Raw genomic sequence first — 72,089 nt, 5'->3', positions numbered from 1 at the left:
CCCATATCCCATGGCTTGGTTATGATCCCTTCATTGTAATGTACATGCACATAAGGGATGTGCCTATGTGTTTCACATACCTTCATATATTTTGGAATTATTCACGCATGTGGTATTTAATGAGGAGTGTTCGCAAGTTGTGAGTGTTCTTGGAGGTCATTCACACTTTTGGGTATTTTAGTGAGTTACACATGCGTTTTGGGTTTTTTTACATGCTATGTGCGTTTTGTGCATTGTTAGCTTTTAATCATGCACACTTTGGCATTGTTAGCATTTTCTCACACTATTTGTGCTTTTATAGCCTTGTGCACGTTAGCACATTGTGGGCTTGTGCCACACATTTGGGGGATTTTGTGAGTTTGTTTACTCACCTTAGGTTTATTGGTGGTTTTTCACACACAACCATGGGTTGTTCCTATTACTTTATCCTTCATTTGATCGCCATGATAGGAATTTACATCGTCATAGACATCATTTTGATAGCATTTCTAATTGTGATTGTAGGAGAGCCGCTCATGCACTATCATCATGGCTCTACGATTGCTATTGTGATTTGCCTTCTCATGTCATGTATTACATATCTTTTGCCACATTCGCACATGCCTTTGGCATTATGAGACTTAGACCTTTATATCTTTACTCATCGACTTCTTGCTATCACACACAAGGCAGGATATTCATACCAGTATTGGATGTTCGAGCTTCATAGTTTGATGCCTAGTTATTTCGGCATTTGTTCGATGAGGAGAAATGTGCCAGATGGTCGAGGTGGTCCACACACGATGATGTCATCACTTCATTTCTTGGCTATATCTTCCCAGATAGTTCAATATTGTTCGCATGGGATGATTCTTCTTTTGGTAACTTGATTGAGTTTCCCACACTCTCGCATCGTGATTATGTTCCTAATAAGGGTGTGGATTGCACTGACACGGATACTTATGATGATGATGATGATGTTCGTGATGTGATATGGATGGTTATGTAGGTGATGATGATCATGGTGGGGTCATTGAAGGGATACATTTAGTGAGTTATGGCATGACTGGTTTGGATCCTTAGAGGATACGTATTGAGAATGCTTACACTTTTGCCACTATTGTAGTGGTGTTCACATGGGCCTCGATAGCTTCTATACAACTCACCCACGACATTGACTAGCCATCATCTCATTGACTGGTTTGGATCCTTAGAAGATACGTATTGAGAATGCTTACACTTTTGCCACTATCGTAGTGGTGTTCACATGGGCCTCGATAGCTTCTACACAACTCACCCACGACATTGACTAGCCATCATCTCATTGATTCTCACTTACCTAGACCAATTCATTCATTGTATTATGATGGGGATAATAAGGGTGATGATGTTGTATATTACACACACACACACGCACGTGATAATATTGTTGTATTACACACACACACACACACACATACAATGATATTGATGTATCACACACATATGCACATGCTGATAGTGATATACGTGCACATGATGCCACTGATACATATGCACATGATGATATACATGATAGTGATGTGTGTGAGTTAGATCATGTTGTCCATGATCTTGAGGGTAGAGATGGTAGTGAGCATACTGAGCATCAACAAGTTTCTATGCCTATCATCATTCTTACAAATCATGTGGACACTCTAGTTGATCGTGGTGATATTTTAGAGGATAGTGTGCATTTGATTTTAGTGATGTATCTATTAGCACACTTGAGGATAACGATACTCCACATACGAGTGGTGATGTCATAGACCTAAGTTCCTAGTGTTAGATGTATCACTCTATTCTTCTAGGATTTCTATTTGTGGAGATATTGCTGATATTACCACTGCTTCTAGTATTCATAGCATTCTTAGTAGCGTTTGTGTGGATAGAGTTCATGCAGTCAGGGATAGTGCATGAGAGTAGTGATGACTTCATTGATGTGAGACATCGTAGTAGGTAAGATTTTACATATTAATTATATCCATAGTAGATCATATGGCATAGATCTTAAGAGATTTGCATTTGATCTAAACATCTCCTTAGATCCTATACTGTTGAAGATAGGGATATAGGTCACATAGGGGCATCATTGGAGATAGACCATTTTTATGAGGATGACCTGAGGCCTTGGGGATGCAACAAATGATGATTTAGGAGTGATGCCATTTATCTTTCATGTGGGGATACCTCTTCATTTTTCAATGATGATGCTAATAATTATATTGATATCCTAGATCATCATATGCACATAGAGGGTTTTGCACATGAGGAGGCAGTGCGTGGTTTGGCTCATGCCCATATACCTATTGATGTAACGGATCGTGTCTTTAACTTTTTGAGTGATGCTACATGGACTCTTACCCTCGCATGATGTCGACCTTGAGATATGTTCTCTTGGCTCCTATGGGTGTTGACATGATCCTATTTTCTTTAGAGCTAGGACATTTAATTATGTATAGTATTTGATTATGTGGCACATTATATGGATTTACATTCATTGCATCTAGATTTTCACATGAGCAGTTATAAGTTAGGCCATAGATTTGATAGTATTTCTGGTAGTCATTTCACCTTGGACGAGGAGCTTGGATACTTCCTTCTCAATCCATGGTTGGATGGTCTACACTTTGGCTATCCATTTAACCTAGGTAAATTTATAGCAAGTTACATCCTCGACATGGGTGGCTTTCCAGGAAGTTTAGCGAGCTGCACTGCCATCGCCATTGTCTACATTTTCCATTCGATCCAAGTAGTTTGAAAGCCATTTCTTTGTAGTCTACATGGTTTAGATTCACATTCCATCTATGTAGTCACACTTGTATGGATTACCTCATCTTTGGAGAGCGACACTCATATTTTTCCATTTGAAAGCCATTTATTTGCAGTCTACATGGTTTAGATTCACATTCCATCTATGTAGTCACACTTGTATGGATTACCTCATCTTTGGAGAGCGACACTCATATTTTTCCTTTTGATCTTAGAGGATACCCAACTAGCCTCATTCATACGAGATTCCTTTATCTTTTTTATTTGACCCTGGGGGTCAAGATATTCACGTAATAGTGTATTGGTTCTCTATGACATGATTTTTAGATTTCATATATACCCTTTTGTATATGCTTGATTTTTGCATAACCACCCTTTGATTTCGAGGATGAAATCATTATAGGAGGGGATGGTTTGTAATGAAGAAACAACTTTAGATTAAGTCTAGGACCATGGTCATGGGCTCAAGTATAAAAGGGGGCTCATGAACCATTATTGTATCTTAACATCTTTTGATATTTGGTCATCTTAACTCTTTGAACCTCATGGCTTTCATGCCTTGGCTCATGAAAGGTTATTTTCATCTTTTGGTGAAAGGCTAAATCATGTAGGCATCATGGTTATTGTATGAGATTATCTCTTTAATCTTGTATTAATCCATGGTTATTGTTCCAAATCTTTGTTTTATGATCACTCCATTTCACCTTCCAAGCTGGGTTAGGACACTCGAAGGATCCTCTTGTGGCAATGAGCGATGATAAGCACATGGTAACGACACAACCTATGAGGTACTATCATCATAGATGACATATGTGCACCATGACACCATAACATAAACAATACAATAAAAAAACAATGCAACATGATTCAAGCAACTTTCATAACATCCATCTAATCCAAAAGAAATAAACCAATCCAATTTCAAATAAGATATTCAATCTTTTTTTGGTGGATTTTTTTCTTTTTGCATAACTAATCTAGTATATCTCAATAGCTTCTCAAGTCATCAGACCTTCCTTTAACCTTAATCCTTCATGATTCAAGATGATTCCACCTTTAACTATTTTTAAATCAGACCTGATTTCTCAACACTAAGCCTTGGCCTTTGATCTCATTTATTAAAGGTCAACCATCCTTAGACAGAGTAAAAATAGATGGGTCATGTAACCATACATCTAATTCTGAGAATTATTCTGATTAAGAATCCAACCACCACTAAGACTTGTTTCTTACTTGGTTCTTCTCCTATCTCATCAGTGAGGAAGAAATAGAGTACATTGGCTATTTCATCACATGAAGTGGAAAATAAAGCAATATTCACAACCAAACTTATGTTGGATACACATTTTCAATAGGTTGATGACACGTACATCCACTCGGATAATTAAGGTGCTATAGCCATTGCACATAGTCCAATCTTTCATCATGTAAGGACTAAGCACACTAAAGTACATTACCATATATACGTGAGCATACAAGCAACATCAAGGCCTTCTATTGTCCTATAGAAGAATGTGGTAGATCTTGTCACTTAAGCTCTGTCTCAAGAGAAACTCAAGTTTGTTTCAAGCATGGAATAAACTTCGAGATCTTCATTGACTTAGTATCTAACATGTGTAAAGATATTTATAGTAAGGGGGTGATTAAAGGAGATAATGCTCTCATATCTCCTATAGATCCTACATACAAAATAACGCTTAGCATAATAACTATTTTATAAACATACTCTTTGTCTAGTTTATTTTGGGAAAATATGCACGTTGCATGCTTTTTGTGCAATTTTAGAAGTCTACAATTGTAAAGAAGCCATAAATTTTGTGCTCTCTCTCTCTGTTAACCTATGCGGACATTGAGACATATTATGTTTTACGTCATGTAATTGATTTAAGTATTCTGAGTCATGGGCCGGGCTTGTCGGCACCACATGTGAAGGATAAAGGGATTGGGTGATCACCGATGAGAGGCGTACCTTGAATATCAGCAGGATAAGGGTTAGGATCGACCGGCCATGTGTGGACGCCCATGTGTGAATAGTTAGGTTTCATATAAGAGACAAATGTAACCCTAAAACTCTCATTCTCAATGTGTTGAATACAAGGAGTGGTCTTGCCTTATCTTCTCAGTCCCCTTCTCATGCGTGCGCGCGCACGCGCGCGCGCGCGTGCGTGTGTGTGTGTGTGTGTGTGTGTGTGTGTGTGTGTGTGTGTGTGTGTGTGTGTGTGTGTGAGAGAGAGAGAGAGAGAGAGAGAGAGAGCACTGTGTGGCGGCACGACGGTGGCGAGGCGGTAGAGCAGCGGACGGTGGCTCCTTCTTCACTACGACTCGAGAATCCTTCATCACAACGGCAGTTTGAGCGGTGAGTGACACACCTTTGCTTCCTGTTTGAGCTTGCTAGTTTCTGGTTGTATGCTTGCAGCCATTCGTGGCTCGCATACGGTGCTCGGCAAGTCCCCAGCTCTGACTCGTGCGGTAAAAACGTACATTTTTGGCACCACTACTGGTGGGGAAATGCCCTACACCAAGCTCCAGTTTGCAGCTCGAGCTTCTGCGTGAAGTGAAATTTATATTGTAGGAAAGGCGATTATGTGTATGGTGTTGACATTTTTTGTTTTCTGTAATTTGTTTTATGCAATTCTATTTTTTTGAGTTATTTCTCTGTTCCCGCGCGTAGTGTGTGCTCGCTCTGTTTTCTGGTTTTCTATGTTGTGCGCGTGTGCGTGAACACGAACGAGAGGATTTCTGATTCCTCAGTTATTCTGTGCTGTGTGCGAGCAGCAAGGCACCATGGCCAAGCCCAAACCCTAGAAAACATTTTCTGAAAAAAAAATAAAAAAAATAAAACGAAACCCGTGTGGAGAGGAAAGAAATTTTTTATTTGGAGAAAAAAAATTTGAAAAGAAAAAACCCCCCAATTGACCCCGACCTTGGTCTCGGTCTTTTGATATATATATATAGGAGAGTGAGCCTCCATATCTTTCTTTCAAGTGAAAGCTAAAGGGAAGTGGATCTCTATATGTAGTCCACTCCCCAAGGAGTGGAGTGAGCATGTGGGATAAAGCCTTCACCTTTCCCCCACAAGCAAATAGAGTGTTCTGAGGACCACGGGAGCTCCGAATATGCAAACACTATGCTGTAAAGCATGCTAGGACCCCTTGAACGATACACTCATCTCGAGCTATCACACGTCCTAGTCCAGGTTCGACCATAAGTAAGGGGTAAAAAACGGGCTGAAAACAATACAAAAACAAGTAAAAACGGGGTGCGAAACACCCGAGAAACCACTTGGATGGGCTTCAAGGGTAGTTACCAATGCTCGTAGGGTACCCAGGTCACATGCATCTACGCTCTAGTCGGGTGCTAGAGTCTGAGCAACTAGAAAGCGTTTCAGTTTACGCAGGCTCACACCATCCCTCCACGTTAGCATCTTGGCCTTCAACTGGAACCCAAGGAAGTGCAACCCAAGATCCACAAATAGCGGATAGTGACTCGTCCTCTGACTCAGAAGCCATGGAAGGACACCCTACCAAGAACCCTGAGGAGGCAAGCCAAAACATGCCAGTTTGGGCCCCACAACCTGGATCTAGCATGTTTAGTTGTCTAACAAAGACCTTTAGTAGAGCTACATGCTCTGAACATGCGACAAGCAAAGTAAACGAAGGAGGGGTAGTAGATTTGCCATTCACATCTCATGTAGATCCTACCCTCCCAAAGAGTGTCCATGTGGATATTCTACCCACTTTGTTTAATGAAGGCCCTACTGAGCTACCACCTTCTGACACTCTTCCTAAAGTAGAGGTCCCTAGAAGTCAATCCATAAGAAGTGACATTGCGTCCACTTCAAGAGAACCGTTTGGCATGCCAAGTCTAGATGGGATGTTTCTTAATGAAAATTGGGAATATGATCTACACACGGAGACTCTGATTGACCTATACACGGGTTACACATACCATGTAGGTTGGTTAGAAGTCATACGATCTATATCTAGTGCCACTAATCTAGAGGAGCAATAACAAATGATATGTGAGATTATTCATAGAATTATCCAATTTGAAAGGCAAAATAGGGGAGTGAACCTAGTTTCCACCACTGGCCTTATAAAATTTTTGGATACGGGCAAGGCCAAACAACCAACCCTGTCACAATTGGAGACTCCCTCGGTGAGTCCCATAGACCCTTCGTATGTTGTTTCGCCTGGAGTCTCAATGCAGATTGAGCCCATGAGCAGTAACTTTAGCTTTCCAACCTTGGCTCAACTTTCCATTAGGGAATCCACAATGCCTACTACGATGATGAGCATGACGGAAAGTGCACCTGTTACCACTGTAGTTAGTACGACACTGCTACCTAGTGGAACAGTACCTACAACAGTGCATGCAAGTGCCTATCGACCATATGTACCTATCGCTATTCATGCTCATGTAGCTCCTACGCCTCTTGTTATGCCAATGGCGTATGCTCCACGACCGCCTTATCACAACCCTTATCCAAGAGGAGCTAGGCCTAGTCACATATCATATCCTACATCAGCTGCATACATACCAAGACCAATGCCAACTCCTATTAACCAGGCTATCCCAAAAGTGCCTCCACCAGCTATGCCTGCTCACCTAGGTGATCTCGCAGCATTTGCTCAGACGATCGGACGATCTATTATTACGAAAAACATGCGGGGCATGCCTGAGAGAGAGCCTAGAAGCAAGGTGGTACAAGTTGCTAAGCTCACTCAGAACTTCAGTGGTAACGAAGATGTTAGGAAGCACATTGAAGTTTTTGAACACGTGTGTGATTCCTTGGAAGAGCACAATGAGCTACATAAATGTAAAGCCTTAGGCTTAACTAGTGGAAAAGCTCGAGATTGGTATCAAACTTTAAGGGTAGAGCGTACTCACTATCCCACTCTCAAGAGATTGTTCTGGAAAGAATACATACATGAGGGTGTGCTTTGGGGAGTAGCATCTCAACTCCAAAAAGCTGAACGCGAGGAAGGGGAGTCAGTGAGAGACTTTATTAGTCGATTAAAGCATCTAAATTCTCGCTGCACTCCCGATGAGCATTTCAATAACAACCAACTGCTTGATAGATTCATCCAAGGATTGTGCCCACCACGAGGACATATACAATGGCCTAGTCATTAGAGGTCTTACGACATGGGAAGCAGTCACTACCAATGCAATCCAGTTAGAAGACAACTTGATGATTGCAGGTAAAAAGGTGTCTTCAGAGACAAAATCTGTTAGTTCGCAAGTATCTGGGCACGAGACAATGACAGTAAAACCTATTGCCAAGGAGCCCAAGATATCCGAAATGTCTGTGTGACTGACCTTACTAAGGCTCTCCAAGAATACTTTAGGGGTAATCGAGCTCCTCAAAATAGCCATATGTACCCAAGAAGAGGGCAACAATGGTGTTCGGTTTGCTTAGGACCACATAGTACGAGTGAATGTCCCACATTCAGAGTTAAATTCAATGGGAATTGCAATGCATGTGGTAATTATGGCCATCAATCTAAGGATTGCCTAGTGCTTAAGCGTATGTTAGCAAATGGGGCATCACTAGCCTGGTCAAACACACCTCAAGTACCCTCGTTGATGCCTGCACCACCTGTCGAGCAACCATTCACAGCACATAGTTTCAAGGAACCCAAATGTAGTCCAGTCTGTGCCGTTACCACCACCAGTGCTAGGACCAAAACCTCCACATCCAAGGATTACCCCAATAAACCAAATGGGTTGTGAGTCACATAGTGCGTGTGGGGATTATGAAGAGAAGATAGACCCCACTGTTTCATATGGGATTGATACATTTGAAATGACTCCCCAATACTACATGAAGGATCATTTCGGGCAAGTCAAGCCCGTATATCAAGCGACTGAGGGCAAAACCTTAATACCTTAGCGAGGAGACCACCTCTTCAATGCTACGATTGTGGTGGACCGTATCGTGTAGCGGAGTGCCCTAATAGGCTACAGAAGATCGTTACTCAAATGCAACCAAATCAAGGGAGCACATCGGGAATGCCAGTACTTACATGTAATCGTTGTGGCGGCATAGATCATTTGATTGCTCAATGTCCACATAATCCTAGTGCATCCAAGATTACACCATTGAATTTGGTTGAGGTCACCTCAACGAGGCACGAGGAACCACACCTGTGGTACCCGCGAATGTAGTCACACAGTCAATGCTTCAAAATCAAAACTACATTCTTGAAGAGAGGGATACTGTATCAATTGCTCGAGCAAAGAAAAAGAAAATGCGGCGGAAGACATCGCTTAATGCCACGAGCTCCAAGCCTAGTTCAAAGACTAACATAGGAACAGGAGACGACCCCGTCCCGTGTATATGAATGATCCTGAAGATAGTTCTGATTCAATAGAAACCATGGGGACCAAAGCCACTACCTTAAGGGAGGACCCCACTCGGGAGCTCAACAAAGGAGAATCAAGCGAATACATAAATCAGGGGAAATAAAAGGAAACTCCCCCGGCCCCACAAAACCAAGTCAGCTAATGCCCTCTCGGCCACCCAAACTGACTGAGACTTCCCAAGACAAGCCACGTGGGCCAAAAACCCTCAAGAAAAAGATTGAAACTTACCCAAACCCAGTTGAGGAGATTGAATAAGTGCAACACTTAAGGGGTTAGGTGGAAGAAACACAAAGAGAACTGGAGCCAGTAGACCCTAGAAGAATCAAAATTCCAGACACAGTGTTTCCTACACAAGTTCAGCCTCACAGGAGCTATAAACCGTTAGCTATACCAGAGATAATCCAATATTCAACTTTATGAATATCTTCTTTTGCGAGTTTATCAAGGGGTGTTTCGTAGCACGATTACAAGGCATCAAAATTGCAAGTATCTCCTCTTGGTTTGGGTCCTCAATAAAGTCTTGGATCAAAATACGAACCCAATCCTTATTTAACCTTCTATACACATAGTTTGAAGGAGGAGGATAACTTTTCATCACATCAATGCTGAAGACCTCATTTAGACCAAAGAGATAATATCCCTTCTTTACTTCTAATGAGATCATTGCTTTTCTACCCTTGTTTGGAGTCTCAACCTCCATTAGCTCGTCATCGGACGCATCTATCTCCTTTGAACCACTTGCTAGTTTTGTCCTTTGCCTCTTTGAAGAGATTTCTTGAACCTTTGTAGAGTGCTTTGCCTTTCTCTTCTTTGTAAGTGCTTGCTCCTCTTCTTGCACCTGAGAGCGTGCCATGTCTTCAGCTGCTATTGTGCTTACACCAGCATTTCTAGATGCTTCAAGTGCACTCTTCACTATGGCCCTACCTTTTTTCTCCGTAATTTTCCTAACTTGAGTGGTTGTTGTCTCCTTTTCAGGTATGGACTTTTTTCGTGAATCCAAAGCCTTCTTTGCATGCCTCACCGCTTTCACCAGGTACTCCACATTATCCACCCCTGAGTCTTCTTGATTGGAAAAGTCAATGATCTTCAATCCTAGCTTTACAATAGAATTGTCCTTTCCTAGTTTACTGCTAGTCATGTCTGCTGGGTGAAAAGTGTCCAATGATAAGCAAAACTTATTTGCTTTGGTAGTTTCTCCTTCTGGCAATACATTGCATGTGAAGCATGGGTTTGCTCTTGCATCCACATCATCCTTAGCGCCTACCCCACAATCCCCATATCTCCATATGATGTATCACCTTGAGAGACTGAAACAAATGGAGGACTCCTTTGAAGTTTGCACTAGCATCCACAAACCATTTTACTCCTTCCTTATTACTCAATTCGAAGGTTTTCCACCTTAATCCACATATAGGGGAAATTCGAACTTAAGCTAGAGCCTAGATCCAAGTTGTGCACTCATATGATAGGGGTACACCAACATATAGAGACAAGGCTCAAGCTCAAGTTCAAGCCTTGAGGCCAACTTTTATGTAGGAGAGGCTCGAACTTAAGCTGGAGCCTAGATCCAAGTTGTGCACTCATATGCTAGGGATACGCTAGCATAGATAGGCAAGGCTCGAACTCAAGTTGGAGCCTTAATGCCAAGTTCCATGTAAAGTTAAGCATGGAGAATGAGCCTTAACACATAAGTTCTACGTAGGGGAGGTTCAATCTTAAGGTGGGGTCTATATCCAAGTTGTGCACTCAGATGCTAGGGGTGCACTAGCATGGAGAGCAAAGGCTCAAACTCAAGTTCGAGCCTTGAGGCTGGAGTACACTAGCATGGAGAACAAAGGCTCAATCTGAAGTTTGAGCCTTAAGGCCGGTGTACACTAACATCGAGAGCAAAGGCTCCAACTCAAGTTCGAGCCTTAAGGCCGCCGGTGTACACTAGCATGGAGAACAAAGGCTCAATCTGAAGGTCGAACCTTAACACCGGGGTGTACTAGCATGGAGAGCAAAGGCTCAAACTCAAGTTCGAGGCTTAAGGTCGGGGTACAGTAGCATGGAGAACGAAGGCTCAATCTGAAGTTCGAGCCTTAAGGCCGTGGTGCACTAGCATGGAGAGCAAAGGCTCAAACTCAAGTTCGAGCCTTAAGACCGGGGTGCACTAGCATGGAGAGCAAAGGCTCAAACTCAAATTCGAGCCTTAAGGCCGGGGTACACTAGCATGGAGAATGAAGGCTCAATTTGAAGTTCGAGCCTTAAGGTCAAGGTGCACTAGCATGGAGAGCAAAGGCTCAAACTCAAGTTTGAGCCTTAAGGCCGGGGTGCACTAGCATGGAGAGCAAAGGCTCAAACTCAAGTTCGAAACCTTAAGACTAGGGTGCACTAGCATGGAGAGCAAAGGCTCAAACTCAAGTTCGAGCCTTAAGGCCGGGGTACACTAGCATGGAGAACGAAGGCTCAATCTGAAGTTCGAGCCTTAAGGCTAGGGTACACTAGCATGGAGAGCAAAGGCTCAAACTCAAGTTTGAGCCTTAAGACCGCGGTACACTAGCATGGAGAGCAAAGGCTCAATCTGAAGTTCGAGCCTTAAGGCCGCGGTGCACTAGCATGGAGAGCAAAGGCTCAAACTCAAGTTCGAGCCCCTTAAGACCCAGCATGGAGGGCAAAGGCTCAAACTCAAGTTCGAGCCTTAAGGCCAGGAGGGTGCACTAGCATGGAGAACGAAGGCTCAATCTGAAGCTCGAGTGTTAAGGCCGAGGTGCACTAGGATGGAGAGCAAAGGCTCAAACTCAAGTTTGAGCCTTAAGACCAGGGTGCACTAGCATGGAGAGCAAAGGAGCAAAGGCTCAAACTCAAGTTCGAGCCTTAAGGCCGGGTGCACTAGCATGGAGAGCAAAGGCTCAAACTCAAGTTCAAGCCTTAAGGCCGGGGTACACTAACATGGAGAACAAAGACTCAATCTAGGTCGAGCATTAACACATAAGTTCTATGTAGGGGAGGCTCGAACTTAAGGTGGAGTCTATATCCAAGTTGTGCACTCAGATATGTGACACATATACCATGTTTATATAGGGAACCCTTGTCATTTAGATTATATAATGTGCACAAAGATCAATTTTACAGGTTCTTGACATATGTGAAGATACAAAAGAGAGTAGCAAGAAGTGCAAACAATCTACGACGAACAGCGATTGATAAATGGCACACTTAGCATCCAATCAAGTAAGCGTTTATATTGATATAGACAATCAATCAAAGAAGGACTTACTTGTTGCGCGTAAAGTATTCAATTAGATGAGGAAACACAAAACACAGATGGGCACACGAAAGTCTCCGATGTCGCACAGATGTGACGAATGCTTGAAGTCTCCGATGTGTGGGCGTGATGGTTTTGTAGGAAACAGAGGTCGGAACCAACGCAGACGTGTCGATTGCAGGAGGAACAGAAACTATTTGAAACGCAGGAGGACACAGGGCTAAAAGAGTACTTCAGAGACAGGAAACAGAGATGATTACTGCATACGATGGCGTGCGCGATGGCACTTACGAGCACTATACGCTCACCACACAGAATCGCGTTCGCTCATCACCACACAGAATCGCTTTGGGTGCAGAATCGCGTTTAGGGTTCCCAAGTCCTTTGGTTTGGTTCAAACACGAGGTCGGTCGGACACTTTGTTTCTAATTAAGGCGAGACATTCTTTTTTTTACATGGATGGGACGTGTGAGGTTGGTCGGACACTTTGTTTCTAATTAAGGCGAGACATTCTTTTTTTACATGGATGGGACGTGTCGCTAGTTGGGGGGAAAAGGTGGAAATTTGAATTTCAAACGGGTTGGGGGAAGGTGGAAATTTGAATTTCAAACGGGTTGGGGGGAAGGGAAAATTTTAAATTTCAAAGTTTGGGGGAAGGCAAAAATTTGAATTTCAAACGCCGATGGGACGTGTCGCTAGTGGGAAATTTGAATTTCAAAGTTGGGGGGAAGGCAAAAATGGTGGAAATTTGAATTTCAAACGCCAATTGGCCGAGCGGGAGAGGAGCGCGGCAGGGCGGGCACCGAGCAACCCGCTGAACGAGAGGGGTGGGACGGGGCACCGATTGGCCGAGGAGCACCTCGAGCAGCACGTTGGGGCGAGCGAGCAGCCGACGGAGCGGGGCGCCGATTGACCGAGGAGCGCCTCGAGCAGCGCGACGAGCGCCGATTGGCCGAGCGGGAGAGGATCGCAGGCGGGCGCCGAGCAGCCGCTGAACGAGAGAGGCGGGGCGGGGCGGCGTGCGGCGCGGGTGCAGATTGGGAGGAGGAGCGTCGACTGTGTGCGGCAGAAAGAAGGTTTCAGTTTCGGTTTCTTCCCCAAGCCCAAGCCCAAGCCCAGGCCCAAGCCCAGGTCCCAGGTCTTTTGATTATAGTTAGTTTCACTTTTGTTTATATACCCTTCTTCACCCACACCCTACTTGTTCTCTGTGATTATCCTAGCTTCCCTCTCTATTCCTACTTGCTTGTGTAATAGACAAGGCTCAAACTCAAGTTTGAGCCTTGAGCTTGAAATTCAACTAAAATCTATATAATGCACAATAGCTCAAACTTGAGTTTGAGCCTTCACGAAGGAGAAGAGTCTCAAATCCAATGTCCAATTGCTCATTTCCATGTCACATTCTCTTCACTAGCATATTGTTTCTCTCTATTGCTTTCTCTTTGCCTTTGCTGCTATTGTAACCACTCACCTTTGCCTTTTGTAGCTATGATGGCTAATTGACACCATACCTTGACTCAATATCCCAATGAAACGGTGTGGCCAGATGCAGAGGGTGATGAAGCCTACCTCTTGGGAAACTAGCATATACATGAGGTGAGGATTATCACTTCAATTGGGACCTCTTAATAGCAAACTAGCATATGAAGGTAAGGCTCAAACTTCAGTTGGAGCCTCCAAGCAAACTAGCATCTGTGGTGGGTGAGGTTCAAACTTTACTTTCAGCTTCCTAGAAGCGAACTAGCATCCACGAGTGAGGCTCAAACATTTGTTGGAGGAGCCTACCCTTCTAGCTAAACTTAAATTGGTATAAACTAGAATGATTCAAATAACAATAGAATATACATGATAGTTACTAATCTTGACACTTGAATTACTATAAACTAGAATGATTCAAATAACTTGCATTTGTAATCAAATTTGAGACTTTTGCATAAAGAAAAGAGGAAGACCAATAAACAAGATACATAAGACTTGAGGCTCTAGCAAATAACATTAAATTTTTATTTCTGGTGAGAAATGTACATGGTCTCATAGGAAAGTACACAGTAGAATTACATTTCTGTTCTACAAGTGAAGGGATACCTATTGAGATTTGAGAAGCTTTTATGCTTTTATCCATGGTTTTATGCAGATATTTGATCTTTTGGATAATATCATGTGCTTTGAAGGTAGCATTTGCCTTCCTCTTTTGCACTTAATTTTGGACTATGTTCCTTGTACTTTTGTACATATTCCAACTTAGATACCTAGTTGCTTATGTATCTAGGTGAGTTATTTTTCTATCCTAACTTTATTGTGTTTTGGGTAGTTAGAAAGGCGCCAATAATTCAAATTTCTTTTCTAATGATGTACTCAATAAGGGTTATTCCTTGATGTGGTCTCAGATATATAGAGACAGATTTTAGTATGTGAAAGTCTGGGATAAGGCCATCTTATTCCTTTTATACAGGATTTTATTCATATTTCCTAGATGGCATACTAGGGAAATTTAAATTGGTAAGGTATGTATGGGTGGTATCATGGTGGTATGGGACGCTAGTGATCCCTTACATATATTATCTTATGGGATAATTGTTGCTTTACTTACATCACTTAGCATGTTGACCTCAACATTCAAAGACAATCTCATTTTTTGAATTCATTTAAAGTTATAGTGTAGGCATTCTCTTTAGATAAATTTCATTTATCTATAGCGTGCATGTATTGATGAGTGTAATCTCGTCCCGATATTTTCATTTGTTGAAATCTCTTATATATATTATCTTATGGGATAATTTGGGCTCAAGATTGTTGTTTTGCTTACATCACTTAGCATGTTGACCTCAACATTCAAAGACAATCTCATTTTTTGAATTCATTTAAAGTTAAAGTGTAGGCATTCTCTTTAGATAAACTTTTTTTATCTATGGCCTGCATGTATTGATGAGTGTAATCTCGTCGGTATGTATGGGTAGTATCATGGTGGTATGGGACGCTAGTGATCCCTTACATATATTATCTTATGGGATAATTTGGGCTCAAGATTGTTGCTTTTCTTACATCACTTAGCATGTTGACCTCAACATTCAAAGATAATCTCGTTTTTTGAATTCATTTAAAGTTATAGTGTAGGCATTCTCTTTAGATAAACTTCTTTTATCTATAGCCTGCATGTATTGATGAGTGTAATCTCGTCGGTATTTTCATTTGTTGAAATCTCTTTCTTTAGAGTTCAACAAGTTTATCTTGTTGTGTTCGGATTAAGGAAATTTAGATTTTTTCTTTGTTTTGGCATTTCTTTCTCTAGTTCCGTACTTTAGGTGATTTATACAGTCAACTTGATGGTTTACAGATAGACATATGTGACTCATCTCGAGACGTTGATGACTCTCTATGTTGATATGGATAACTTGAGACGTCGATAATTCCACGTGCAGATGTGGGTACGTCGGGACGCCGATGAATCCCTGGTTCCTGGTGTTATAATGCCATGTTTTCCTACTTTAGTCCGAATGGTTTACGAGGAAATTACTTTGAGTATGAATTCCTCTGATCATCTGCAGTCCGATGGGCAAATAGACCGTATGAATCAGATTGTAGGGCACCTATTTATGTCGGTCTTAAGAACATCGAGCTTAATGCATCGAGGGATTTCTTGCGTGATATGCAGGAAATGCTGACCGAAGCTCGGGATTCTATCGGGAGTGCTCAAGATAGGGCACGGTTCTATGCTGATAGAGGACACTCAACTTGGTCTTTTGAACCAGGAGCATTGGTTTATTTCAAAGTTCCTAAAGATTCTCAGACTTTGTCAAAAGGAAAATGCTCTAATTTATCTCCTAGATATTGTGGCCCATTTTGATTTATACATCGGATTGGCACAGTTGCACGTATGAACTTAAGCTACCTCCACATGTTAGAGTTCATCCAGTCTTTCATATCATTAGATTGAAAGGGAATCTGGGAGGTGAGGATAACATAGTTACTCCTCAAGAACTCGTTAAAGTCGAAGAATTATCCTATGTTCCACATGAACCTAGTAAGGTACTTGAATTTAGGCAAAGAAAACTTTGTAGTTGACTAATCCCTGAGGTTAAAATTGGATGGAAAGATAGAGAAATAGAGGATTTGACTTGGGAGTCGGTTGAGATTGTTCAACGCAGTTCTCCTTCTTTTCATTGCAAGAGTGCAATGATTTGAGAGAGGGGAAGTATGTTATATGCACACTATGTGTGTATATACTAGAAGGCTAACCCACATTAGGCTTGTGAGCATGGAAACAAGCTCTAGTGGAGCATGGGTTAGGACTAACCTTAAGGGTTAAGATTAGGGTCAGGCATCCAAGGGTCACACATGGGAAATGGAGAGTCAAGAGTCACTTGAGGGCCCTCCTATATAATAGGGGCATGGGGCACACTCAAGGGAGGCTTGGGAGGCCAAGGCTATGTTATCTTGAGGCTTAGGCTATGGTCTCTTGATGTAAGCTTGACGCTAGGTTATAATATGCTCTCTTTGTATACAGGATCATATCTACTCACCTACCATTTTACACTATAGCTACATGCTATTGGATTGGAGTTATACCTCTTGATGGTATGGTACATCAAGGTAAAGGTATGATGTATTTCATTATATTTCATGTGTGCATCCCTTGGGCTCAGGGGTGGTCGGGTGGATGAGTTTATGCTTGATTTATGCATAACAATTATCTAGAAAGATCTTAGGGTTTTAACAGTGGTATCAAAGCAATAGTTAATTGTTGTTGATTTTTCTTTTTTATTATATTTTTTGGTATTTTTTTGAAGTAAATTTTAATATTTACTAATAAAAATGTTATTTTGTTGATTTATGTTGATTATTTAGACATAGATCATCGATATGGCGATTGGAACGCGTGTTACTACTAATCAATGGATGAATCGAAGTTGCAGGAAAATTTCATGAGTTTAATGCTATTTTTTTCTATTTTTTGTGGTTTAAAATAAGCATTAATGGAAATTTTTACAAAAATACCACATATTTTAATGTGGACATTTTTGGTAGAATGGATTCCCTAAATTTCTAAAAATTTTAGGAATGTTTTTCTAATTTTTTAGAATTTTTTGGAGCATTTTTATGGTTAAAAATATATTTTTTATACATTTTTGCGAGTTTTTCCGTGGGTATGCTATCAAATTTCTGATGATTTTCTGCTGAAATGTAGTAGGGGGCAGCATGTTGATGCATGAAATACTCTCCCGTGTGCATGGGACCCTCTTCGTCTCTCAATTCCAAAATTTTCTTCTATTTTTCCTCTCGCCTGTGTGAACGCCTTTTAGTTGGCATAATTTGGTTAATTTTTAATCATAATTAACTTTTAATTTGGTTAATCATAATTAACTTTTAATTATGATTACTAAAAAAGATTAATTAAATTGTTAATCCTCCTCTCTGATTACAGAGAAGGAGGGGGTGGAGACAAAAGGTTAGATTGGAGTAGAAGGAGAGAGGAGAGTGGAGAGGGAGACCCTCCTCTCTCTCTCGCATTGATGCACGCACGTGGGGCGGGGGGACTGCGCAGCAGCCGCCGAGCGAAAAACGCCCCCCCTTTAAAGATTTTTTTATAAGCTTTATATTACAGCTTTATTTAATTTTTTTTAATTCAAATAAAAAAACTTTTGAAATCTATTCAAAAAGCTTGGGAAAAAGCCTGAAAAAGATGAGAAAAATATGAGAATTGAGAAAAAACAAAACTCTAGAATTTTCTGAAATTTTTTTCTTGGAATCTTTTGGCTTTCTGCATTCCCGGGGGAAACCTTTTGGCTTTCCGAATTCTTGAAAATCTTTTGACCTTTCGGATTCCAAAAGCTTTTGACCTTTCACATTCCGATTTTTTTTTTGGTCTTTTCATTTTCCCAAAACTTTTGGCTTTCCGTATTCCGGGAAAACCATTGGGATTCCGAAATTTTTTGACCGTTTGTATTCTTATGTGTTCCGGGTAAAATAAAAATTTTTAAAAATTCTTGAAAATTAGTGAAAAATTAGACAAAGGTTATTTTAAATTTTTGAAAAATGTGGGGTTGGTGTTTGGCATGTGGTGTGTCCATTCAAGCGCTCGTGACCATTCAAATTCCTTTAAAAATATATTTTTTAACTCAAAAAATTAGAAAATCCATTAAAATTGTAAATTTTCATTGGATTTGAGAATTGGCGGACAGAAATGGAAATTTCGTGAACAATGGGATTCTCAGGAAAAATAAGGAATATTTTAGAAATTATTTTTAGTATTTTTAAAATATCAATGGTATTTTGGCAAATCTAATTGCTAAAAATTTTCTGGAAAAATATAGGTTTGGAATGCCATAAGATAAGTTTGGTGGAATTCAAAATTATCATATTTTGAGGTCCTATAAAATTAGAAAAAAATAGAAAAAAATCATGATAATTCTTTTATTTGAGAATTTAATATTTTCGAGGGTTATTTAATGTTGAAGTACGTTTTCTTTGCTGACATTAGATAGATGTGGATTATTTGCATATTATTAATATAATTATATCTCGTATTAGTATATATTTATGTTTGGATTAATTATGAACGATGTTTTCTTGATTTTTTGCCATTGTTTAGCCATTCTTTTTGGACATGTTCCATACTTTTGATGGCTAGAATCTGCGTTCAAAGTGTGTCTCACCTTTGACACTTTTTCATGATAATTTATTTTGTACTTGTTTAAGTGTACATGGTCTATGCTTAATTTCCAAATTCTAAGATAAGTTCTATCATGGGTTAGTTGATCGTTTTGTTTTGGTGGATTTTATTGGATGTTTTCTAAGTTTTATATGGACTCATCAGCTTTTGCCTAGATCACTTGTGTCTAGGGGTTTTTCTCAGTGTTACACACATGTGTTTCACTTGCTTACTTTGGAGTTTTGTTTGAAGGACACTACGTTCATATACTCCGGATTGATGAGTTGGCCACCAATTTTAATGCTACTTTTGGCATGATTAAGGACCATTAGATGGTATGCATTGATTTTTATGATCAACTATGGTTTTCATGGATTTGAGGAGCTTTTATGCTTTTATCCATGGTTTTATGAGGATCTTTTGATCTTTTGGATAATATCATGTGCTTTGAAGGTAGCATTTGCCTTCATCTTTTGCACGTAATTTTGGACTATGTTCCTTGTACTTTTGTACATATTCCAACTTAGATACCTAGTTGCTTATGTATCTAGGTGAGTTATTTTTCTATCCTAACTTTATTGTGTTTTGGGTAGTTATCATTAGAAAGGCGCCAAAAATTCAAATTTCTTTTCTAATGATGTCCTCGATATATAGAGACAGATTTTAGTATGTTAAAGTCTGGGATAAGGCCATCTTATTCCTTTTATATAGAATTTTACTCATATTTCCTAGACGGCATACTAGGGAGTTTCAAAATGGTAAGGTATGTATGGGTGGTATCATGGTGCTACGGGACGCTAGCGATCCCTCACATATATTATCTTATGGGATAATTTGGACTCAAGATTGTTGCTTTGCTTACATCACTTAGCATGTTGACCTCAATATTCAAAGACAATCTCATTTTCTGAATTCATTTAAAGTTATAGTATAGGCATTCTCTTTTGATAAACTTCTTTTATCTATAGCCTGCATGTATTGATGAGTGTAATCTCATCGGTATTTTCAGTTGTTGAAATCTCTTTCTTTAGAGTTCAGCAAGTTTATCTTGTTGTGTTCGGATTAAGAAAATTTGGATTTTTCCTTTGTTGGCATTTCTTTCTCTAGTTTCGTACTTTAAGTGATTTATACAATCAACCTGATGGTTTACGGATAGACATATGTGACTCATCTTGAGATGTTGATGACTCTTTATATTGATATGGATAACTCGGGACGTCGATAGTTCCATGTGCAAATGTGGGTACGTCGGGGCACCGATGAATCCCTAGTTCCTGTTGTTATAATGCCATGTTTTTCTACTTTATTCCAAATGGTTTACAAATGAGGAAATTACTTTGAGTATGAATTCCTCTGATCATCCGCAGTCTGATGGCCGCAGTCTGATGGGCAAATAGAGCGTATGAATCAGATTGTAGAGGATATGCTTCGTGCATATGTTTCTGGAAAAGCATCAAATTGAGAAAATTATCTTCTAGTGATGGAATTTGCCTATAATAGTTTTAAACATACGGCTATTGGTTTTAGTCCATTCATGCTTATGTATGGGTATCAACCTAGAGCACCTATTGATGTCGGTCTTAAGAACATCGAGCTTGATGCATCGAGGGACTTCTTGCGTGATATGCAGGAAATGCTGACCGAAGCTCCGGATTCTATCAGGAGTGCTCAGGATAGGGCACGGTTCTATGTTGATAGAGGACGCTCAACTTGGTCTTTTGAACCAGGAGCATTGGTTTATTTAAAAGTTCCTAAAGATTCTCGGACTTTGTCAAAAGAAAAATGCTCGAATTTATCTCCTAGATATTGTGGTCCATTTCAATTTATACATCGGATTGGCACAGTTGTGTATGAACTTAAACTACCTCTACATGTTAGAGTTCATCCAGTCTTTCATATCAATAGATTGAAAGGGAATCTGGGAGGTGAGGATAACATAGTTACTCCTCAAGAACTCGTTGAAGTCGAAGAATTATCCTATGTTCCACATGAACCTGGTAAGGTACTTGAATTCAGGGAAAGAAAACTTCGTAGTTGACTAATCCTCCCTGAGGTTAAAATTGGGTGGAAAGATAGAGAAATAGAGGATTCGACTTGGGAGTCGGTTGAGATTGTTCAACACAGTTCCCCTTCTTTTCATTGCAAGAGTGCAATGATTTGAGAGAGGGGAAGTATGTTATATGCACACTATGTGTGTATATACTAGAAGGCTAACCCACATTAGGCTTGTGAGCATGGGAACAAGCTCTAGTGGAGCATGGGTTAGGACTAACCTTAAGGGTTAAGGTTAGGGTCAGGCATCCAAGGGTCACACATAAGTCAATATTAGATAAAGTGGGAAAAATCCCATTCTCATGAAAAAAGTGGGGTTATGGTAAACTCATCCAAAAGTTTGTCAAAACATATTCATGTGACATATCATTGGAAAGAGCTTAAAAAGTAGAATCTACATCTACTTTGTTCGACAAATTTGGAGTTTGCATGTTCAAGTTATGGCCAAAACAATTTTTTTGAATACATTCCCATTTTGAGGGATTTTTCCCATTTTATCTAATATTGACTTACATGGGAAATGGAGAGTCAAGAGTCACTTGAGGGCCCTCCTATATAATAGGGGCATGGGGGCACACTCAAGGGAGGCTTGGGAGGCCAAAGCTATGTTATCTTGAGGCTTAGGCTATGGTCTCTTGATGTAAGCTTGAGGCTAGGTTATGTTATGCTCTCTTGTGTAGAGGATCATATCTACTCACCTACCATCTTTGGTGTAGAGTGACCCCAAAGCCCATCGGAATACCCAAGAGCCAAAAGGTTTGTCTTTCTTAGATGTCATTACTCCATTAGCACAAGTGGAGGGTTCTTTTAACATAGTCCTTATTCATGTTTGATTATCGAGCATGACGTCAGGCAAAAAAGATAGGTATCTCCAAAAGGTTTTGATTGAGCCTTGATCATTATGGACTGTTGGAGGCACATTTGACCCTTATCTGCAGAAACATTTCCTTTCTCCATGGCATCCTGCATTAACCAGTCAAGAGCATCAGTAGTTAAGTGTAAGAGGACAACCATATCCAATGGATCTTCTCAAGGCAAAGGCTTTTGTTAAACATTCTAGTAAGAGTGACTCTTGCTGACCGTGGCCACATCCCCATATCCCTTAGGAATGAATATGGGAATGTGGGTGCACTTTACCAACTGGGGTCCCACTCCTTGAAGGTTTGGAAGAATTCTCGACAGGAAGATCACACACACACATAGAGAGAGAGAGAGAGAGAGAGAGAGGGGGGGGGCCTGGTCTTTTCCCTGGACCATCATCATATAATACAAGAACGCTGCAACATATCAGTGGTTTTTCTTTGTGGTACATGTTTGGAAAAAAATTTATTAAAAAAAATAAAACAATCCATTATACTCAAAATCTAAGTTGAACATAGCAAGCAGGACATCAGTAATAAGCTCCCTCCCGCAAGGCTTTAATTATTATCTTTCCACAACAATGATAGTACAACAAAGCATCTAGAATGCATGATTCAAGCAACAAACAAACAAAGCATCTACGAATTTGAGTTTGTAACAATAAACAAAATGCTTTCCAAGACGGATAAATTCCAGTGGAAAAGTGCACACCTTAAATAAGAGTTTGTGTAACAATAGACAAAATGCGGATAAATTCCAGTGGAAGTTGGCAGTGTATGTGCCTATTAAAATAGCCCTTGACTTAGCAAATTAAACCAAATATATTTGGTGACAATTGTGCACAATCAAATAATAATTCGATGTAGCCTTTGAGAGCGCTAATTTTGGCATAGAATTATCCAACTTAAGATAGTAGAGCTCCCCACATAGTAATTGAATGATTTAACAAATTAAACCAAATGGTGGCACACGTGCATCTCTCTTGTTTCCTTTGTAATGCATGTCTTCAACCCGCATATACTTCCGTGATGAGGTTTGGACATCTCAAGACTTCAACCACCTTAGAATAGAATAAAGACACTCCTCTTTTTTCTTTTTGGCTCATTACAAAAAAGCAATATTGATTGCCAATGTCAAATAAAAGGGGAGCTCTTCATCTCCATTAAGCCATAATGGCTAGTGCGACGTTAAAGGCTATGGATCCATTAGCCCATTCGGTTATACCAAAGATATGCAAATAATTTGGGCTTATTATATGCTCATGTAAGAAGACAGGCAGGCATTGAAAAGCTTCTAGTGCCTCAACAACGACCGAGTATTCGAGTGACCACCGAAATATCCCTGCCAGGGCTTTGATGCTATGCAACGTAATCAAACAAAACTTTTGAACACCTAGGATCTAATCCTGCAGCTGATACATAGACTCTGCAATTTCTAGCTTCTGAGATGGGGGAAAATCGAGTCCCCTTTCTCTCTTCATTCCGCATTTTCATCAAAAAAGACAAACACAGCCGTATTAAGAAATGACCAACCAAAACCACACAACATCAAGAAATAGAACCACACAACATCAAGAAATAGGCCTTAAGGGGTTTTGCATGGCTTCTAGTGGCGCCTTATATCAGCTACATGCCTAATTAGCTCTCTCCAATAACTTCAGGTAATTGAAGCTTTCGTACACTGTTTCCAGTTTTCTTTATTTGGGTTTAAACTCTCAAGTGTTTGTAAGACTTCAATGAGTTCTCTTCTTTTCTTTCCCAAGGGGGTGAAATCAAAGTCATAGACTTCATCAAATGTAATATACATAGCTCCTGATAACGTTATTGATTTAATGTTCCTTTAACAAGCCCTCTCTCTCTCTCTCTCTCTCTCTCTCTCTCTCTCTCTCACAGACACACACACACACACACACACACAAAAGCTATGCAGATTGCCAGTAACCAATTCAAAATATGATCCTGAGTCTAGCAAGGCACACGAGAGGCACGGATATGCAAGGTATGCACAAATGGGGATGCCCACTTTACTATGAGGACCATGAGAGATTTTACTGCCTTTTCCGAATGAAGACAGCCCACCTCATGGATTATGCAATACGAGGATTGGAGATGCCTAGGCATGTATTTACTGGGGCTTTCACCACCATCGAGAGGTCATATGCTGTAACAACACCTAGGGAGTCAAAGCAAGCAAGATGCCTCTTGAGACCTCCATCACAAACTTCATTGGATTACATCTGCTCAAGGTTATTACCCACAGTGGGATCATGCAGCCCATTGCTCACACATACAAGCATGGAACCTTTTGGCCCCACGCACACAAGGGATCGAGAGAGAGAGAGAGAGAGAGAGAGAGAGAGTCAGACACCCCCTACCACAAGGTCTTGCCCTCCATTCATCTGCAGACCTATGATATCCTTTGACGACATGGGGAGCTCCCATCACATTAAGAAAATACCGTCACTGCCTTATACTCCATCCTAGAGGAGGTTGGTATCATTGGATTACCCCATTATATACTCTTAACACCTTATCATGGAGATTATTTGGTCTCAAAGACCCTTTGGGTCTTTTGAAGCTTCTCTCTCTCTCTCTCTCTCTCTCTCTCTCTCTCTCTCTCCACCAAATCCTCACTGAACTCCAACAAATACTAAAAATCCTATCATTTGGGGCACATACTCTTTGCTTTTTTGTTTGCCCTTGTTTAAGAAAAGGGCAATTTTGCATTCATTTCTTTGACAATCCCCAAGGTGTGCATATCTCTGTGAATTATTTGCTTGTGTAATCCCTCGCTTTATGTTCAAATCCCTCTTGGTAACATAATGCTTCACATATCACATAATTTCCTTTTCCTCTTAATACTTCTCTTATAAAATGTGTATCTTAAGGAGAGGATCATTATGCATAGCTGCCTTAATGTAAAAATGCACATATCGGCTGTATTATTTAAATTTGAAAATGAAAATAAAAATTGCATAGCACATAGATCATACAATCTTGTCCAAAATTTGTGCGTGTTTCTGTCCACTTATTACCATCTAAGGCTTATCTTGTCCAAATACCATCTCAAGCTTACATAGTCCAAAATTTATGCACAGCACGTAGTATTGGTTCACTTACAATCTAAAGCTTTAGAACCATGTAATGTTCAAGCATTGTGCGTCATGGTGTTCAGATGTTCAGAATGACATGGTATAGTGGGAAAGGACAGGAGTGCTTACATAGGCTACATGGTTTTATGGAGTAATACCCCATTCTCGGCCATGCAAAAGTAGTAGTTGTCGTCATTTTAGTAGTGGTAGTGGTAGTGGTAGTGGTAGTAGTGGTTGTAATAGTTGTCGTCGTTGTCATGGTCATCACCGTAGTAGTAGTTGTAGTAGTAGTGGTAGTATTAGTTCTTTTCAAGGCACCTTGTTCTTGAATTGTGAGGCCCAGATGATCCCTTATACGGTTGTCTTGTATCAAATTTATCACTTGCCAATGGACGAATGAAGAAAAATGCATTTGCAAGTATATAGGTCATATGAAGCTCCATTTAGAAGTGTAGATGTCAGAATCTATTAGAGTTGCATCTTAAACCTCACATTGTATCAGATTTAATAATAAAATGAGTAGCTTACCAAAAGTTTTTGCAAAGCTGAATTGCAATGAAAGTTGCTATACAGTTTGCTAAACAAATTGAATCCAATATAACCATCCTGAAATATACAAGTGACATCTAGAGTATACACATGGTGCATCTATACATATGACAGCAACTGTACATTTTACTTTGTGGCATCCACAAACATTGCTCGTGTCCAATGTTCGACATCTTCAGAGTGGGATGGTGGTGGGGGGAGTGTGGGATGCTCAACCATATCCCATTCATCAAGAACACTCTCCCCGACTTTACCTTCCATGTGATCAAAATCTCTTCCTATGCAATAAAAGCTGTTGGTTATATTTAGATTCCTTCCGATGCTCACCTCGAACTCCTGCATCAAAGAAACATTAGCAAATGCTTGTAAGCTCAAAAACCAAATATTTGCTCGAACATGGAAGTGAGATTAAGTCTGGAGATATACCCTACTGTCTCTCTCTTGCCTGCTTATTTCCATGGTGCTTGCAGCTGACAGAGCACTTTCTGCAAGACTGTTGATCTGGTGTTGCTTACTTCTACTAATCCTAAATATAGGAAATCATGTAAAACATGGTTTTTGAGTGGCACCATGACTGTAGACACCACCAATTGAGAACTCTAAAATTTTAATGCCAGAAAAAGGTATAAAAATTGAGTAATATGCATACCTTAGCCTAACCTCTTTTGAAGAAAGAAGAATCATGAGCTCAGTTAGCGCTTGGAATGTGGTCATACTGGATGGCGTGGATGACAGAAGTTGATTGAAACCATAGGATGACACACACCCCACACTCCTTTTCAAAAGCTTAATACCCTTTTGAACGTCAGTATGCATCTCCAGTGTTTGCAATGAGCTACTTCCATATCTAGAACTACTAGAATGACCTTCTTCCAACCTTCCCTCCATTGTGCCCTCAATGGTTGAGAAACCCATTATGCTCGTTCCTTTGTCTGAAAAAGCTTGCTCCTCTGATATGGCACCACTATGTGGCGGGACAAATAATGGGTACTCGTCACTATATCAAGAGAGTTAAAAAAACCTGTTTTCAGTGTTCTTGCCAAATATGTGATCTCATGTCATGTGCACTCAAGAATTTGCAATACAAAGTAGTAGAAAGAGGCCACCCCCATGTGTAACAGGGATTGCCCAAGAGATCTAAGATTTCCCTTAAATTACACACTAGGTCTGAAATGCACCCCCCATGGTTTCTTTATTCCAAAAGGGCAATTTGATACAAAGTCCTGCAGGCACTCAGTCAACTTGTCACCCAAAGTCTTAGATGTCCAGTTAAACAATATCAAAAACAACTTTTGCAAAACAGCTTGAAGTCGATGCAAAATTCTATACAGCTCTCGTGGACTATCTCATGGCCCTAACTCAGAAGCAAGTACATGTGACACCCCCCCCTAACCCAATTTAACCCAGGTGCACACTGTTTCACCTACTGCATGCGATGTTTCCTGCATGCAGCCCCAGTACTATGCAAAGATCTTCGTAACCCTTCTTTTCCTAGCAACCATGAGCAGTGCCTCCTGACCTACCCTTCCCCACAATTGTCCGTACAGTTGATGTGGTAATCCATACTGCTGACATCAGCTTGGAGCAGTCAGTACAGAACTGCAACAATCCATACAGGTCATCTGTGAGTCCATACAACTCCGATGCTTATGTCCGTACAACCCAGATGCTGTCTGTATGGTTTCTGCTACACTGTTGTTGGCAGTACAGTTTCTGCTACACTGTTGTTGGCAGTACAGTTTCTGCTGCTGGTCATACAGCGTTCTCTCCACCGTTGACATCAGTGCACAATTGGTAGGGTCAAGAATCTGATCAGTCTGCTATAAAATCAAGGTCCTGTTTCCCCTTAAGGGATGAGATAAATCAAACCTTCCGAAAAGAAACAAGGCATAGTACTTGTGTCTCAAATCTCCGGCTGCAGTGGCAAAATTACCATGACATCCAAAAATGTTATCAAGAAAGATGGGGTGAGGGCATCATATCCCTGGCATTGCCCTTATGCAAGGCAAACAACGCACTACGAAGCTCTTTGCTCGTGAACAATTGTCACCAGCCTAGACATTCCCAGTGTGAAAAGGGGTCTGGTGGATTCCGGGACACCCAAATATGCATTACTCTACAAGCTTTGAGAATGGGGGATTATCTAGTACAAAAGATCCAGCGCCTAAAGCTTGGTCTAGGCACTCGAGATGGCTTCTTGGACACATAAATGGGCACTGGAGCTCAAGTGTCTAGTGGAAAGCATGTATGGCGAGCTCTCGAGGATTTCGGAGAGATCTAGCATTGAAACATGTTTCTACATAGTGCTCACATACATTTCTAATAAGGTGGAATACAAAGACACAAACTCCTAAAATCTAGGAGGATTATTATTTTTGGACAACCCTCGTGTCATTACATCCGTAAGCTACAAATGGGGGGACTTGCCGAAGCACTTTTGACAGAAGCTCTACGAGTTGAGATATTTTTAGAGATGAAGTTTATGGGTAGGAACCATCCCTCAAATTGGGACATGTGGCACAACAATGGATAAAAGTGAGACAAGTGGCCTCACATTGTCACCTCAGCTCTACACTCGTCATAATAGCTTTTACTTGCCATTCTAGCTCATGAGAGCCCCAATCTATAAATTGGAGCCCTCTCTTCATTTGAGTAGGCTCTACTTCACTCTATGGAGAGTCTCTACACTACTTCACTTTGAGAAAGCTCTACGAGAGTCTCTACACTACACTTTCCTCTACAAAAGGATACTCCACCTCTCTATGGCAGTATTCTTGCTTTTTCAGGTGTACTTGCTATTGTACTTTCTGTACCAACCATTGTACTTGAAGTACCAGCTAGTATACTTGCTTTACTGCCACCATACTTGTCGTACCAATCATTGTACATGTTGTACCCCACTGTACCTGTTGTACCAACGACTATACTTGCTGTACCAGCCCATGTGCCTATCGTACTAGATTCTATACCTGCTATACCAGCTCTATTGGTGCTGCCACGACCTGTTTTGGTTGCCCGTGGTGCTACTGCCCAACTTGTTCATAGTGCCTGGGATGGTGCCTAAAGTGGTCTCAATTGTTCTACACCAATTTTCTGGCTGCCAAAGTTTGTATTTCACTTTGGACTGCTTCGCCAACCACTGCCTGTGCATTACCCTATTCCGCCATAGCTGCCGGTTGCGCTGCCCAATACTGCCGCAGTAACGGCATCTTCAGCCAAGCACCGCTGCTCTGCCATGTGCAGCAACTGCTTTTCACCCGCTGCAGAACTGCCTTGTGCACCACCTTTGTGATAGAATTTCTGCCCGTTGAAGCTGAGCATGCAACTACACTACACAGCTAGCTGCTGCTTGTTTGGTCTGCTTTGCCTCCACACAGTCTATCTGCTACATGTGTGCCACGTTGCAGTCCTTCTGTGCCACAGCCTTCGTTGTCGAACTGGAGTCTTTGACACTGCCTATGGAGTCAATCGCCTTCACGCAGTGCCTTCACACGTGTCAGCTACTTGTGTACAGCAGCCCCGCCCTTGCTTACAGCCCATCTGATGACGACTGTCACACCTGAGCAAGAAGAGCACAGTCGACTTGGTGACCAAGCTTGCAGGAAACGTGTGTGGAAGAGCAGGAAACGCCGTTTCGGCGTTTCTGTAGAAGGGCCACGTTTCTCACCATGGGAAACACTTAGGAAACGGCGAGTTTTTACCCAAAAAAAAACGAATTTTGACCTTGGCGTTTTGGTGCAACACATTAAAAGAAAAACGGGGGCCACTTATAAAGTGGCCCGTTTTGTTGCAGACCATTAAAAGAAAAACGGGGGCCACTTATAAAGTGGTCCGTTTTTGTTGCAATTTATTAAAAGCATTAAAAAAAAAGGGCCAACAGGGCCCGTATATATATATATATATATATATATATATATATATATATATATATATATATATATATATATATATATATATATATATATATGGCTTTTTTTCTAAGGTCCATAAAAAAAGACTCGCTAGCCTTTTTTTAAGAAAAACGGTTTCTCTCAATCTATGTTCCCAGTGTTCTCTCTACTCGTCTTCATCCTCCATGGGTCCATGCAACCTGAATGAGTGCCTTGAGGATCTAGTTGAGGATGAGGGTATACTTCCCATGTAATAAATTTGTATCTTGCACTGTCATTGATGGCTGAAATTCCGCCCTTATGGACTCCTTCCCATGTAAACAAGTTGTATCTTGCACAATCATTGATTAATGAATTTCAGCCTTCTTTTCATCTACTTTGTTACGTGCTTTTACATGTTTCCTCCCTTCAAAAACTATATGTAAACATGTGCTATATTTTTTCTAAATGTCTGTGTTCTTTTCAAATCTTAGCCTACCCCCGACGTTTCCTAGTAAATGGGTTTCGCGTTTCCTTGCGTTTACTTAGGCTTGCCGTTTCCTAAACAGAAACGTTTCCTGCAACCTAGTCTTGGTCTATTGCTTCCCTTGATAGCCACCGACTTCACCACCTTTGCTACAAAGTATTGCCTTGCTGCAACAGCACTTCAGTCATAAGGTCAACCGAGCTCTTATACCAAATGTTAGGAGAGTGAAAGAGTAGGAGAAATGGAAACCTTCACCTGCAGGTAGCACATAAGAGTTGTACAAGCATTGCATTAATGGTGTTTTGTGAAACCCCTTCTATCCCACTCGGAGTTGCATTGGTATCAAAACTTTGGCTCTTTAACACTCTTGTGTAAAGACGATCCTATCGGGATATAAACACTGGCTATTAGTGTAGTTAAACACTACAAGACTATCCACTTATGGAAGCAAACATGCATCATGAGCACAAGCAAAATATACGAGTTCATGTAATCTATTTTGGACGTACAGACTTTGCTTTTGTGCCTGGACCAGTTTATTGATATTGGGTTATTCTATCAAAGCCCATAGCAATCTCTTCCGGACTCAATGACAAACTTGACAAACAAGAGATAAGTACTTTTCCATTGTTGTTTGTTTTGTGTTTAGCAAATATGTATTTTGGAGAGGAGCTTACCCTTGTATGTGTATAGAAGGAGAAGAAAGAATTGTTTGCTCTAGGTTGTTTCAGGGAAACATTGTCAATGGTTGAAAAGCCTGGTATCTATGGTATACATGATTATCGTATGGATTTATTGCTCCCTTTGCTGGAATGTATTGGATTCAGAGAGCACATGGCAACTCATGGATTGAGGATTTTTCTATGGATTTATGTTGGTGGCCGAAATGCCTATTAAACTATTGGAGACCGAAATGCCTCTAAACTATGTAGCAGAACTGATTATGGAGCACCAAGATATCTATCACCTTGTTTTGGCAGGGGAACTTGTGTCTACGCCAAGTGTTCATTGTTAGTAGACTAGAATCGAGCATGCTTGGGACTTGATATCTATGCTCAGATCCAGTGGACGTTCTACATCCGCGTCGGACTTCTATTTCTCGGCCTGGTATTCACATGTATAAGCATGGAAGCCAATGGAGAGTAGCATGCGTTTGACGTGACACTGGGGATTGGGAAACAAGTAACTACTCCATGGAGTTGGTGGACTTGACTTGGAGTATGGACAGACATAGATATAATTTGGATTTTTGTATCATAAAGACTCATTAGTCTCGCCCATTTATTTGGGCCATGGTTATGATATTTGGACTTAGGGGACCGTTTTGTCTTGCCCATTTATTTGGGATATGATTATGATATCTTATTGGACTTATTTGTCTCGCCCATTTATTTAGGCCATGGTTATGATATCTGGACTTATGAGACTGATTTGGCTCGCCCATTTGTTTGGGACATGATTTTGATATTGGTATTATGGGGACTAATTTAGTCTCGCCCATTTATTTGGGATATTTGATTTATGGGACTGTCTCGTCTCACCCACTTGTTGATGGGACATGATTCTACCTTGGATATATGGCTTAAAGTCTAAAGTTGTGGACAACTTTTAGGAAGGTGGGAGGATGTCACAAACCAGGACATTTCTAGTGTGTAGGGGGAAGGGTGGGAAGCCCCCCTCAAGGAATTCTGAAAAGGTTGGAAGATCTGGCCAAAGAAGGTGATAGCCCCGTAGATCTTTCCTAGCAAGTTTGATTACCATTGCAAAACGTGGATACCGTGTTTGAATAATGATCACTTTTACGTGACTAAGGGGGACCACCCCCGTGGCCTAAGTATCCCTCAATGACCGATAGCGTACCACAAGTACCGTGAGGGAAAAGTGAAAAGACCCCGCCGTATGCCGGGAGTGCAATAGAAAACCTGAAATCCGATGCAAACCATCAGTCGGAAGAGCGAAGCTGAGAAAACGCTTCTAGTGGATCCCACGACACCCAAATATGCATTATTGTACAAGCTTTGAGAATGGGAGATTATCCAATACAAAAGATCTAGCTCCTAAAGCTTGGTCTAGCAGCTCGAGATGGTTTCTTGGACACAAAATTGGACATTGGAGCTCAAGTGTCAACAGGAAAGCACGTATGGCAGGCTCTCGAGGATTTGGGAGAGATCTAGCATTGAAACATGTTTCTACACAGCACTCACATACATTTCGAATAAGGTGAAATACAAAGAAACAGATTCATAAAATCTAGGAGTTGAGAAGTTTTAGAGATGAAGTTTATGGGTGGGAATCATCTCTCATGTGGCCGACAGTGGACCAAAGTGAGACAAGTGGCCTCACACTTGTCACCTCAGCTCTAGACTTGTCATTATAGCTTTTACTTGCCATGCTAGCTCATGAGAGCCCCAAATCTATAAATTGGAGCCCTATCTCTTCATTTGAGCAAGTTCTATTGCTGCAAACTAGCCTCTACCATGGTGGCTCCTCGCATTATTCTTATCTACAACACTCTATGAAGAGTCTCTACACTACTTCACTTTCCTCTACTAAAGAATACTCTACCTCTGTAGTTTTTCTATGGCGGTATTCTTGCTATTTTAGGTGTACTTTCCACTGTACTTGCTCTACCAACCATTGTACTTGTTATACCAACCAGTGTACCAAAAAGGTGTCCATGTGGCTAGTCGTGAGCCAAAAGGTGTCCATGTGGGCACTAAGACCCTTGGCAATGGCCTTGGCCCCTTTATGGGCTGCCCTAGCCAATTCTATTGCACCCCATGTCTGTCCTGCTGTCCGCCAGTGAATAGTGAGTGCCTGAATACTCCTATCTTCTTTCACTCCACACATAAGGTATGGTTTTGTTCATAGGTGTTGGTGGTTCCATCTTACCAAACTTTCCTTCCAAATGCTAAGACTCCTTCAGCACCACTTCCACATTGCCGTCCTTTACCAAGTCCCCTTTAGAAAGCAAACAAGTCATGGCAAGCTCTGATACATTTTTTCCTCAGCTACTACATGCACGTATATCTTTCTCTCTGCCGATGAGATCAGCACTCAATCGAAAACTAGACCCCTTCTTAATGATTTGCCCAAACATATACCTCCTAGTTGCCTTTTTGCGTTAAAATCACCGTAAGTGTGCTTTCCGCTTAAATAATAATACTACCTACAAAACTTAGGTTAGACACATATAATATCAATAAAAAAAGGGAAGGATTAAAACTAGTGCACAAAATCTGTTAGCCACCTGCATCTTTGGGACTTCTTTTAGCCAAATTCCATTAGTAAACAAATTCCGTTAACCACTTGCATCTTTGGGACTTCTATGCATCCCCAAAGCCCGCAAACATTCAAATCCATGCAATGTCCATGTTCAAAAACAAGGCATGCCATTCCCACACAGCATGCATAACTAAACATGAATCGCATAAACTGAATATCATAGAAATCTCTATTTCCACCTAGAAATGCTCACAAATTGAACGGGAATGTGGAATTCCAACTTGGGAATTCCATTGTTCCACCTCGGGAACTTAGTCACTTCCTCCTAACATCCCCCAAGAGTTGTCACAACCATGTGATACTATCCAATGTATATGAAATACTGCGACTCAACATGACTCTTACTCAAAGGATGGGCCTCGTGAAATAACACGTAAAACAACAAAAAATTATTACCTATTAGAGGAATGACCATCCCAATATGATGACCTTTGCCAAATTTTTGAGGTGGAACCCTGACATCAATGACATTCACGAGTCAGCTCTCTCTCTCTCTCTCTCTCTCTCTCTCTCTCTCTCTCTCTCATGGAGTTCGCACTTTTCTTGCATGAGAACACGAGGACAAACTCATGAAAGGGCAAAAATATGCAAGAGGCCAAGGTCAAACACTCATCACAACGTTTTTCAAGGATGCCAAGTAACGTTAAGCTAGAGTGCTGATGAGGAGGAAACTACATCCAGATGTAGAGGCAATACCATGTGACGTTTGCACTCAAAATTTATATTTCACTTTTTTTCTTGTATTGATAACTCTAGGGGACACCCTTGCATCCCTTATCACACATTGTCTACACATAATAATATTTTGGCTTTAAAGAGACGTTTATAAATCTCTCTTTCTCTCTCTTTCTCTCTCTCTCACACACACACACACCAAAAAAAAAAAGCAGAAACATGATGGAGTGATGTAGTCACTAGTGTAGAAGGGAAAGGAAGATTTGGAGAAGCAATAAAAAGAGAAAGTTATGTCTACTAGTTCAACTGCAGTAGCTACCTTATTTGAGGAACAAAGGAATTGAAAGGCCCTTAACATGCAGGTTACAACCTTACTAATGGAAGTGACTCCAATGGATGATCTCAAAGCCTTGGAGAGAAAAACGAGGTTAACCATAAAGGAGGTTGAAAGTTCATGGAACAAGGAAAATACCCTCATTTTCAAAATCGAATAGCAGAAGCATGTTTTGAGGTCTTCAAAAATAGGTATCCCTTAAAAGAGACACTGCTCTTCAGAAATGGGTGTAGCTTTAAAGAGACATAGATCTACGTTAATGAAGCTATAAATGGAAGAAAGGAAAGCTGCAATGATGAGGGTACGATAAGCGAAAATATGAAGTTTAGAGAAATTCTAGTTCAGTATTGGGGTATTGATTGATCAGTCAGTCATCATTGAGTAATTGAGAACTCGAGCGGTGCTACCATTGAGTATCTCTATTCAGCATTGTAAATACTTTATGTTAGTACTACATGGTAGATTAGGTCATCTCTCTCTACTGTGTATTGTCCATGAAGAAGAAGCAATTTGTGCATGGGTTTTAGTCTCTCATTAGGCGCTAATTGCAATCAATCAATTCATAAACACATTCCAGCAAGCACCCATGTTACACCAAATCACCAACAAAGGGAAAGGCATTCTTCAAGAGCATGAGAAAGCTTCACATTTAGAACTTCAAGCTATGGACAAGGAATCGTACGGAGCTTAAGATTTGGAATACAGCAAAATATTGCATTGGATGCCCACATGACGACTAGACACAAAGCACCGAGTGATGGTGCGAGTTATTATGCCTAGGAAACACCTTTTTTTTTCCAAAAATAGATCTTTCTATTAGTTAAAATAAAACTGCCAAGAGGCATAATACAACATGGCTGGTGTCATGACCCTATGTATTTTTGGCAATTCGTCGCTCCGAACATTGGGCATGGTGGTCAGTATGTAGGACATTTGTTAAATGTTCACACTTGGGGTCAAAGGTGACACTAGGAATTATTAAAGTTCCTTTTCATAACCCCATGTGGGGGGAGGGGACAAAGGATTTAAAGCCATTAAAAAAAAGAACACCCCTTTTTGGAAGAATCGTGGCCCTTGGGGGGGGCTACACTATTATTGGAGGAACTCTCTTTTGGGGGGGTGCGGACAGGTGCAACTACATGCATAGGTGCTTTTCTCTCTCTTTTTGGGAAGGCTGGCGGGCAGGGCTACAAGTTACAACACACTCACAGGCTCTCTCCCTCTTTGCAACAAGCCGGCGGCCAGGACTGCAGGCGGTTGCAAGACAAGAGGCGCAGGACTGAAACGCCCTCTCTCTCGTGGAAGGCAGTGGACTGCAAGAGGAGCAGAGGACGCTCCTACAAAAAAACGACACTTGTTGGCCCCGAAGCTTGGCACCTCTTTCAGTATTTCTTTATTTACATTCAAGGAAGAGTCCAACTGAGTACAACATGGCCAAACATGGCTGAAAGTAATAGCATGCCCAAGATGTTCACACCTCTAATTCTCTCAGCATAAAAGACCCGCACAGTCTTGTGCTAATTCCAATACACAAACCTGCATCCCTTTATGCCAAGAAACTCATCCAAAACTCTCTCAGGTTGCCCTGTTTCTGCCCTCTTGAGCTGCGTATCCTTCCTCTCACAAAGGACCGAGAGGAACACTCCCGAACAGCCCAGGAGCCGGAAGAAAGAGGGTCTGTGAGCCCAAGACGTTTGGAGTCTCCATAGCCTTCATCGCCATCCTCCAATACTAGCGATGAGAGAGAGAGAGAGAGAGAGAGAGAGAGAGAGAGAGAGAGAGAGAGAGAGAAGAAAGCAGTAGCCGGCTGTCCCTGCTCAGCAGCGCATCTAGCTCCCTTTTATCTGTTTTCTTTGCTGCTTAACAGCTGTGTTAGGGCGATGGTTAGTCAACCGGACTTTGGTTTCTACTGAAGGCCAGTTTCAGCTGGTCGTTTTCGAAGGGAGGCGACATCAGAGGGGGGGGAGGGGGAGCCAAACAAGCGGCCCAAATGCCAAATGACCATGTCCTCCTTTCAGATGGACTGGTGCTCCACATACGGAAGAAGGCTGACTGTTGTCTCTACATGCGCAGTGAGTCCCCTGTCAGGCACTCAAGGTGCCCCTGCATGGTGTGAATGAGATCAACCCATATAGCTTGAATGGTCTTTGCTAGAGGAGTGGACTCGCATACCATAGTCTCACTGCAGAGCATGCTCGCCAAATGTGCCAGGCAGCAAGCCTGCACATGAGCTCCCGGAGCTGGCATGGCCCAGTCTCTGGATTCAGTGTTGAACAGGGATAGTGGCCACTGTCCCCCCCCCACCCCTCCCCCCCCCACCCCGCCCCGCGGTAACAGTGGAAGTGAATAGGCGTAGAATGCGCCACCAAACCTGTTGGCCTTCGAGCAAACCCAAATGCAGGTGCGCCATCAATCATAAGAAGTGCAAAAACTCGCGGGGGCGGAAGCTGCTCCTCTATGCCTAATCCACAAGTTTGGAGCTTCTAACCAAGGTTCTTGGAGTGTCTCTTGTGCCTAATCACCTAGGCCAAGCAATCTCTCAAATAAATGCAACAAATCCAAAAGTTGTGAGAAGGGAAATCATGCAAATGGTCAAGAAAACCACGGTTTTCACAATTCCAAAACCTGCAAATTGATATTCCTAATCAACACTATGCAATATTGGGTGATCCCAAAGTTTGGAATAGATTGATTTTCGATCTACTCCCTGAGGGTAGTCCTCCTTTGACAGCAATGCCAAATATGTTTAGTGGTTTACCTAATCCTGCCAAGTCGTGTGCTACATCACGACTTTTCGATCTCTTACAGGAGCTCCACTTTCTGAGTGAGATGATCGTCAAATAAGGTTGCCCACTATCTCCAACGCTCTTGGGCTATACATTGATCACTTCATTGACCGATTGGGTAGCACAAACTCACGGGTATCACAAACGATAATACCCATACTCCTATACGCAAATGTCATGGTCCTCACCTTGGACTCGTCACTTAGCCCAATCCTGGATGCATTGCAATCCTTTTGTGATGAGAGGGACCCCATGATAAATCTTCGGAAGACCAAGATTATGCTCTTTAGCACCTCCTAACCAATTGCAGTCAGACATTCTATCACATACACACGAGATGAGGTTGAGTTGGTCCAATCATATGTATATCTAGGAATCACTTTTACTAGCCTCCTCTTTACCACGAAGGGATATGCCACCCCTTGCTCACTTGGGGAGAGACCATTTCCTGGCCCATCTCTAGGAACCTAGTTGCAGATGCTAGCTATTTGATACTTTGGTTCGCATGCCGACAGTCATATATGGGGTATCTTTCTAGGGACCAGATTTGAGTGAGGAGGACTGGAGGAGAGTGGAGAGATTGCAGGTTATGATGCTATTAGCCATATACAAAAAGCCCCTCATCATAGATTACATCCAACATTTTGTCTACATGTTGCATAGAGACCACCACCCACGTTTGGCTGTGAAGTCTTTTTCCATGTTGTCTTGACATCCAATTTACTCATGGATCACATGTAATATCTTTTTGGTCTCATGACCCTTGGGGTCTTTCATGGACAATCATAACATCTTTCTTTCTTTATCTTTTAGACCTGACTCAATTTCATTCAGATCATATATGTTGTCTTCGCTAGTGCTCCCCACAAAACTCCAGTTCTATAGAGAGCACTTTTTGCAAGTCACCAGAGAATGGGTTCATTGAGTGAGTTACCTCCACCAGAGCGTCTCATGCCAATGGCTATCCTCCAATCGCCTTCGGACTGAGGAGGAGAGCAGACTCTAGAGTTTCTAAAAGAGCCTTCAATATGCTCAATAGGAAAGCCCACGACTGAAATAAACAGCATAAAATGCTATTAACTGCTGCGCATGCATTCATACCTGGCTGGGCAACTATGTGCATGGAAAAAGGTGGCTGGGCACTGTGCGCTTGCTGTCTTGGAGGCTGGGCAGCCTGTATGGGCTGCCCCACACTTGCCCTACACCCCTCCAGGGCTGGATAACCAATCGACTACCCATGGCATGCCCCTAGGGCTGTCTTGTAGCCCTGGGTGGTTTTACACTATCCCCATGCCCACACAAGTACTCGGGGTAGCCCTATAGGCTGGCCCCTTTGCTATATGCAAACCCTAACAGTCTACACAGTGATCTAGCATCCACTACCATACCAGATACACAGAATCACTGACATCACTGACATCATTCCAGAGGGAGACTCACAGCGCAGACTAGCACTGTTTCATGTGCAGGACAATGCACACCTGACCTTGGACTCATGTGCAGGACAATGCACACCTGACCTCGGACGACTGGGATGGAACCCTGGCTGACTCGTCCCGGACTGGGCTCACATGGGACCAATTAACCATCCTAGGTCCTGCAGCTTCTGTACAGATATGTCTACGTGGCATCCAAGTGCGGGATGCACGTGACATAGGTATACCTTGGGATCACTTTTGCTGGACCTCACTTCTCGATGCGGAAGGCGGCCGACGCTAGATTGACAAGGGGATATGCAGCCCTTGGCTCGCTAGAGAGGCAATGCTCACAGCAGATACAGTTTCACGAGCTGAGGACGAAGCTTTGGCTATTTGATACTCTAGTTACACCTGCACTACTGTATGGTGCTGTCACCATTTGGTCACCCAATTGGTCCACCCGTGCTTTCTTATCATGTATGTACATTGGATTGGTGTCCATGGCAGTTGTATATGCCGGGGATTGATGCCACTCATGTGATACTGTGGACTTGGCGTTCCGTTGGGACTTGTGCCTCCGTGTACATGCTCGGGAATGTTTGGTGGATTGGTGTTCCATTGGGTCTGGTACCTCGTGTACTTGCCTGGAGCACGTCTATTTTAGTATAGTCTCATGAACGGGGATTGCCCATACCAATGCTACATTGCATAGCGTCTTTATGTGCTTACTTGCAATTGAAATTGCATGTTGTTTTCATGCTTGCTTGACCAATGTGTAGTTCCGGGTAAGGGGACGCCTGCCAGCGAACCGTGCATGTGAAACTGTCTGCTGACATGGTTATGTGGCATGTGACAGGTGGTAACTATTGGTCATAAACCTAGCCTTAGAAGTTAGCACTAATTTATAAGTGAGTGTGTACACACTTCATTAAGTTTTGGGTGACCAAAACTCACTTAAATTATGACCAGCCCGGTGTTCACACACACTAATGTCCCGAGGTGGACATAACCCAATGTCCACCGCCCATTCCTTATCCCCTTTGTACAAAGGGCCTTTGTACAAAGAGAGTAACCAGCCATGTGTCCACTCTAGCTTGCTCCACAAAGCACCTGCCTGCCACCTACACTGGACAACTCACCACCTCACTCTTCCTCCTCTCTCTAGAGATGGGCGCCTCCTTCATGAGGGCTGTTCGGTTGCATTTTCTGCACTTTCTTCTTCCCAACTCCATTTCCAAGCTTGCTAAGGTGTTTCACAAGCTTCCAAGAGTGTTTCCGGATACTAATCACTCTCCTACACACTCCCAATGACTGAAATTCAGCAAAACAACTCTCTTTATTGCTATAATTTCTGGTCTTTTTGCTGAAAACCCTAATTTCAGCCCTCCTTTCTCAAGTTGAACCATAGGGGAAGCTTTCCCAAGGTTCCCTTCATCCTCTTGAAGACTTTTGTCGCGAAGAAATGCGACAAATTGAAGATCTCATCGCTCCAAGGACTTCCATCGCGAAGACTTCCGCTGTCATCGACTCTACTTACAATTAGTAAGCTTTAATGCTTAAATATGGAAGCAAGTAGCATGAGGGAGGATCCGGATTACAAGATCACATACCCTATGTAGTGTTCTCTTGTCCTACGTGCTCTCTTGTAGATTGTTGCTACCATGTGTTGGTGGAACAATAGAGAGCAGATGGTAGGGAACATGGGCACTTGAGAGGGTAGTGTGGGTTGCAAGTCTACATCAACAACCACTTGTTTGCAATACTGTATTCATATGCATTGGTATGGAAATCTCGTCAGAAACGCCCATGACACTATGTACTTGATTCTCTCGAGATCAGGGGTCGGCCGTTCCGGCTCATTGTGTCTCTCTTGTCAATTAAGCAATTTACTTCTTGTACTTGAGCAAGTGTCCATCAAATCTTAGTGTATTTAAGTGTACTGATTAGCATTGTGTTCAACCAAGTTACAAGTGCCCCTATCTGGGGTCCTAGCTTATACCACAAGAGGAGACAGAGGAGAGAGCTGGCCGAGACAGATACAGAGGAGATATATGATGGGTGGAAGCCTATGGAGAGGCCCCTAGTGGGCGATGATCTCACGCATGATTAGGAGTAAGCCATCAGTGCCACATGAGATTGTGCGGGCTGAGATGGGGGCTGCACCGATAGTGATAGAGACTCTACTCCAGACAGTGACATACTGGCATAGGCTATGGGAGCTTCCACTTGATAGATACCCCCGGCTAGCCCCGGAGTCCTCGAGACAGTTGACACTTGAGGGAGATACAGAGTGCTGGTATGCACAAGTAGGCACTTGGTTTGGCATGCACGGTATGCAGATGGAGGCACACCCCCCTTCCAATATAGCATAGATGCCCTGTCATTTGCTCTTAGCCGCACAGAGCAGAACAGGGTTATCAGGAAGGACATGGAGTTCACCTAGTCGTCCACTGGGGACGAAGATGGCCTTCTACAGAGATCACCTCCTATGCCTGACAGAGGATGGGTTCATCATCCGTCCACGCTACATGGACATACACCTATCCTTTGGGGTGAGATGTGCGATCGGCCAGATCCGCACCTCGTCCCACCAGCTGAGAGTGGAGACTGCCAGATATGGGCCTAGGGCGGCCACACCAGAGTACAGGATATGCCAGCTCTGTCACACAGAGCCCGAGACAAAGGACCATTACATATACTGATGCCCTGTATACTATGAGATTCGGGGGAGGTTCCACTGCCTCTTCCGAGCTGGGTTCGGACCACTTTCCAGGATCATGGACTTCCCGGATCAGAGATGCCTATGACTTTTTCTTCTAGAGCTCCGTAGACACATGGAGTCCTTAGTGAGATCCAGATTAGCTGTACTTGCTCGAGGACCAGCACAAAGAGCTCTCACCGACTTCTTCCATACCAGCACTCCGAGGGCCGATCCACCCATCATACCCAAACCACAGGCTAGTGTAGGAGCTCGGCCGAGAGGTGTGACGCTCGACAGAGCCACTGTGTTATGTAGAGCTCGACGCCCTAGACCCCATGGCCCTCGCCCACGGCCACGCCACCACAGGAGGATCCGGGCCATCATCTCCCATCATCGTAGGACCTTCTCGTGCCAGCTCAGTTTTACCAACTTGAGCACCATGTCACAGCCGCCCATGAGGGATGTATTAGGGTGATATGAGAGCTCTCTGCTCATGTACCTAGATCAGATTTTAAAGTTCTAGATTTTTGCTATCTTTCTTTATTACTATTCTGTACCCAGGATGATGTACCTCACGCATATGATGTAACCTTTTGGTCTCATAGGTCATTTTGGCCTTTTGAAGACGTTAATACAACATTCTCTCTCTCTCTCTCTCTCTCTCTCTCTCTCTCTCTCTCTCTCTCTCTCTCTCTCTCTCTCTACACTCTAGATTGTCCATTTTTGGATCTCACCCACTCAGAGCAAACCGCGTGATCAGGATGGATATCATCAAAGTGGACACAGAGAGGACATGGACTAGCCCCCTTGAGCCCTTGGGCACGAAAATGGCTCATTATAAGAGCCATTTTCTACACCTCTCACCGGATGATTTTATCAACCGCCCGGCGTACATGGATGTACACCTATCACATGGGATACGTTGTGCCATTGGACAGATCCGGACCTCATCACACCAACTCCGGATTGAGACAGGGCGATATGTGCATCAGATCTTGGATGACCGCATTTGTCAGCTATGCTACCAGGAGGTAGCGACAGAGGAACACTACATTTGCCGATGTACAATGAGATCCGAGGGAGATATCACTGCCTCTTCCGAGAGGGTTTTGGGCCGTTACGCAGGGTCATGGAGTTTGAGGATCAGAGATGCCTAGGATTGTTTCTACTTGAGCTCAGGAGACACAGAGAGACCCTCTTGGCAGACAGGAGGCCGAGCCATGATGTACCTAGACAGAGGACCCTGACAGATTTCTTCAACACCAACACTAGCAACCCAGCCCACACACCTCCTGATACCTCCTCCATTGGGCCATCAGGGCATCGACCACGCTCCCAAGGAGTCACCACTGATAGAGCAGTTATCTTATGTCATGCTCGTTGGCCACGCCCACAGGCTCCAGACCACGGCATCCTCACCATCGCCAGATTAGAGCCATTATTGCTCAGCATCGGAGGCGCCCACCTCGCTTCTACGACCTCTCCATTCTAGACAGCCCCATGGCGGAGATACTTGATCTAAGGAGAGGACAACACTTCAACTGATCAGCATACATGGATCTACCTGATATACATTTTTCAGTATTTTCCAGTATTTTCTATTCAGTATCATCTCTCTCTCTCTCTCTCTCTCTCTCTGCACGTCAAGGCATGCATGCATGTGTGGCAGGAATTACATGTGCATGCTTAGGGTAAGAGAAAATGCCATACCCTAATACAAGCATTATGAAGTAAAGGAGCAGAAATATAGTGAGCTGCAAGGTACAATAGCTGAAGCATGTATCTGCAAGCAAAAACACCAAACTAATTTTTATCCTTGAGGTCCAACATATTACACATAATAAATAGAGTATCATCACCAACCATGAAATGCACTGTTGAATTAGACAATACGTATCAGCTTAAATACTATTTTGGTACTCTTAAGTCCCAAAAGGACTCTCTGACAACTTGCCATTCAAACACTACACAACTAAACAACAAAAGAGAAATGCCAAAGGCTTTTACTGCATAGATTCTCTAAAAGCGGCAACACACAAAAGAAGCATGCAATTTGTTTCAAAATAAAAGAAAAAACATCCATTGTAGGAGGAACCTTTGCATATCTTTTTTTAAGCAAAGAAACTTACCCTAATGATGCTCCCAATTCTTGTTTTGGGACTGAATGAGGATCATCACCGACCGGTAGACGTGCACCGCAAATGGTCCAAAATTGTGAGGCACTCAAACCCTCCCTGTAACCTCCTACACTGGAAGAGGACTAACCCCAACCAAACGACTATAATCAAAACATTGACAACACACATAGAGACCCCTCGTTGTAGGATTGACTCGTTACTCTATACAAAAAAAAGTCCACTTTGAATCTTACTATTGGTTTACCTAACCTTCTAAGATAGAAAGGGTCCCAACTTCAGAGACTTACCATGAACTTCAGAGGAAAAACCTTGCAAAGTTGACGAAAAACAAATCTCCTCCTCTGGTGAAGCTCTGAAGAAATGCTTGTCTACAAGCAAAACACGTTGTGTTCAAAGTAAAAAATAGGAACCAAGTTACTGTTACACATACATTGAACAGCTTTAGAATCTTACAAGTCGTAAATTATGAGTGCGAACAAGATCTGGTTGATGTTGGCCCAGCTGCTCCACCTGTTTTTTTGCCAACTGGACTAGAACAAAAAAAAATGGGTCAAAATGTTGAGATACGTACTCCTTTAAAATCCAGTCATTCAACCACGCCTCAAAATAAAGTGTGAACCTGTGCCGATGCCACAGCCAGAAAATGTGACTGTGCATCTAAATCACGTTGCTTATCAATCAGCTCCTCTTTTCCTGAGCAGAACAGCCAGGCCATAAATTAGTAACAAGCGTCTTGAGACCCGCAGACAACAAACTAATCTAACCAATGCAATCTGTTTTTTGTTCACTTTTGCCCAATGAAGCAGCCTGAGTGCATACCCTTTCGAAGCTCATTTTCAGACTCCTGCAATCTCTCCTTGAGTTTGACCATATTATCTTTCTGTATGATACTCCAATAATGCTGTTGATCTGCTTCATGCTGAAATTTGCAACTAATGAGAAGCCTTTACAATTTGAAAACCAGGAATGTTCATGCTTTAGGTGTCTTCACCTTGTCATTCTCATCATGCTCTATATATGCATCTAGCCAAGGGATCTACCATGATTACTTATCTCAAGCACTAATTACTTGCTGCAACAAGTAAACTCGCACTAAGTGCTTAACAAGTAAACCACAATTGGAGTTACATTCACCGCTACGCAAGCTCTTCTTTAGGAGTCATTGTTCAAGGCATCAATGTGACAGCATTTATAAAGAGATTCTCAAAGACAGCTTCCTGACTTAGCCCTCCCCATGTACAAAAACGATTCGACCAAGCCCCGTCACATGAATCAGGCCATAGATGCATGTGTCATGACTACTGAGGTCATGTACAAGGTAGATGAGAAAATGACCACTGTATTTAATTAAGGGACAAGGTCATTGAACAATGGTAAGATCGGGGTATGCACCCAGGTTAAAATGCAGGGATATGATGGGAATGTCAACCTATGAGAATGAGCAGACAAGAACAATCTGCCAGAAACCTTGGTTGTCAGGTGGGCGTTGACATCTCCCCTGCACAACAGTTTGCTCCAGTGCTCTTAAGCATTAAAAGCAAACTTCATCACTAGAGCAGGAGGAAGCTCGACTTGGCCTCTAGAGCTTTGGTGGTTAACCAAGTTTTGCTAGCCACCTCTTGGTTTATTGCTTCGTGTTGGATTTTTCATAAGGGCTGCATTGGCCAGCTTCGTCGCCTTATTCGGAACTTTCTTTGGTCAGGGCTTGATGGAAATGCACACACCAGGGCCAGAGTTCCTTGGGAAACCATTATCAGGCCTCAACAACAAGGGGGATTGAATATCATTGACCCCGAGGTGCAATGTAAGGCTTTGCTCTGTAAGCTTGTTGTTAGGGGCTTTCTTCTAGGCACTGAGCCGTGGAAGGAATTTCTCATGCAGCAGAGACTTTCTCCTACAGCAGATCACAAAGTGTGTACCTATTCGCGTAGGTGACTGGACTCTCAGCTCACGCTTTATCTTTTTAGATGCAGTTCACCGCTCCCCTTCGTCCCCACTAGTTAGATCCCTCCTACGGGCCTGGGACTGCCTGAGGAGTTTTTTGGTACACATCCCCCCGCGTTCAGCGGAGGAAGCTAACCGGCAGCCCATTCTGTGGAATGATTTGATCTTAGATGCGCATGGTAGGCCTTTTGGGGCACCTATGCATGTTCTCTGGGCTGGCTGGGAGACCCAATGCCCCACAGTGCTGGCTTGGACGAGGTTTCAGAGCCTTACCGAGGTGCAGAGATTGGATATCATGCAGCATTTGAGAGGTTCTAGCCGGAGGATTGCACAGATTGATGCAGCCATTCCCAACCACTGGATTACTAGATCTTTTTTGGAAGGTCGTCATCATTCTTGGTTTGGGGTTTTCTCTAGGACAGGTGTTCCTCTTCAAGTTATGGGTATCTCCTTGCCTAGGGAGGATGATGTACCAGTCTTTTTTTATGTACAGGATGGATCGCAACTAGAGAGATGTGACCTTATTGAGCGCCCCCAGATTCAAAAAACTCAGAGTTGTTGGCAGGTTAGGGAAGCACATCTTTGTTGACACCGCCCCTCCCCCCCTCCCCCCCAAGGATGATCACAAAGAGTGTTAGCCTTTGGTTGTAGCCCTATCAGCCATTTGCCTTGGAACCCCGGTGAGTGGGAGTGGAAGGATGCTTGTAATCCTTTGAAAAGCATACCTTTTTTCAGTTATACGGTGCGAAATGCTAGACATCTTATCTTGGGACACATTCAGAGTGTCCCTACTCTTAGACCCCATTGGGAGTCTTATGGCATTTCGATTGACATTTAAAGGGCATTTTGGCGGAGATTGTGGCACTCTTATAGGAAGCCACAAATTTCCTCCTTTATCTGGGTTTCCCTTCACGGTGGTCTGGCCACCAATCAGTGAAGGTCTATTAGTGGTGCTTGCCCAACATGCCCTAGATGTGCAGGAGTTTCGGAGTCAGTTTACCATTGTTTATGGGAATGCAGGGAAGCACAGAGGGTTTGGTCTGCGATTGCACACCTCTTTGGTAGGATTAAGAGGGATGCTATCATTTCTTTTGGTTCTATCATTTGGTTGACACATTCTGGGCCTCAGCTGAGGTTCGTGGGGACTGACAAGAGCTTGGCCATTATGGTTAGGCAAGGAGTTGCTCCGCACTGTTGTGTTCAGGATTTGCCACTTTCACACTTTGTCCCTCCGGAAGAGGTTAGACAGTTCTTGGGAGATTATTGCTAGCATCTCAGCCTGGAATATCTGGAAGGCTAGATGCACTGAGGCCATTGAGGGTACTCCCGTTCTTGTTTCTCAATGTCTTTGCACGATTTGGAGTGATATTATTCACACCATTATGGCTACCTGGGTCAGAATCCAGGGATCTTCGAGGGCTGTGGAGAGGAAGCGCGCCCAGTTTCTGAGAGTGTGGGACATTGGTATCTTTTTCACATCCTCTCATTCGGGACCCTTTTGGCAGCACAAGGCTCGTGATTGGTTGAGATCTCCACCTTGCTTGGTGTGAAATCTCCATTTTGTAAAAATTTTCATACTTAATAGAAGTCTCCTTTCTGGAAAAAAAAAAGTGTATGGGAGAACTTAAAGAGTTTGCCTACAACAACACAGTTCATGCCTCCATGAGAAAGACCCCATTTGAGATTATTTATGGTAAAGTGGTCTTGCCACCCATCCTTCGTACAAAGGATGAGATTTTTGCAACTGATGAGTATGTGCGTGACTTGGATGTAGCCTTTGCTCAGGTGCGGACAGCTATTGCAAGGTCACAAGACAAGCATAAGAGGGCTACCAACAACATGCAAGTCAAGGAAGGTGATTAGGTATTGCTGAAATTTGAGAAAGCTAGGCTTCGGAAGAGACCAGGACGAGAGGGATCATATCCAAAGCTTTCTACACGATATTATGGACCCTTCAAAGTGGTTGACAAGATCAATGAAGTGTCCTACAGGCTTGCTTTACCCAGTCATTGGAAGTTTCACAATGCTTTTCACGTGAGTCTTTTGCGGAAGCATGTGGGGCTAGATCCAAAAGAGCCTGTCACAAAAGATCTGCCTGAGATTGATGAGATTCAGGAGATCCTTCAGCTAGAGTAGATTGTATTTCACAAGGAGAGAAAGTTAACACATGGAAAGCTTTCCAGGAGATACCTTGTGAAATTTAAAAATTATTTGCCAATTGATGCAAAGTGAGTAGACGAGGATTATTTTGCTGACTATCCTCAGCTTTTGCAGGCATATCTTGAGGCTTTTCAGTTGAGGACAACTGTTTAGAAGCCCGAGGGGATGTCACCATTTGGTCCATCTCCATTTCTGGAGCCACTTCTATGGGACTGTCACTCCATAGAGCGGCCAGATTTGTGCCATGTTCACATGGGACTAGGCCAGTGTCCCATGTGAAAGGGCCAGTCTTTTGGTGTCACATGGATGGGAGCCACATTAGTGCCACCCATGTCTGACCAGTACTGCGTCACATGGACGAGAACCAGTTTTGTGCCACCTGTGTGTGACCTGCTTCGTGCTGTATGGACGGAAGCCTATTGGTGCCACCCGTGTACGACTAACCTATGGGATTGTCACTTCATAGGAAGACCAGGACATATATTTATATTCATATTTCTATCGCACCAGTTTTGTGCCTGACAGGAACTTTTTGTACAAGTTTCATGAAAGAGAGATTTTGTCCATTACATGTGCACATGCATTTATGACTGCATGCATAAACTTGTTTTCGCATGAATTGTTTGCGTGTGTTTGCCTATTTTGCCGTGCCAATACAATGGATGGGGACGCCCCCAGTGTACCGTGGAGTGCTGCTTGCTGACACATTGGTGTGGAGTGTGAACAAGTGGTTAAGTATTACCATTTTGGCCCTTTTAAAATGTGAAATCCATAAGTTATGGTTAACTTTAATATTTATAAGCTAATGTGTTCACACATTTAAAAGAAGGACCGGACATTTTCTAGTGTGGGTGCCCATAGTATTAAACATGTATTAAGGTTTTATAACCTTTGAAAAAGGTTTTGCATGAGACATTTTAGTATTATTTCCCATGTGGGTGGCTGGCTGCACTCTCTCTCCATCGCCTATTTCCCAAAAGGCTGAATTCTGTTCTATACCCGCCTCCCAGCTGCTGCCCGCCTATTGTACTTGCCCTGTACCTGCTGCTGCTGATTTCTCACGTGTTGAATCTGCTGTACCTGCTGCTGTTGATTTCCCACATGGTGAATCTACTTTACCTGCTGCAAGTACTGTACCTGCTGCTGCTGATTACACATGTGCTGAATCTGTTGTACCTGCTGCAAGTACTGTACCTTGTACCTGCTGCAAGTACTATACCTACTATACCTTGTACTTGGCTGATTTGTACCTGCTGCAAGTACTGTACCTATTACCTGTTGTACCAGATTGTACTTGCTATACCAGGCTCATGTTTCTTATTTGTGTAAATCTAAAATTTGTTAAATTAAGTTCAGAGATTTCTTTAAGTTTTGTGCAAGACAAGAACAAAGCATGTTTATGATGACCATGCTCAGGAAGCTTTCCTAGTGTGGTTAGTTTTTCCCTGTATGGTGGTGCCAACCGCGCCCTCATAACTTCTGAGAGCCAGTGAAGGTTAGACACACTAGGAAATCTGGGAGCAAAGCTTATCTGGGAGAACCACGCAATGTTCCCTCCGCGGTGTACCCCTTTGCCTGTGTTAGTACGGGCGTGCCTGTTGGTGCACGGTCCCAGAAGACCAATGAAAGGCAGGTGTGCACCCAGTGAAGGGGGGAGTGTGCTTGTGATTTGGGACTTCTTCGACTGTCCAGCCTTCATCGACAAGAACCCAATTTGTTTGAATTGTATGCACTCCATGTGAGGAGAAATCTGGCCTATTGGCCCGTGACACTTGTACATATAAATACTCCAAGAAATACAAATGTCTTGAGGGGAAGGCCGGCCCTTTCCGGCCCCAGTGCTGGTGTCAAGTGTTATTGGTCATTTTCAATTTTAATGTTGCTAATAATATCCATTGTTGATGTTAGTTAAGTGTTCTAAAAATGTGTATTTTGTCTTCCGATTTGTAGGCTTCCAATAGGAAGCGGTTACATCCAGACAGCATATCTTTGATTGCATGAGACTCAGAGAGGGGAAGTGCTTCACATGTGGGAGCAAAGATCACATGAAAGCTCAATGCCCCCAGAATCTCAAAAAGAATAATGCGCAAGATGCCAAACCGAGTATGAATGTTATACCCGATGTTCAAGATAACACTGCACATGAACCAAAGAGCAGAATCTTATGCAAAGCTTGGAGTAAGTTAAAGGATCAAACAGATTTATTCCTTTTTTATAATGCCTCAACGGATAACTTTATATCCATTCAGATGGTTGCTGCTCTTGGATTAAAGCCTGAGAACAGTGGCACCCAGTTCGCGCAGTCCAATTCGATCAAGCGGTTCGGTTCCAGTTCGGTCGAATCCAAGCAACCGTTTTTTTCGATCGTTTTTTTTTCCTTTTTTTTGGCCGTTTTTTGACCATTTTTCTCGCCGGTTCTTGGGCATTTTGGGGACCGTTTGAGACTTAAGCCTTTGCTTGCATCATGTATCATATATAATAGCCCCTCCCCCAACCCCATCCTCACAAGTGCTCATTGCTCAACCCTCCCCACACAAATGCTCATTACTCAAGATCAATCCTCTCCCTCGAGCTTTCCTTAAGGCTCAAGCCTCTCTCCCCTCTAGGCTCTCTCAAGCATCTCCCTCTTTCTCAAGCCTCCCCCTCCCTCTTCCTCTGTCTCTCTCTCCCTCTTCCTAGATTTCTATGTTTTGGGTAAGTTGTAACTTCTCTAAGTTTTGCATCTGTGCATGTGTGTATAACAATATATATTTACTATTTATATTTTTAAGTATTTTTTAAATGGACCGTACCTCCATCATATTTTTATTTTCAAAATTTAGTGGTGCGTTCCAAGACTGTATTTGAATGTACCATACCGAATCAAACTTTTCGTACCTGACAACTATGAGCCCGAGGAATTGGGCATGGACTTTCAAGCAAATGCTGCCTTTGAGAGCAAGGAAGTTAAGGTCACTCCCATCATTGGGAGCTTCGCATACAAATACAGGGATATTTGGATCATGAAGACTTCCTCGTGGCACCACTTACAGGATGTGATGTGATACTTGGGATGCCTTGGCATTATCGTTTGGATCCCAAGATTTTGCACAAAGAAAAGAAAGTTATGTTTACTCATAGGAGTAGGAAAGTTTGTATTGATGCGGATACTATTGGGAGTACCATACCCGTTGTAAGCTATATATCTATTTCAAAGGCAATAAAGAAATCAACTTGTTCTTACTTGGTCTTTGTACGTGATAATGTTAAGCATGATGCTGTAACTCCTATAGATCAAGATAAGATTGATTTCTTAAGTGAATATGCTAATTGTTTTACTGATTCACTACCAGGACAGTTACCCCCAGAGAGGCCAGAGGATCATTGTATTGATATAATCCCTGGGAGGTCTCCTCCTAACCGACCTCCTTATAAGGTAAGTGTTGTCCAACAAGAGGAAATCATGACTCAAGTAAATGATTTACTTGAGAAGGGGTTAATAAGGCCAAGTTCTTCGCATTATTGTTGTCCAGTTTTACTTGTGCAGAAAAAGGATGGGACATACAAAATGTGTGTTGATTATAGGGCCCTTAACAAGATTACTATCAAGAACAGGTTTCCGATTCCTCGAATCGATGATATTCTTGATAAACTTGAGGGAGCTGCTTGTTTCAGTCACATTGATCTTAAGAGTGGTTACATCAGATTCGAGTGGTACCTCAAGATGTACACAAAACGGCTTTTTGAACATCATTTGGATTATATGAGTATTTGGTTGTGCCATTTGGACTTACAAATGCTCCTGCCACTTTCAATAGAATGATGGACAGAATTTTTAGACCTCATCGCAAGTTCACAGGAACTTTCTTTGATGATATTATCATTTTTTCAAAGAGTGAGGTTGAGCATAAAGAGCATCTTGCCATTGTTTTTGAAGAGGTAAGGAAACATAAGCTTTTCATCAATGGAAAGAAGAGTGAATTCTTCTTGTCAAAAATTCACTATTTAGGACATATTGTTTCCAAGGATACGCATGGATCCCGATTCAAGCCATCAAGGATTGGCCAGACCTACAGAATGTGCATCAAGTTAGGAGCTTTATTGGTTTATGGTCTTATTATCGTCAATTTATTCGACACTTTGCTTTCTTAGCTTCACCATTACATGATCTAACGAAGAAGAAAGTAGCATTCCGTTGGTCAAAACCCGAAAAGACAGCTTTTCAGAAGTTGAAGGATGCCATCATATCAGGGCCAGTTTTTATTATTCCAAATTTGCATAGACCTTTTGTGGTCGAGTGTGATGCATGTGGAGATTGTTTGGGGGCTGTTTTGAACCAAGAGGGACATGTAGTGGCTTTTGAAAGCCGCCGCTGCAACATGCGGAATTGTATTTGCAGGTTTATGAGAAAGAGTTGTTAGCCGTTATTCATGCCCTTCAAACATGGAAGCATTATTTTTTGGGGACTGAATTTATGGTAAAAACAGACCACCAGAGTTTACGACACTTTCTTACACAGCCTAAACTCTCGAAAAAGCATCTAAGGTGGGCAAACTGCTTGTCCATGTTCCATTTTCAGATTTTGCATACCCCGAGCAAGAAGATTTTGGAGGCGGATGCTTTGTCACACAGGCCACAAGTGCATGCCGTAACTACCGCCTACCATCAGGACTTATCAAGGATGCGAGATATGTATGCTGGAGACACATATTTTCAGCTTATTTGGGCTGATTTGAATCATGGTACTGTTGTCCCATCTTATTCGATTAGAGATGGGTTTCTGATGATGCAGAATCGTATTTGTGTAGTGCGTGAATTACGCCAGAAGGTTATGGAAGAGTTTCATGCTCCAGCATATGCTGGTGGTCATCGTGGTATTCTGGCTACTACACATGCTTTGGAAAGATATTTCTTTTGGCTAGCTCTACACAGGGATATTGAAGCTTATGTGCGAAAGTGCATAGTGTGTCACAAAGTCAAGTTTGACAAACACAAGACACCGGCACATGGAAATGATGCTATATGGACTATTATAGATTGTTTTAGCAAACATGCACACTTTATTCCTGTGAGAAAAACAATCAAGCCAGAGCACATGGAAATGATGCTATATGGACTATTATAGATCGTTTTAGCAAACATGCACACTTTATTCCTGTGAGAAAAACAATCAAGCCAGAGCACATGGCAAAGTTATTCTTAGCTCAGATTTTCAAACATCATGGCATGCCCAAGTCAATTGTGGGGGATAGAGATCCTCGGACTATTATTTGATAATATGGGCACAAAGTTGAGTTTTTCATCAGCCTATCATCCTCAGAGAGATGGCCAAAGTAATTGCAAATTCAGTTGTACTTCACTTGCTCAAGTGTTATATATCTGAGCAGAAGTCAGATTGGGAAAAGTATTTTTCATTGGTTGAGTTTGCATACAATAACACAGTGCATTCTTCAACTAATAAGACTCCATTTGAGATAGTCTATGGCAAGGTGGTACTTCCACCTATTTTACGAACAAAAGATGAAATCTTTGCAGCAGATGAGTATGTCCGTGATTTGGATACTCCGTTTGCACAGGTTCGCACAGCCATAGAAAGATCTCAAGCTAAGCAGAAAAAGGCAGATGACAAACACACGTGAGAGGTGGTTTTCAAGGAAGGTGATTGGGTATCACTTAAGTTTGAGAAAGCATGTCTTCGGAAGCGACCAAGTAAGAAAGGCTGGTTTTCTAAGCTTTCAAACAAGTATTACGGCCCATTCCAAATTTTGCAGAAAATAAATGAAGTGGCATATAGATTGGTATTGCTTGATCACTGGAAAATACACAATGCCTTTCATGTCAGTTTGCGGAGGCCTTATGTGGGACCACCTCCTATGGAACCAGTTTTGGAAGAGCCACCACAAGTGGATGAACTTGAGGAGGTATTGTAACCTGAGCACATAGTTTTTCATAAAGAGCACAAGCATGCATGTCAAATCCCCATAGGATCTCCTCGTAGAATGCTCCTGGTACAAGACTCGAAACCTGCAAACAAACCAAACAAACATGACAGGGATGCAGCCTTGACTCACCTCCCAACCTTGACAACCGTGGGCAAGCCCACAAGTCTTGGCTATCCCCACCGAGCCACGAGCTCAGCTAACTAGTTGGACGTACCGACCAATCTCTACCTCGTGGCGTCTCATACCGCCATGAAGCTACCCTTGCGGGCCTCGAGACTGCTGCCGGCCTTGGCTGCATGAAGCAGGTGCACGTGTGCACTAGATCCAGGCTCCTGACCATAGAGCTCTCACAAAGACACGCGAGACTCTATATGACTAATGACTAACCTTGGCCACCCTTTTATAGACTCTTGGCCGGTCATCGGGCGTGCATACTTGGGCACCCGCCCGTCCGTACTTGGGTGCCTGTCCATTAGTCTATCTCTAACTTAGCTCACCAATCAGCCTGCCTAGCTCTAAGCTTCCCCAACCTCGAAGCTAGTCTTGTGTGTGTGTAGCACATGGTAGATACACACTGTGCACATGACATACTCCCCTTCCTCTAAGAGCTCACTCCTGAGCTCACTAAGCAACCAGGGTAATCTCTCTGAAGAGTAGTCAATGTCTCCCTATAACGTCCTCCTCAACACGATGCTTCCACTTGATCTTGTATTCCGTGATAGTATTACGCATTCTTCTTTCACAAAATCCAAGAATCTTTTCAGGTTCGTGTGGAACAAATATCATGTCCTCGACATCTATGATTTCTTGAGGAGTAACTAACTGGTCTGTTCCACCCAGTACTTCCTTAAGTCTACTGACATAAAGTACAGGATAAACTTTCACATGAGAAGGCAAATCCAATTCATATGCAACTGAACCAATCCATCGTGTAATACGAAATGGTCCACAATATCTAGGGGATAATTTTGGAGATCGACCTGTCCGTAAAGTCTCGGAATCTTTCGGAACTCGCAGATACACCATCGTTCCTCCAGAGAACTCTCAAAGTGAACAATGTCTATTAGAATAAAATTAGCATTCCAAAGTATCTTTGTAGTCCTGAATCCAGATCGGCAGCGTCTCCACCTTTCGATCCCATACTTACCGACCCACAGGTAGGCATACCACATAGGTATGATCGTTGGGTGTTGTGTAAAGACCCAATTTCTGCACAAGTTTGTAATTAACAAAATTATGTGAGCCGCCAGAATCTAGAAGAATGTGGATTCTATGGCCATTCACTTTTCCATAAACTCGGAGAAGATCATGCAAGCCAAAAAATCTAGAGTTGAACAAACAATCAGAACATGAATGAGGGCGAGAAAGTATAGTAACTCACGTACCTGTCAAAGACAATAGGCTAGCTATCTTTGGCTTGGATCCTGCGTTGGTCTTTGCACCCTTTTGCTTCAGGCACTCGTTACGCATGTCCTTTTTCTTCGCAGATGAAGCAACATCTGTCACGACCCTGTGTTTTTCTCTGGACAAGATGCAGATGTACACGGGGACATGGTGGACAGTGTGAATGGCATCAGGTGGGAGTGAAGATGGAAGCCCATGTGTGGACAACCCCATGTGTGAAAGGGGGTAAAGAGATTTTAGCTTAAAAGGTTTAAAAACCTTTAAAAAATTTTATAAAGCCCTTCATTAAAGAAAAACGTGGCCCTTATGCTATTTTGGGGCCACGTGTGCTTTTTGGGTAAAAGGAGGGCTAGCAGGCAAAAGAGGGGCCTATCCCTACAGCAGGCGCATGTGCTTTTTCACTAAGGAGGGCTGGTCGCCTGAAGATGCATGCTGGCTGCGCATGGAAGGGCTGGACTGCAGGTACAGTGTACGGCTGCTGTGCAGGTACAGTCCACGTGGCAGGTCAGGCGGCTGTCTGCAGGTACAGTCCATGTTGCAGATTTTGGTTGTGCAGATTCTGGCGTCTACTGTGCAGGTCTTGGGCTGGCGGCTGGAACAGTAACTGCAGGCCTGTACGGACAGCAGGTACAGTCCAGTACGGAAGCTGTACGACAACTGAATTCAGGTGGCAGCTGCACACTTTTTCGTACAGGTGGCTGCAGGTTGAGTACTGTTGCAGGCGACGCATCACCAGGATACAGGCAGCGCATAAAAAGCTAGGCCATGTGTGTGCTTTTTGGAGAACTCCGTGTTTTTACAGAAGGCAAGGATTAGTTTTCCATGAACATAGACATCATGTCGATGGCGTTCATCTGATGGAACTTTCAGTTTATCTTTGCTTTGGATTTGGGACTGTTTTGGGACAGTTTATGGGCTGTTTTTGTTTGGTCGCAAATTCAGCTATGTGCTTGGGTTTTTGGCTACAAGTACAGGTCACTTGAATATGTTTCTTGGCATAGAAAGGAACAGTGGGACCTACAGTATGGGAATCTCTATGTTGCCAGATGTTTCATGTGGGAACAGGTAACTAGATGTATGGGAAACAGGACAGAAGTTTCAAAGGGAAACAGGCCTAAGGGTTTCATGTGGAAACAGGTCGTAGGTTTTCTCGAAGAAACATGTTTTTGGGTTTCTCCAGGAGACAGGTCACATGCAGGCAGAAGGTACACGAGTGGACACATGTATGGTACAGCCTTGCTACTGATAGGACAGGGGACAGGAAATCCATGACAGAGATGGATAGTACCCTTGGAAGATAGAGAGGGTTTGTACAGGTGTGTCAACTGTATGGTATGCTGTGCTGTGATGCGAGTTCTCTTTTGAGAGACAATTTGGGAGTCTGTGTTGTGATACAGGAGCACTGGATGTGTCAGGGTGTGATGCTGTTCATAGTGTGAGAGGCTATGGATGGTTGTGGCAGCCTTGATCTTGGGAGAAAGCTTCTGTATGCAGACTCAATGTGAGAAGAGTCTTTCGATGTGAACAATGGCTGGATTTATTTGTGGATGCCGTGTGGACAAGAAGCCAGATGCAGGTTCTTTGCAGGCTTCAGGAGTTCTACTGGGACGGCTGAATTACTAGCCTTATATTGTAATCAAAGCTCTTAAAATCAATTAAAGAAATACCGCAAGGGGCGCCACTGCGATTTGGGGCCAATCGGTGTCCGTGTACTTTTTGCAGGAGCACTCTAGCTCCCCCTGTTTGTTTTCCTTTTCTAGGTCCTCAATGGTGTTGAAGTGTTTTATGTGCGAGTGTTTGTTCCACCGCCCTTTGGTTTCTGAAGGCCGGTTTACAACATCCCTCTTTGTTGAGCTTCAAAGCCTTGAGGAGACGTTTCTTCTTTGCTAGGGTCGAAGTTGAATTCTTTGAAGGTTGGTCCGAAGACTTTCCTTTTGTCGTGCTAGCCATCGGTGCGGAGAACTTCCTTTTGTGCTTTGCCTGAGAGGAAACCTGCTGCTAATTGGATCTTTTTTCCATTGTCATATGGATGAAACTGAAAATAGACTTGCCACTTATGTAGCCAAGTGTCCACTATCTCCTTGGTACGCTGCTTTTGCTCGCTCCTAAACTGTTCCGGAGTAATATTGGGGCCTAAAGCAGATGCCAAGGTATCCATACCCGAAAAAGTAGATAGGGTAGTGGTCAACAAAGAGATAGAGTTCAGTAAAGCTTGCATCTGCACGGCGATTTGTGCTTGACGTTCCGAGGAAGAAGCTTCGAGAGCAACTTTAAACTCTTGGAAATCTAATTTTGAAACAAAATCGTTGAAAAGATTGGCATCAGTGGCTTTCGTAGCCGACAGATCTTCACGTTCGAGAATGGGCTCCAACTCGGATTCTTAGGTCGACATCTTGAAGAGAGCAAGAGGAGAGAAAATATTTATCTTGCACAAGGAGAGTGCTAGAGAGCTTGAGAGATATGTGGCAAGAAGCCCGCTTGAGGGGAATATATAGGCTTCCCCAAAAGCTAACTTAGCTTTTGCTTTTGTGTTTTTTTTTAAATAAAATTTAATATACATACATACATATATATATATATATATATATATATATATATATATATATATATATATATATATATATATATATATATATATATATATATATATATATATATATATATATTCTTCTTCTTCTTCTTCTTCTTCTTTTTAACACTATAAAAGCAAAGCATGGGTTTATTTTAAACCCTTTTTCTAAAGTGTGGGTTTATTAAAACCCTTAAGTGCAGGTTAAAACGTTGAAAGCAGTGTGGTGATTTTTTTATTTTATCTTTAAAATAACAAACCCGTCCGCCCGCTTGCCAGCACCCGTATGCCTACGTGTCTACGTCTGTGCGAATAACACCAGCCTGCGACCGCCTGCTTGGCGTTGCCGCCTGCACATCCACAAGTGACCGTCTGCGACTGCCTGTGAATACAGATGACCGCCTGCGCCTAGCTATGCATAGCAGCCCACATGTGCATGACTACTTGCCTGGCTGCGTGCACAGGCTTTTCCGCTTACGTGGACTGAGCAGCAATTTAGGCGCCACCTCGTGACGTCCCATACCACCACGAAGCTACAATTGCGGGCCTCGAGACTGCTGCCGGCCTTGGCTGCATGAAGGAGGTGCACATCTACACTAGATCCATGGCCGATCATCGGGCGTCCACACTTGGACGCCTGCCCGTCCATACTTGGGTGCCCGCCGGTTAGTCTATCCCTAACTCAGCTCGCCAATCAACCTGCCTAGCTCCAAGCTTCCCCAACCTCGAAGCTAGTCTTGTGTGCATGTAGCACACAGTAGATACACACTGTGCACATGACAATGCAGGTGGCAAGCTAGTGCGCAGGTATCTTGTGAAGTTTAAAAACTATTAAGCTATGGATGCAAAATGGATGGACGAAAATAATTTTGCAGATTATCCGGAATTTCTAAAGGCCTACTTCGAAGCTTTTCAGTTGCGGTCAACTGCTTAGCATGTGGAGCCTAACATGACATACATGTATGGCTGGTGTAGCCTGACATGGTGTGTCTGTGTGGCATATGGAGCCTGACATGACAGTTCATGTATGGCTGGCGTAGCCTGACATGATAGTACATGTGTGGCTTGTGGAGCCTGACATGGTGTACATGTATGGCCCATGGAGCCTGTCACCAATTGGCCGACCATTTGGTCCATCTCCAGATTTTGAGTCTCGTTCACTTGAGGCCAGGCCGGTGTCTCATGTGAAGAGGCCAGTATTTTGCTGACATGGTGCCACCCGTGTGTTAGCAGGATGGTGTCGTATGGACGGGAGCCAGACTGGTGCCACCCGTGTATGACCTGGACTGTGTTCGACCCATGGAATTGTCACGCCATGGAAGAGCCAGTATTCGTGCCGTGTTTTGCCTATGGGGCTGTCACACCATAGGGAGGCTCGTGCTTGGAACTGTGTCTTGCCTATGGGACTGTCACGCCATAGGAAGACCAGGTTTTTATGATTTTATGTCGTGCCAGTTTTGTGCCAACAGATATTTTGTACTTGTTCCATGAACGGGAGATATGTCCATGATACTATTTGCACATGCACCCATGTTTTGCATGTTTGAAACTGTTTTCGCATGACTTGTATTTTTGTGTTTGCCTGCTTGACGTGTTACTTACTGAGCGGGGACGCCTGCCCCAGTGAGTCGTGAAGTCTGCTCTATATTCTGACGAGTTTTGGTGCATGTGAACAGGTGGTAAGTATATTGCACATGTTGTTTTTAATATGTTATTCCTAACCTTTTGTTTTATAAGGTTAAGTGTTCACATTCATTTAAAAGTGGGCACCCACTTAGGGGCCAAGGTGGGGAGCCCCACTTAAGTGAGTGTGGGAGTGGGCATGGTCACCTACCCACATTGGTCGCCCACATGCAAGCGTGGACAACCAGCCAACACAATTAGTTTAAACTCCCTCTCCAACCTTAATAAAAAAAAGAAGCCCCACGACCACCTTGGTACGCATGACTTTGTGCGCCTCCATCGCTTGTTGCCGACGGCTGAGCCAACTTCGAAGGCAGTTGTGCTACTGCTGTTTACAGGCGGCGCATGCTTCCAAGGGTGCTGTTTTTTTCCTCCATCACTGCAAGCAGCTGTACACGCTACAGGTGGCTGCGCAGGCTGCTATGTACCCTCTTTCAACGTACAGCCTCTGGCGGCTGCTCCTACAAGCGGCAGCAAACCTGCAAGAACCTCAACGTGCTGCTCCTACAGGCGGCAACATTCCTACAGGCGGCTGTCCTTTCCTCTGCAGGCATCCATTACAAGTGGGTTCTGCACGCTTCCTCCTCCTCCTCCTCCTCCTCCTCTGCACAGCAGCCACCATCAACAGAAGAATACCGCCGGCTGCTCCTCCACGCCATCTTCTCTCCACGCTGCAGCCAGGCCTCTCCTCCCTTGCAAGTGGGTACTTCTTCCACAGCAGGTGGCTGAGGACTTTGTGGTTGTACTTAACTTGGTGTCTGCGCCAAGTTCACCACGAGGCGACTGTGCCTTCTCAGCAAGGTGGCTGCTTCTTCTACACAAATACCACGGGTACTAGTCTTCTATCTGCCAACCACAAGTAAGTGAATTTTCAGATTTAAATAAAGTACTTTGTGTTAAATCTGATAAGGGATTCATCCCGCTCGGTAACACCCGTTCGGTGCCGGGTTGTCCAAGCTCTATTGGAGAACCTCGGTCCAAAGGTGCTGAGATCGGGAGAGCCAGGCGTTAGTACGAGAGCGCCTGTTTGTGCGTGGTCTCGGAACACCAGTGAGGCGCTCTCCGCGGAGTCCAGTGAAAGCACAGGACCGTAGAGATTGGACCACACTAGTGGTCATTCTGCTTCGAGTATCTACATCGAATTTCGACTTCGAGCCTATTTGTTTGGTACTGTTTTCATATGTACATGGACATCATCTGGTTCTTGGAACCCATGGAGCATTGTATTTATTAAATACTCCCAATAAATATATCATATATTGAGGGGGGGGGTCGGCCCGTTCCGGCCCCAGTGCTGGTGTCCATCTTTCCATTTTATTTCATTTCAATTTCAAGTTGTATTAAGTTGTCCATTTCAAATTTGTGGTTTTAAAGCTGTGCTATTAAGCGTGTGGGTGTCCAACGGAGTCTTTCCCGCTTGACGGGATCGGTTTCAGAGCCTAACATGATGAAATTCTTTGGGACTAGCTATCTTGGAGATCTTTTGTATTTATGTTCTAGGAAGGTTCTGGAAGGATCATGAGCCCTGGACATTTTATCGGATACAGTTGAGAAGATGGTTGTTTCTTCCAATCTAGCTGCACTCGTGTGTGCATGACTTTGATTTTATCTTTGGATGACTTGTCTTGTTTGCCTGGACAATGCCTGAGATTTCTGCCTGCGTTGTCCATGGGGCCGGGGACGCCTGGGCACCCTGTGGACATGTATGTGCACACCTGTTTGGTACTGACAAGTGGTCTACATGTGTTTTGCAGGTGGTAAGTATTCCCAAATGCTCAATTTACAGCTTTATGAGTTCACATGCTAATAATTATTGGTGCAGGTTCACACTCCCTTATAAGTGACCAGACAACTTCTAAGTTGAGTACATATTGAGCAGGACTTATTTAATACACGTGGCGGCCAACAGCTGGGCACTGGACATTATTTGGGCCTTCTTCAAGTAGGCTCCTTTTGGACCTAAAAAGCACACGAGTGAGCTATTTCCGGCAAGGAGCCTCTATTATTCAGAAAAACTCTAGATTGGAGGGGGGCGCATGCTTTTCAGTGGTGCATGAGGGCTGGCCGGCTGGTTTTCAGCCTGTTGGCAAGCTTCTACAGCCATCCATCGTGACTGAAGTTCATCTGGTGCATAGGAGAAGCTAGCCGACTCTTTCCGTGTGTCTTCTACTGCTAGCCGGATGATTTTGCAGCCTGAACAGAGGCTGGACAGGGGATAAAAACAAAGAGGAGAAGCTGGTCGCGACGATCTAGACAAGTTTCCTTCTGACCTGGAGCTTGCAGGTTTATCTGCTGATGCTAGTCGCATCTTTCTGTGGCTGCTGAGGGCTGGTTGACTGCTGTAAACAACCTTCCATGGCTGGTCAACTTGCCTTGTTAGCCAGACAAAAGGAAAGTGAAGACACAAGGTTGTTCCGGGTTGATGCGGGAGTGCTATGGGCTGTCCATAGTTTTCCTGCATGTGCTTGATGCCGGAAGTGCCTTTAATGCTAAGGATTTTCAACAAAATTCTGCATATGTATTTGTTTTGCTTTCATATTGTACTCGGAGAGATGGGTGCTAGCCAATGGAGAATCCCTGAGCACCCGTGACGTTCTATTTGGAAGCAGACTCCTTTTTGGTAATCTAACCATAAAGGGGGGCGCAGGCGCCGGGGAGGGGGGGGGGAGCGGCGCATCTTCTGGCCCCTAGTGTGGTGTACTGTGCAGATTTGTCATCTCTTTTTGTCTGGCATGCTTATATGTATTTTCAGTTTTCATGATTGATAAGATTTTCCCTGTACAGTTGCCCTTCCGTTCCCAGATGTAAAGCTTTTATAGCTTTATTAACATGATTAAGACTTAATTAACAAACATAAGACAAATGCTGATAGAAAGATTGAGATTGTTTGCATTGAGACAGGGGCCTTTCTTAAATAGAGGCCGAAAGGTTACAAGTGAAGAGACACATCCCTGGGAAGGGGTGTGGCTCTTGAGTCAACGGTTATGTCCTTTGGACTTAGGGGTGTGCCTTTTAATGAATAGATATGTCCTTTGATAGTGACCCATGTGTAAGGGTGTGACCCTTCACAGGTGTCCTTTCAGTTAATAAGAGATTAATGAATAATTAAGGAGAGATTAAGAGAGTTAGTCACAATCGTGACATTCCCTCCCACTTAAAATAAGATCCAGGGGTAGTTGTTGAGTCTCTGGAAGAAATGATTGAATTGCTTCTGCATCCAAAGCTCTAGCTGCTAGATCCCATGTCATGGCATTATTGTTGACCATAACAATCTTGCATATACCAAACTGAATATTAACTGCATCTGCAACTTGTCTCATCTTTACCAAAAGCATGAGAATCATATCTGGAACTCTTTTGTTAACATCATTGGTAACTTCGAGCTTTGTCCAAGAAAAGATTGAATCTTTACCTGCTTCAAGTGAAACTATTGGTAAATTATCTGATTGTGTCACCACGCTTTCCGGCTGAGAGGCGACAACCACCTGTTGGATGTCTGAAAGGGATTCCACTGATTTTTCTGGAACACAAAAGTCTTCAAGTGTTGTCGTAGGTTGAGAAGAAATATCTTCCATATGCTTTTCTTTGCTCAGAAAGTTGTTCTCAGGACAAGTTATGTCCAAAGATTCATTTGCACCACTGAAGGTAAGGACTGGAGTCTTCCTTTTTGAAGAAGAATCATCATTCACCACTGCGTCAGGTATCTGGTCAGAAACAAAGACTTCGTTTTGCACGGGCGGTGACGAGGCTATTGCTTCTGCCTGGGTCACGGCAAGAAAAGGGGTTGTGGACATTGTATTTGTCACACATGTACAAGCATCTTCTGAATCTTCAGCTTTCTCAGCAGGTATTAAGGCTTCCAATGTAGAAGGGAGAGGTTGAGATTGTTTGCGCCTCTTAGACCTCTCAAGGATCCTCTTGCACAACGTGAGAATGAGTAAGTCTTCAACACTGCCACCAAGAGCTTGCAAGGACTTGAATGTAGGGCATTGCTCGCGAGGGGAAACTTGTCCAACGTCGCGGCGTTCACGACCGAGTACTCGACTAGGGTCGGACACACGTGCCACTAAGTAAGCCCATCTTGATATGGCTGATTTCTTTCCAAGATGTGATCCTTTGGAAGCTTCATGTTGCTGCTTCTGTTGCTGATGATTCCAATAAGAAGTTGGTTGTTTAGAACTGTAACATTTCCAAGAATATCCATGCTGAGGCTTGCGTTGCTCGCACGAAGATACTTTGCGTCTAGTTGTCTCTGAAGAACCATGCTGAGGGTGAGAGAATTTTTGTTGAGAAACATGTTGAAGCTCATCGATACGAGCTTTTGGTTGTTGATGGAACATGGCTTCAAACCGCTGGAATGCAGCTTGTTGCTGTGAATGTCATAATAAATAGTTTTGCTAGAGAAGAAGCACCAAGGTAGCCATCAAGCTGCGAAGAACACCATCCTAGACCGCAGGTGGGGTTTTTTTTTTTTTTTGAAAATGTGCTGATTGCTGGAGGGGTGCTCCTTTGTTTTTTTTTAATAATCGCTGGCCGACGGCTTCACGTCGGGTTCTCCCATTCTTTTTCTTCTTCTTCTTTTTGTATGTGCTGGTCGGCGGCGGCTGGGCTTCCTTGCGCTGGCGGGTTTCCTTGCGTGCACTAGCGCTGGTTGCCGTTGGGTGGCTGCTTTACGTGGCTGGTGGAAGCCACGTATATTAAAAGGCTTAATGTAAGCCTTAAGTTATAAGGCTTTTGGTTTCATTTTTTTTTTTTAAATATGAAACGTCACGTTTTTAAAAGAAAACGTGAAGAGGCAGGATCGAAAGGTGGCGACCCTACGTGGAGAGAAATGCAGCCCGAAAAGACGCGATGAGGGCCTCCAGTAGAATACAGGCATACTACAAGCACTTTGATGTGAGTTTCTGCTTCTCTGCTTCTCTGCTTCCCATCGTTTTTTTTTTTTGATAGAAAATTGGGAAAATGTTTAATCAAGCAAAATTGGCAAAATTGGGTAGAATTAAATGGGGCATTCTCTCCTGCTCTTCCATTCAACACTTGCTACACCCAATTTTAGGGTTTGAACGGGCTGATGTTAGGGTTAGGGTTTGGACTGATTTTAGGGTTACCTCATACTCGTAAGAGTAGGTTCCATCTTTCTTCTGCTTCCATACAACGCCGGGTAGGGGAGTAGAGCGGAGAGGGTGAGAGGCTCACAACCGTAGGCCCGGGAAAAAATTTTGCTCTGATACCACTGTAAAGCTTTTATAGCTTTATTAACATGATTAAGACTTAATTAACAAACATAAGACAAATGCTGATAGAAAGATTGAGATTGTTTGCATTGAGACAGGGGCCTTTCTTAAATAGAGGCCGAAAGGTTACAAGTGAAGAGACACATCCCTGGGAAGGGGTGTGGCTCTTGAGTCAACGGTTATGTCCTTTGGACTTAGGGGTGTGCCTTTTAATGAATAGACATGTCCTTTGATAGTGACCCATGTGTAAGGGTGTGACCCTTCACAGGTGTCCTTTCAGTTAATAAGAGATTAATGAATAATTAAGGAGAGATTAAGAGAGTTAGTCACAATCGTGACACCAGATGTCACGTGCAAAACATGTGCAGGCTGATCCTTGAAGGGCAACAGATAAAAGACAAGATTAGAACCAGATTTTGGAGCATATGTTGCTGGTGTGGGCAGGGAAGGACTTGTGGAGGACAAAGGAGGGCTGTCAGCCAGCTCATGAAAGGGTCTATGACCAGTTGGTTGTAGTAGATTGACACGGTTTTTGTCTCCATTGTCGGCTGTCATGGTGGCTCTCCTCAAACCAGGTCAAATAGCGACTCCCACCCCTTCCTGGAGCTACTCAATCAATGGCTCTCCTGAGAGCAGGAGTGATGCTCCACCTCATCCTCTGTGTTCTAAGAATTGCATGCCTATATCTAGTTGAAGTCTATAGTCCCTTGGAACACCTCCCTTGCCCTGACTTGGAGACCAAAGGAGGCCTTTCAGAGGATCCTCACAGGCACTTCCCAAGGTGTCAAGTTTGGCATCAATATCACCCTAGAGCAACAGATTGCCCCCTTTGCTTTTACACTGAAGCGGAGCCATGGAAGAATCTCAAGCTCTCCTGCATCATCAATTGCACACCCCCCCCCCCCGAAAAAAAAAAAAAAAAAACCGCAGGCATTTGTTGGATCGTCACCAAGACCCCTCTTTGCAAACCCAACATGCCCTTCAAGAACAGCTTTGCAGCCAGCATTCTCCAAGCTTGGGCAATGCTTCACCTGCTCTCTTCCAGTCCCCCCCCCCCCCCCCCCCCCGCAATTCCCCCCTTCCAAGCCCAGAACACCTACCTGACAGAACAGATCCAGGTTCATGCCATAAGTTTGGAATGTGGAAGGGGAAGGAGGGGGTTTGGGGGTTCCTTGCGCCATCACTATGTTCTCAGGGGCATAGAAAGTATATTGTACACCCCTCTCTCCACCTTGAACCCTGTGTGGAAAAAGAGGAAAAAATTGACCTGTGGGGGGCTGCGCAAAGGGCTCCAGGAGCATGGCATCTGCTGACAAGCATCCCACTTGCAATCAGGCCACACATTGAAGGGAAAGGACAAAACAGCCTAGGAGGCCCAGCATATGACACAAATGAAGCCGCACCATGATTTCAGGTTGTGCAAGCTTTTATAATAAGAAATGCCTCCACAGGCAGGTCTGGCCCATATTGAGAAAAACTCTAGATTGGAGGGGGGCGCATGCTTTTCAGTGGTGCATGAGGGCTGGTCAGCTGGTTTTCAGCCTGTTGGCAAGCTTCTACAGCCATCCATCAAGACAGAAGTTCATTGGGTGCATGGAGAAGCTAGCCGACTCTTTGTGTGTGACTTGTACTACTAGCCGGCTGATTTTGCAGCCTGAACACAGGCTGGACAGAGGATTTTAAAAAAAAGGAGAAGCTGTCGGGACGATCTAGACAAGTTTCCTTCCGACCTGGAGCTTGCAGGTTTGTGTGCTGCTGCTGGTCGCATTTTTCTGTGGCTGTTGAGGGCTGGTTGACTGCTGTAAACAGCCTTCCATGGCTGGTCAACTTGCCCTGTTAGCCAGACAGGAGGAAAGTGAAGACACAAGGTTGTTCCGGGCTGATGCGGGAGCGCTATGGGCTGTCCATAGTTGTCCTGCAGGTGCTTGATGTCGGAAGTGCCTTTAATGCTGAGGACTCTCAACAAAATTCTGCATATGTATTTGTTTTGCTTTCTTATTGTACTGGTAGAGATAGGTGCTAGCCAGTGGAGAATCCCAGGGCACCCGTGAAGTTGTATTTGGAAGCAGACTCCTTTTTGGTAATCTAACCATAAAGAAGGGGAGAGGGGGGGGGGGGGGCGAGTTGGGGTCAGCCCATCTTCTGGCCCCTAGTGTGGTGTACTGTGCAGATTTGTCATCTCTTTTTGTCTGGCATGCTTATATGTATTTTCAGTTTTCATGATTGATAAGATTTTCCGTGTACAGTTACCCTTCCGTTGCCAACCCATCTTCTGGCCCCTAGTGTGGTGTACTGTGCAGATTTGTCATCTCTTTTTGTCTGGCATGCTTATATGTATTTTCACTTTTCATGATTGATAAGATTTTCCGTGTACAGTTGCCCTTCCGTTCCCAGATGTCATGTGCAAAACATGTGCAGGCTGACCCTTGCAGGGCAACAGATAAAAGACAAGATTAGAACCAGATTTTGGAGCATATGTTGCTGGTGTGGGCAGGGAAGGACTTGTGGAGGACAAAGGAGGGCTGTCGGCCAGCTCATGAAAAGGTCTATGACCAGTTGCTTGTGGTAGATTGACATGATTTTTGTCCAGGACTTGGCCAACAACAAGTCGGCCAGTCCACTATGCTGTCGGCCAATCCACTAGGACTTCTAAAGCCTATTTAAGGCATTTGTTGCTCATCGCTTAGATCATTTGGTCCTTTCTTGGGCTGGGTCATTAGATGAAGACTCTTATGAGTTAGGACCACCTTTTGAAGGCAGCCTATGGCTGTAAGAGTTGTACACCTTTTTGTTCATTATGAATATACTGAATACTCAGCTAACTCTCTCTCTTCTCTCTATCTTCTATATGTGTTTTGCATCAAGCATGTGCCAGGATGGTGTTTAGGGCTGAAAGAAGACTCCCAGAGCTTCTGCATGATGTCCACTCCCTCATGACGGTCATCATGGCAACTCCATTGTCAGCTTTCATGGTGGCTCTCCTGAAACCAGGTCAAATAGCGACTCCCACGCCCCTTCCTAGAGCTACTCAATCAATGGCTCTCCTGAGAGCAAGAGTGATGCTCCACCTCATCTCAGGGGCATAGAAAGTACCTATACACCCCTCTCTCCACCTTGAACCCTGTGTGGAAAAAGAGGAAAAATTTGACCTGTGGAGGGCTGCCCAAAGGGCTCCAGGAGCATGGCATGTGCTGAGCAAGCATCCCACTTGCAATCAAGCCACACATTGAAGGGAAAGGACAAAATAGCCAAGGAGGCCCAGCATATGACACAAATGAAGCCGCACCATGATTTCAAGTTGTGCAAGCTTTTATATTAAGAAAAGCCTCCAAAGGCAGGTCTGGCCCATATTGAGAAAAACTCTAGATTGGAGGGGGGCGCATGCTTTTCAGTGGTGCATGAGGGCTGGTCGGCTGGTTTTCAACCTGTTGGCAAGCTTCTACAGCCATCCATCGCGACTGAAGTTCATTGGGTGCATGGGAGAAGCTGGCCGACTCTTTCTGTGTCTTCTACTGCTAGCCGGCTGATTTTGCAGCCTGAACAGAGGCTGTACAGGGGATAAAAACAAAGAGGAGAAGCTGGTTGGGACGATCTAGACAAGTTTCCTTCCGACCTAGACCTTGCAGGTTTGTGTGCTGCTGCTGGTCGCATCTTTCTGTGGCTTGCTGAGGGCTGGTTGACTGCTGTAAACAGCCTTCCATGGCTGGTCAAGTTGCACTATTAGCCAGACAGGAGGAAAGTGAAGACACAAGGTTGTTCCGGGCTGATGCGGGAGCGCTATGGGCTGTCCATAGTTGTCCTGCATGTGCTTGATGTCGGAAGTGCCTTTAATGCTGAGGATTCTCAACAAAATTCTGCATATGTATTTGTTTTGCTTTCATATTGAACTGGAAGAGATAGGTGCTAGCCAGTGGAGAATCCCTGGGCACCCGTGAAGTTGTATTTGGAAGCAGACTCCTTTTTGGTAATCTAACCATAAAGGGGGGAAAGGGGGGGGGGGGGGGGGGTCAGCCCATCTTCTGGCCCCTAATGTGGTGTACTGTGCAGATTTGTCATCTCTTTTTGTCTGGCATGCTTATATGTATTTTTAGTTTTCATGATTGATAAGATTTTCCGTGTATAGTTGCCCTTCCGTTCCCCGATGTCATGTGCAAAACATGTGCAGGCTGATCCCAGGGCTGACCCTTGAAGGGCAACAAATAAAAGACAAGATTAGAACCAGATTTTGGAGCATATGTTAATGGTGTGGGCAAGGAAGGACTTGTGGAGGACAAAGGAGGGCTGTCAGCCACTCATGAAAGGGTCTATGACCAGTTGGTTGACACAGTTTTTGTCCAGGACCTGGTCGACAGCAAGTCGGCCAGTCCACTATGCTGTCAGCCAGTCCACTAGGACTTCTAAAGCCTATTTAAGGCATTTGTTGCTCATCGCTTAGATCATTCGGTCCTTTCTTGGGTTGGGTCATTAGATGAAGACTCTTATGAGTCAGGACCACCTTTTGAAGGCAGCCTATGGCTGTAAGACTTGTACACCTTTTTGTACATTATGAATATACTGAATACTCAGCTAACTACTCTATCTTCTATATGTGTTTTGCATCAAGCATGTGCCAGGATGGTGTTTAGGGCTGAAAGAAGACTCCCAGAGCTTCTGCATGATGTCCAGTCCCTCATGACGGTCATCATGGCGACTCCATTGTCGGCTTTCATGGTGGCCCTCCTGAAACCTGGTCAAATAGCGACTCCCATGCCCCTTCCTAGAGCTACTCAATCAATGGCTCTCCTGAGAGCAGGAGTGATGCTCCACTTCATCCTCTGGGTTCTAAGAATTGCATGCCTTTTGGATAGAGAATCATTCTATACATCAAGTTAGCTATCCAACTGACCCAACAATCGTTCTATCCATTTACTTTAGAATGATTCTCTATCCATTTACTTGGTCATTCTATACATCGAGTTAGCTATCCAACTGACCCGACAATTGTTCTAACTTCTAACTGCTGCTAATTATCATGGAAGAGAATAAGTGGACTTCGCTCTTCTCAACATCAAATAGAAGAGTGACTGTCATCTTCAAATCAACGCACAGCAAGTTTATGAACGTACCTTTGCCTTCAGACGCGCCTCAACCTGCATACGTAAGGTATCCCGGCGCCTTGACAACCTTTTCAACAACTTGTACTTGTCCATCAACCTGCAGAAACGGCACGATCGATTGCCATGTGATGGGATGACGTTGAAGAAGAGACGACAACGCCCCCCCCCCCCCCCCTCCCCATTTCAAACAGGGGAAGAGCTCTAAATTATAAAACAAAAGGCCTGCAAAACCTGGAATTGATACATGCAGCACAGACAGACGGGAGGTTGGCATTCTCGCAGATACCACATGGGCACACTCTCCTTGCCATGGCACCTTCCGATCCAATCAATCTCACTGTCTGCAGATTCACACACAAACACTGCTGCCCTGCAAGACTAGAAGTTCGATTTCAGTCACAAATGCTTTCCCCCTCTATATCTTCTATTGATGCTTTTCACCTTTCCACCGGAAATCAACCAACTTCCACAATAGTAGGCTTTTCTTTCTTTTTAGGTCTGTGTTGATTTTACAACCCGGACACACGCAAGCAAGCCACCGTGATTTGAACCCACAACGTTGGAGAATACTCCTGCCATGTTGACAAAAGTAGGTTTCTTTCACCAACGTTGTTGCATTCTACGGACGTTAATACCCCTCTCTTTCTCTCTCTCTCTCTTTCTCTCTCACCAACGTTATTTAAAAATCAACTATTATAACCAAAAATACTTGTTAAAACCTAGTTAATTATTGTATAATATAGGGCTACAAAAAGATATGTACCTAGGTACCTGTACATAAAGATCGAATAGAGAAGAGGTATTGTTATTTTCTCATATCTAAATTACAAAATACATAGGCAACAATTTTTTATTAGCCTCCATAAGAATCATAACTAAATTACAAAAATTAATAGAGCAAGGATACCATTATGTAACAAAGGGGATTTTAGGATTCACATGCACATGAGGAATGGCCCTAGGCACGTGAGGCTTAGGGGCATTTGCACATGTGGTGTTAGGGTATGTGGGCCTTGCAACTATAAAAAGCACCAACCCTAGGACTATTGTACCTTTTATGACTTTTGATCATTGATCATACATTTCTTAGAGCTCATGCTTCTATGGTGGATGATTCATGGCAATTTTTCCATGTTTGGGTGACGACTCCCTAACGATGAGTGGACCTTGGTTTTCATGGGAGCTACGTCCCCTCATGTGTGGATTAACACACATGGCTTCTCATAGTTATAGCTTAGATCCATTTCCATATCTCATTTTTGGCTAGATCCCTTGATTACATTAGTATCAAAGCTCTTAGCTTTAATCTTGGTATTTTAATTAGAGAGTGCTTAAGACTTAATCATTTTTAGATTAAGTTTTACACAGTTTTTCAAGATTAGTATTATCATGTTTTGTATGGATTACCATTGCGATTAGTATTAAACATTTTTGAATCTATGCTAATTACCATTTTTGAATCTATGCTAATTACCATTTTTAAAAATCCTATCCTTGAGTTTAGTGCGCAATGTCTTGATTAGTGTTCTTTCTTGCTAAATTTATCCATAAACCCTAGTTTTCTTCAATATTTACCTAGTTTCTTTAGATTCTTGGCAATTTGCAAGATACTAGTGGTTGATGTGCAAATCGTGGTACAAAGTTTAACAAGAAAGAGTGAAAATTATAGTTCTGTAGTAGCAGATTTAAGCAGATCTATGTGAAGATTATAGTTATGTTGAAGATTTTTTATAGATTTATGTGCAGTTAACAGTTTTGTTGCAAATTTTTGACAAAGTTTACTATGCAAAGTGAAGTTTACAAGAATTTGGGTGCATATATGTAAAGTTTACAAAGACAAGAGTGTAGAAATCAAATCTTGGTGCAAACAGTAATAAAAAAAGCCTAAACAACATTTTTTAAAAGCTTTTTGGAGAAATATTGCAAGAAGAAGTTTGTTGGACAAGGTTTTGATGAAAATCTTAGTGATGAAGTGCAAAAGAAAGTTCAAGATAATTTTCTTGGTATTTCTTGGAGTTGTTTTTGCAAATCTTTGAAGAGAAAAATCCAAAAAAGGGATATTGTGCAGTCTACAATAGTTCAATAATGAAAAGCTTGATCAGATTACAAATCTTTGCCTAGATAGAGTGGTGCAAATCTAAAGTAAGTGATTAATCTCTCATTCTTTTACAGTCCTTGTTCATTTCTTTGCAAGACAACTTGTTGTACAAGTAAAGTTTGCAGAGAAAGGTTCAAAAAGGGATAAAACAATGGACGATCAGTTTTTGATGCATGTTCCCAATCAAGAAAAGTGAAAAATATACAATTTCGGTGGCAGATTTGTGTAAACAATGTTGTGTAGAATGCATTTCAAAGACATTTTGATGCAAGTGTTTAGTATTGACAGATTTTAGTGCAAAAACAATTGCCAACCCTATTGAGAGTTGAACCCAACCCTTCTGGTGTAAGCACTAGTACACAATTGGTGCTCTGTGTTCCTTACCTGCACACAAGTTATTAGTAACAAAGTTGCAAAAGCAAATGTCCATCAAAGCTTAATACCAAATAGAGTGAGTAATGAGAAAAGGAGTCATCAGTAATATCAAATAGAGTGAGTAATGAGAAAAGGAGTCATCAGCAATGTCAAATACACTACACTTCTGTAACAACAATACATTGACATTTGCCACAGTACATAGCACCCCTCCTCTTTCCTTTTCATATTTTGGTATTCACACACTTTGAGTGTTTTGTGTGAGGTGCTCACATGTAGTGTGTGCCATATTAATGTTTTGAGCATTGAGATGTTCTCACACACGTTG

At 43.0% G+C, this 72,089-nt stretch overlaps 1 protein-coding gene across 4 annotated transcripts; it reads right to left on the bottom strand.

The window, feature by feature from the left end:
- Positions 1-25,477: 25,477 nt before the first annotated feature.
- On the bottom strand, positions 25,478-69,832 carry LOC147611186 (DNA-directed RNA polymerase II protein). Of its 4 annotated transcripts, none has more exons than XM_086785848.1 (12): positions 69,533-69,832; positions 69,298-69,385; positions 44,097-44,196; positions 43,897-43,970; positions 43,731-43,802; positions 43,565-43,645; positions 43,269-43,399; positions 42,850-42,922; positions 33,622-33,680; positions 26,234-26,581; positions 26,011-26,110; positions 25,478-25,920 (listed from the first exon to the last, which is right to left on the bottom strand). In XM_086785848.1, exons 1-12 carry the CDS (start codon positions 69,577-69,579, stop codon positions 25,711-25,713), a joined length of 1,383 nt encoding a protein of 460 aa, XP_086641974.1. In that variant the 5' UTR covers positions 69,580-69,832; the 3' UTR covers positions 25,478-25,710. The 4 variants fall into 4 exon arrangements, with proteins under 4 accessions (XP_086641974.1, XP_086641975.1, XP_086641973.1 ...); XM_086785849.1 differs by having other exon boundaries at positions 69,575-69,831; XM_086785847.1 differs by having other exon boundaries at positions 69,520-69,828.
- Between the last annotated feature and the right edge of the window lie 2,257 nt (positions 69,833-72,089).

This window comes from Cibotium barometz, chromosome 48, assembly GCF_041138505.1.
Source record: "Cibotium barometz isolate CiBa-2024 chromosome 48, ASM4113850v1, whole genome shotgun sequence".
Lineage (NCBI taxonomy): Eukaryota > Viridiplantae > Streptophyta > Polypodiopsida > Cyatheales > Cibotiaceae > Cibotium > Cibotium barometz.
This window is presented reverse-complemented; position numbering and strand designations above follow the sequence as displayed.

What these genes read in the sequence shown, in the direction of transcription:
- LOC147611186 (XM_086785847.1), bottom strand. Translation starts at nt 69,599, where the DNA reads ATGGCAAGGAGAGTGTGCCCATGTGGTATCTGCGAGAATGCCAACCTC. An exon ending in TGGCTGTGGCATCGGCACAG is followed by an intron (nt 43,803 to 43,896) that starts GTTCACACTTTA and finishes GTTCTAGTCCAG; the next exon opens with TTGGCAAAAAAACAGGTGGA. An exon ending in TCAAAAGAGGTTAGGCTAAG is followed by an intron (nt 26,111 to 26,233) that starts GTATGCATATTA and finishes TCCTATATTTAG; the next exon opens with GATTAGTAGAAGTAAGCAAC.